Consider the following 71,719-nt stretch of genomic DNA (forward strand, 5'->3'; position numbering starts at 1 on the left):
CCCTTTAAGCTGTCACTCTGCACCTCCTGTCCACCATGTGGATATCCACCCCTCTCCATCCAATTACTCCTGGACTTGATGTCTTTTGAGGTCATGCCAAGTGTTTGATTACTAAGAAAAGTGCCATATGAATTGAATGTATTTTTATTATTATTATTATTATCATTATTTATTAACACTATTCTTTTGGTGAATGAGGTGTCAGGTGACCTGTAAAGAGGGTTTATTATCAGGATCATTTTAGCATGTTCCAACAGGTTATTCGCATCGTTGAGGAAGCTTTTAAAAGAATGTGTGAATTTGGGTTAAAAAAGCAGACTCATCTTACAGCAGCATCATCACACTAGTCATCTTCTGTGTTTACCATATTGACTGTAAGTCTAATGCCAACATGCATTCCCTCTTTATCTCTGTCTCTAGCTCCTGCTCCTTCTGTGTGTCTAACTCTATCACTCTTTCCAGCTCCAGTCCCCCCACTTGCTTTCTGGCTATCTGTATGCCTCACTCTCCATGTATTTTCCATCCTTCTTTTTCTCGCTTTCTTGCTTTTTCCCTTTCTCTCTATCTGTGTCTCTCTGCCTCCTTTCTAACACTCTCTCTTTCCCCCACCCTTGTTGTCTCTCTCCCTCATTTCTCTCTCTCTCCTCCTCTCTCTAACGGTCGCTCACTCCATTTCGCTTTCTCTCTCTCCCTCTCTCTCCCTCCTTTCTCTCTCTCTCCCTCTCTCTATCTGTCTCTCTCTCTCTCTTCTCTTTCTGTCTTTCTTTATACACGCGCACAAACACAGACAAACACACACTGCCACACACACACATGCATACACACGCACACACACACACACACACACACACACACACACACACACACACACACACACACACACAGATCAGATGTTCTGTCTCATGGTGTCTGGGTCCCCTGTGTTCTCTGAGGTCCTCTCTCTCAAGGGAACGCTTCATCATCCTGTGGTGTTCCAATGATTAGTAGATCTGGGACCTTCGGTCTGATGATGTCACACTCACGTGTGACACGCACACACAAACACACACTCACACTCACTCACACACAAACACACGAACACATGTACACACATGCACACGCAGACAAACACAGACACAGACGCACACAAGCACACAGACACTCACACACACACAAACACACACACATTGGATGACACATGAGCACACACAGACACATATATGAACACCCAAGCACACATTATCTCACACACACACAGACACACAGACACACTCACATACCATACAAACACACATTGTAGATATGACACATGAACACACACACACACACACACACACACACACACACACACACACACACACACACACACACACATGAACACACTCAAATACACAAAAAGACCCTAACACCCTCACACACCCATGCATCCACACTCACGCACCCACACACACCCACACACCCACGCATACACACACACACACACACACACACACACACACACATACACACACACACACGCACACACACACAAACACACACACAGAATACCAGCAGTCTGGCAGGGGGCAATTATGGCTTCAGCGTTGGTAATCCTGGGTACACTAGAACAGACCGTCCCCAGAGGTTGAGAGGCTGAGAGGACGCAGGTGCCTGTGCACCCTTCTCGTGGTTTTTTTGAACCAGGTAACCTTTAAGAGGTTGCATAATTACCTACACTTTGTGGCCTCTCAGATGTATACTATGCAAATGCTAGGCGGGAAAGAGACTGGAGTTGTGCGGTAAAATCATCCTCGCTGGCCCCTGTATGTTCCTTGCTGTCTGACTTTGAGGGATTTAACTTATCCGCAATAAAGTCAGAGCCTCTGCAGAGAGAAACAATTGAGTATTTATAACAGTATTCCCAGCTGTGGGGATTTGTCAAGAGCAAAAAAGGTTAGCTCTTCTTAGCCAAAAAGCTAATATTAGCGCCAGCGAACAACGTGTTAGCGTTTTGCTATTTTGAGGGGCTGAGCCACGTGTGAAAACATCTCATGGTGTCTATTGGATTCACTTTGCGATACTACTCTCGTGGCAAAGCCGAACGGCTAGGGAATCAACCGCCATCACTTATCACCATGTGGCCTCCTTTGAGCGTGTATGAATGTCGTGAGTGTCCCCTTGTGATGGCAGGGGTGTGGGTGTGACTGGGTCCGCATCCCGGAGGGGGGATAGGGGGAAAACAGTGGTGCTTTTTAAAATGAATAAGAAAAACTACCTCAGCACTTCTGCTGAGTACCCTTCCGAAGAGATTCGGATCAACCCGCGAGTTACAGTCTGTTAAGGTTTGTGCTGATAACCGAAACATCCCATAATGTGATTTCTGAAAGACGTGTGTGAGTAAGTGCCAGGGTCATTACATCCCCTTTAAGTAAGGCGGTGAATAATCAAGAAGCCCTAAGAAACGTGATTAGACACAGGAGATAAAGGGATAAAGAAGCAGTTTGTCGTGGTGTGTACAGAGCAGACAGTACATTGTGTTTTGGCTCACACCGCTAATGCTACTCTACGTCCTCACACTCTGTCTCTGTAAACTCCCTCTCCTCACCAGTAAGGACCGGACAGCGATATTCTTAGTATATAGGTCAGCCCGGGCACCCCGTGGCCACGCATAGGCCATGGTTTCCATTGCTGTTTGAAAGCCACTTACTGTGCACTACCAATGAACTAAACTCTGCCATTTGAGTTGTCTCTGCCTGAATGACGTCACTATCACCATCACAGGAGGCCAGGAAGTCTGTTGAGTGTCAGTGAACTGGTTCACCAGCAGGAAACAGTGTTGCCAGACAGGAACTGATGCATTATGCAATGCGTTTTGTACTTTATTATTGTCTGATAATATAATTGAGTCTAATGGAGTAGCACAATAATGATGAGGTAGTGTTGATGTTAGTGTGGAGAAAGGTCCCTCATGGCCATGCTTTGTTTGGCCCCCTTGTGTAATGTAATCTGATTAGTCAATATGGGATCAGCAACTGCCACCAAGGCAAAAAAAGAAAAGAAAGATTGTTGCCTTGATCAGATTAAGTCATGACAGTAATTCAGTGCGGTAATTAATTTGTCTTCCTTCCGACTCACACTGGGCTGCTGGCTCTCTCTCTCTCTCTCTGTCCGTCTCTCTCGCTCTCTCTGTCTCTGTCTCTCTCTCTCTCTCTCTCTCTCTCTCTCTCTCTCTCTCTCTCTCTCTCTCTCTCTCTCTCTCTCTCTCTCTCTCTCTCTCTCTCTCTCTCTCTCCCTCTCGTTATCTCAGGACTGTGTAATCAGAATGTAAACCAATCACCAGCCGCTCCTCTTCCCATGGCCCCTGTCCCCGGAACATTTCCAGTGGCTCAGCCCAGACCCCGGTCCCTGATGCGTCGCTATGCTACCACTGGATTAGCTCTCCAATACAGCGCCCCTCATGAATTTCAATTAGAGTAAAAAATGCATTTCAGGGAGTTTGCAAGTTTTGCATTTTTTGACTTCTCTGCATAGTACAGTACTTACACTTATAGGCCTATCTCTCGCTCTCTGTCTAACTATCCCTATCTCTCTTTGTATATTTTCTCTCTGCCCCTCTCTCTGTGTTAATGCCATTAAGGGGCTGGTCTCTTATCATAGGATGGGAGTGCTAAACCAAAGACTTCGATATTATATCTCCATCCCCATCCCTACTTCCTAATCCCCTGTTTCTGTGTTCGCTGCAAGTATATTTCTATAAAAGCGTCAAAATGACTCAGCGGGTAACAGACTCACACGTACTTATGTGATTTTTTTTACTTTGTGCGAACCTGCCTACCTACTACAGCCTTGCAGTGTAGTACAAACTCGAGCAGCTCATCCTCCATTGTCCAACGAGTGGGCAACGCGAGCCACAGTGTGTTTTTTCAAAAAAACCATGACTCATCCATCATGTGTTTTAACACCAACGGTGTCAAAAACACACGGACCATCATCGGCGAGGGCTAGCAAGGGAACACGCTCCGAGATGGGGCATACCGACCTCCCCATACGACTTCACGGAAACCATACCGTGATATGACATCTTAAATTTGAAAGGGTCAACGTTGTTCTGCTTTCGCTTGTCATTCATAAATGTGTGTAGCTCCATCAATGAATCGTTTGTAGCACTTTCCTAAACCCTGTTTTCTGATCCGTTGACTTTAGATTTACATCTTGCTCTAATCTTGTGGTTAATTCCTCCGACAGCATTTTATCACAAACACACCTGCTAAAAATAGACGTTTACATCGTTTGATTGTCTCGCTTGATACAGGGCCTGTGTTAAGGCCCCAAAGAAAATCACGCCTCTAAACCTGTGATTATTAATTTTCACTTCCAGTAGCTCATTGACACTCTGCTTGCTTCGCTATGTCGGTGGAAACATGGCTGATTGGACGAGCCAGAGCAGAGGACCTACGCACGACCCACCCTTGTGCGACTCTGTGCGTGCCTGTATGTGTGTGTGTGTTTGTTTGTGTGTGTGTGTATGTTTGTGTTTGTGTGTGCATCTGTGTCTGTCAGGTAAATAGAGAGATGTAGTAAGAGTGAGTGTGTGAGTGTGCCTGTGCCCGAGTGTGTGCGTGTTTCTGTGTTTGTGTGTGTAAGTGTGTTTGTGTGTGTGTCTGTGTGTGTAAGGTAAATAGCGATATGTATAAAGAGTGAGTGTGTGTGTGTGGCTGTGTTTGTGTGTGTGTGTGTCCGTGTGTGTCCGTGTGTGTGTGGATGTGAGTGTGTATTGGGTAAATAGAGAGACATACATACAGCCTGATGTAGAGCATGCATCTGTTCGTTTGTGTTAATGCGTGTATGCCTGTGTGTCTTACCCATGTGTGTGGCATATGTTTTCCCCATGTGTGAGGACACAGCACGTTCACAAGAGAGAAATGCATTTAGCAGACATGTGTCCCCAGCTCCAAGTCCCTTTCCCTAAAGCCACATATACATTCATGCAAGTAACATTGACTATATTCATTTCATCCAAAGCAACGCCAGTGTGTTCTCGATCAATTAACATGGTGCAGGTGTGTTCCGTCCTCTCGCCCAGGGTCAGGGACGCTCGGGAATCGAACAAAGCACCTGTCGACTTGGGAGTCTAGCCTACCCTAACGAGACGATCCGTTCTCTGGACGGGTACGATATGGTATTTCAGGTGAGCGCGATGGAGCACCACGGAGCCGACCAGGGTGACCTCGGGCCGAGGGAGACTCCCGCTCCAGTTTCAGCGGTGACTGACCGGCCCGGGTCACTCGAGACCGGGTACCCTCTGCCACCTCCGGCCGGGCTGATCCCTCCGTCACTTTCACTGGAAAGCCCCGTCACAGTGCCTCTCCTCCTTCAAGATACCTGACTACATGATATTATTATCGTTACTGGTACAAAAGACCCGTGAAGTGGTGAAATAGCTGGAGGTGCCGCTATTGTTGCCGTTTTGACACCATTTTGTACAAATAATGATTATTAAAAAACGTCTTCCTCTCCTCTGTCCTGTGTATCATAAGCGGAATCTCAACGCCTGTATGGCATCACATTAAGCTGTTCCCCCTCCTGTATGGCATCGCATTAAGCTGTTCCCCCTCCTGTATGGCATCGCATTAAGCTGTTCCCCCTCCTGTATGGCATTTTATTAAGCTGTTCTCCGGCATTGTTCGTTCCTTCCGGCCCACATAGAGGAACCGTCGTGTTGTGACGGCCAGAGCCTGCCGTAGCGTTGCACGACCAGCGGCTTCGTCTCTGGCAGCGCTCGCCGTTTTCCGTTTCTCGCCTGATGAAAGCGCCGTCGGGCCAAGGGCTCCTCCTCACTTTCATCAGGAAGCAGCGACCAGGCCGTCTCTGGCCTCCCGCTTGCGCTCTCTCTCCTCCTCCACCTCCTCCACCTCCTCCTACCCCTCCTCACGTACAACCCTCGCAGCGAGGAAGATGTAAACCAAGCCCGCACAACACCAGCAAATCCCTCCTTCATTATTCATCCCTCCCGCTTAATGACTTTTCCATCCAACCTCCATCCCTGTATCTACCGCAATTAAGCCATGGGGGGGGGGGGGTAAAGTGTAGCGTAGTTATCTCTGCGTGCTCGCGTGTGTGTATGTGTGTGCATGTGTGTGTTGAGTGGGCCGCATGCTTCTGCACGCAGCACGTGCCGGCTGCCCCTGATGTGCGGCAGAACCGACACAATGAGGGATGAAAGGTAAGTAAGGGAATAAGGAGAGGCGAGGAGGGGCGGCTGCCACCACAACCACCGGGCCACGTCTCCCAGCGCCTGCCGGGTGTTCTCGAAACACCATCGGCGGCGGGGGCGGGGTAAACACAGTGCAGCGCAGCCACGCCGGGGGCTTTATTCTGCTCTTTTCTCGCTCGTCCGTCTTTTTTGGGGAGTTACGTCACACGTGTCGGTTTATTTAGCCGCCAGACCTGGGCTGTGCTTACTGAAAAATAAAACAACAACACAAATGGGCCTCAAAAAAGTGTATGCTTTTCTCCTCTATTGTAGTATATTCGAATATACATCATAGGTCATAGGGAGGGGGGGTTGGTCATCTGGCTCAACCATGCCTACAGGTAGACCGCGGGCGGACATTGGGGATCGAACCCGGGACCTTTTGGCTAGCCGGACTCTTCGGAAATAAACCAGGCAGGGGCTGGTGGCTGATTAACTATGGAAATTAATTTGATAATGAATCGGCAGATCTTGGAGGCCCTTCACACCACACCTGATGTCTAGGCTTTCACTGTTGCCAGGCGGAGCTCCGTGGATCGCGTTTCAATCTCACAGATAATATGCTTGTTTACATACCTTGGGCATGACAAGGGGCCGGCTAAATATTTGATGAAGGCTTCTTCTTCGAGTTACCGCGGGCCGCAGCTCTCCCTGTGACCCTGGACCTGGGGGTTGGGTACAGCGCGTGTTAAAATACATATTTTTATTCTATTGTACTTTTATTTTTTTTAAGCACAGAAAACACAGAGTATGTCACACAAACATATCACTGCACATCCTGTATGAGTATTTGACAAATAAAAACCTTTGAATCTTTGAATCTTGAAAGCGTTCTTCTTCTTCCCTGGGATACGTAGCAGCTAGCCTGTTAGCAGACGATGATTATTCAAAATCATTACTGTTCATGTGTTATGGCTGCAGCATGTTGTCTGTTAAACACAGAAGGTTGCATACATACACACACACGCACACACACACACACACACACACACACACACACACACACACACACACACACACACACACATAGTTTCAACATACACATCATATTAAACCAATAACAAACAAATGGAAATGTCAGGAGGACAAGAGAGCGGGAGAGAGAGAGAGAGAGAGAGGGAGAGGGAGAGGGCAAGAGAGAGAAGAGAGAGAGAGAGAGAGAGAGAGAGAGAGAGAGAGAGAGAGAGAGAGAGGGAGAGGGAGAGGGCGAGAGAGAGAAAGAGAGAGAGAGAGAGAGAGAGAGAGAGAGAGAGAGAGAGAGAGGGAAAGCTGAACATAAGAAAATTGTCTCCTGCAGTGAGATATTGTAATTAAAATCTTAGTCACGGGAGAGCAGTGCGAGCTTTATCTGAATTTTAATTTCATATTGTGTCACTCCATGCTTAATACCACACGAAGGAAGGGGGTTCTCTCTCTGTTAACCCCTTCTTATTAGCTAGCTCTTAAGAGAGACAATACCGGATAACACTGTTATCATCTTTTATAAAAGACAACAGCTGTAACACGTTGTACATTTAGGTAGCCATTGGTCAAGTTCTGGTTATCGGTTAAGTGTTATGGCTATAGTGTAGGACATAATGCCATAATGTCGTATATATGTTGTGGTTGAGTAAAAGCAGATATGATGCATTGTGTGTATTCTGAAATTATAATGTAGTTTAAACAGGGTAGTGTCAGTGTTTGACTCCCAGCCATAAAGACACTGGCTTGGACCCCCCCCCCTCCTCAGTCTACCTGTAGCACCCAACAACCAGCTCTGTAATGATCTACTGATACATCAGAATACAACCTAAGACGTTTTGAATACAAACATCTGCTCAATGTCTACATAGTAAATAGTGAACCACAAAAGCATGGACAGGCTTCTTCACCTCCAGTCGGGCCAAATAAGAAACAGCAACATGTCTTATCTCGTGTGTTCGGATTGCAGTGAAAGGGAAAACAAACCATTGGGATCTTTATTTAATGGCGGTTCAGGTTTATGCTGGTCGGTGACGTTCGCCCAATCGGCACGCGAGCCGACCAGCGCCAGGTAAGACGAGATGATGGATCTCCTTATTTACTAGCATCTAATTACCTTATCACAAATAAATAAAGAAAGACGGAAATCTCAACGCTGCCTCCGTCTTCCACCCCCTTCACCTCCATCCCCCTGTTCCATGTCCCCTGGGTTTCTTCCCCCGTGCTTTAACCCCGGGGTCTCTCTGAGAGTCCCCTGAATAATGGACACAGAGGGCTTTCCAGTGGAGGGTTTAAAGTATGGACATGATGGATCGCTTCTCATGTTCTTTCTGGGTGCCGAGCAGCGTATATATCATTGTCATTGGGACACTCATGTCAGGTGAACGCTGCTATATCTATATTTACACCACACATGCCTCGGCCATGGATCCCTATATGCCGTAATCCAGTTCATGCCATGAAGGCGACGTCACTTTGGGGGGAAAATGGGTCATCGGGGCCTGCTGCTCAGGCAGCAGCAGCAGGGGACTGTTATATTTTGTGGTCACATTCGTCATAGGAGCAAAGTCACACGCACGTGTGTAAAGCAGATGCGGCTTTGACCCAAACAGACCAGGTAACTTTTAAAGCTAGCGTTGGCAACTTAGGAACAAACTGTCAGTTAGATGGATTTTGATCCACCCGGAGAAATTCCCTCCCCCCCGAAACACATGCTAGCTTGCTATCTGAGTGCACGGGCACAGTGGGTGCTGTCAGCTGGGTAGGTAGGTAGGCTGACAGGGAGGCCATCCTTATGGGCTTTTAACAGGCCTGCGACAGTAACATAACCAGATTTTTGTCTATGTTTTGCAGCATTCGATTGACTAGTGTTAGGATTTAAACAGATTTCAACAAATAATGCAAGAACACTTTTCAAATAAATTGCCTACCCAACCTTTAGTTGCAAAGCTGAGAGCTGTCTGCTTGTAAAAGTTACACAAAATAATAACATACGTTGTTACTGTGCAATAGAACAGGTAATCTCAAGTACAAATGTATTCAAAAGTCTGATCATTGAGACTATGTAGTAGATTGCAGATAAGTATAAATATCATTTAACAGAGTAATATATGTAAAAGCATAGGCAGAAGAATAGGCTGCAAAAATGTATTGTGCAGACTATTTATTTGTTTGATATATCAATTAGGAACTTCAATCCCTGGTTAGACAATTCATTATAATGTAAAGATGTTATTGAATGACTCTTGAATGACTGCTTTCAATGTATACATTGGATACAAAAATAGGTATAATAAAAGCACCTGGAACCATTGTTTAGAACTAAACTGTATTAGGTCTATTTAATTGTGCAAAATGCATGTTGAATGCACTGAGTATCCATCAAATGTCATATTGAAGACCATTAACACTGAGATAATGAAGTCTCCGGAGAGAAATAGAAATTGAGAAGGTCAGGGATGACGTTTTTTAAAAATACTATATGTGTTGTCTGCTGCAACACATTGTTGTAGACCATTAAATGTTATGATGCTGAATTCTAGGCTCCTTAACTTAACTATGCCTCACTGTGGGATCTGATTAATAACATTTTAAGCAAGATATCTTTCATGCAATTTCACAGCAGTATGCCGTGATGACATGTACAGTACAGGTAGAGGCCTTCCTTTTTTTCTACTGGTAATTTGGTATACTCTGACCTCTGGTGGCCATATTGAGCTTAAGCAGCTTTACATTATTGTATGGGAAACATGGACAGTTATATTAGCCGTATAAATACAGGTGTGTGGTTTGAAAGGAAGAAAATGCATCAACTGCATCACTCCGATCTTACGTGCTATTTTATGTACGCTCTACTATTAGTCTAATAGGGTAGTGTTCTCTCGAAAGGACACGTGGAGAAGTTTTGCCGTGCATGGTGTTGCTAAGCAATAAGGAGGCTGTTGCCCAAGAGAACAGCAGTAGTTCAGGGATGGACTCACCGCGGGGCTGGTGAGCGCGCTCCGGTCTAGGATGCGCTATAGACATGAACGCCCGAAGCTCGACAGCAAGTAACTGGATGAGAAGCAGCCTACAGCTGATGGGATATGATAGATACATAGCACACCTAAGTGTATCATTAGAAGAATACAATAAATATAACATAAATAGTAAAAGCAATGTCAGGAAATGTAAGGCGACAGTAGAGGGAATGTTACCTGTCTAAATGAAGAATATCCGTCGTAGCACATAACCAAAGACGGAAATTCTTATTTTCCGATGAAACCCTGACCCCAAATGAACATTTCATTTCCAATTGCACAATGCATTACCATTTGAAAAAGGAGGCCAAAAAAAGTACCCTAGCATTACCTCTTAACGTTCCCAAAATATACGAATTTAGTGTGGATAATCCACTTGCTCGCTTTAATGCACATGCACATTTTATTCAGGTTGCTGATGATATGCAATCGGAATATTGAATCGTCTTTAGTGAGTTTTTAAAATATTTCTAAAAGTTCATTACAAACTGTCCTGTGCTGCAACTCCCGGGCTCTTATGAGAGGCTCAAAACGTATCCCACTCTGACTCTGATTGGCTTGGCCTAACGAGCTTGGTAGGTGAACACACAACACACCTACTCGCTAGCGTTTAGGAGGGTCACGCCTACCGCACCCCGAAGCCAAAAGATGTTCAAAAGGACAGAGTAAAAATATAAAAAAAAGCAAGTGATCACTGAGCAGAGAATAGGTATGAGGTTGATAATCCTTGGCCTATGGGTTTTAGTGACTCATAAAGACCAACGTTAACAGGAGGCCTGTTATGTCATCTGCTTGTCAGAGATTCAGAACTTTCGTTTTGCACCAGCAGCAGTCAGGATTTTATAATAAGCACGGTTTTCGACTGCTACTTTGTTATCTTGATTTAAATATTTTACATTTTGTATGTATGTGGTGGCTTCCAGTTTCCCTTCTGTGGATTAATAGTCTTTTTTTGAATAGAATAGTTTAAACTGCTTAAAGAAAAGCAACAGCGACCCCCACATTAATACCCTTGATAAACGATTGTTTATGAACATTTGTGGGTTAGTTGCAGTAAGAACTAACCCAAGTTGCATTGTTTGATATTTCAGAAAAAGTCTTACTCTAGAATTGCATACAAAAAAACGAAGAGCAGAAGTTGAATGAATGAAGACCACTTTATTGACCTGTTTCCATGGTTGTGATGGTCCTACCCGAACATCAAGAAGCTCTCACTGTGTGTCACAGGGAAGGATATTGCGCATTTGGTTGTTCTTAGCACCAAAAAACAGGAGACATTCATTGTATGTCAAATAAAAATTAAAGGTTAAAACACATAGGCAGCAGTGACCAATAGGCATCAGCAGTGGTTGATGCAAGCAGGCCCTGGTTCGGCCGCACGGGAACCTTCAAACAACGATGGAAACAAATCACATGGAACTACACACACACACCAACGGGCATTTGTTACCTAAATGGTATGGTGTGAGTAACCCTAACCCTGCTTTGATGTACATTACAGTGTGACATGTGCGATACCTAGATCGCAATAGGAAAACCAAGAGGATTGAATGGAAAACAGATTATTACGTGATGAGGAGCATTGTTGCAACAGTTGTAACATAGAACACAGCTTTTACTCTTTACAGAACCAAGTGAAACAAAATAAATACCAGGGTCTAGCACATTCTATCAGTTTAGCAGCTGAACAATTACAGTATGTGACCCTGAAAATATGCCCCTAAAAAATATGTTTTGAAAGATTTACATTAAAATCAAAAAACACTAAAAAAGGTGCCGACATGCATTATAGGTCCATTCGTAAAGATTCATATTTCAAAGCAAAACCAATAATAAAAGAAGATAAAAAGTTGAGTGCACACACAAATTAAACTGTGATACTGGAATAAGTAATTTGAGTTGATAACCTTGCAACAAACATATTAGGCTAGTCCCAGAAGGTAGGTTAATCATCTTAAAAGGAGACACATACGTACATACATACATATGGTTATGTCCATAATTCTGTCCAAACCTCTGTTTACTATTTACTCATGTAGAATATGTGATGCTAGAGTGTGAGTGTGTGCTGGGATATTAAATATTTATTTTGTTTTGTATGGAATTTATCAAATGGCTTTATCTTGGCAAAACGTGCATGCCCTCAACAAATGCATTAAAATAAGTAAAATACATTCTGACAATTTGATCCTTGCATTGAAACACTTTTGACCATGCCGGTTCAAGTATTGTATTGCCATCACATCAATCTGTCCTTCATTGTTTTTGCTTCACCTTGTGGTGGAGGATTGACATGTGGTGGAGAACTGGTGCTAGCGCCTCACGGCCTCTTGCTGTCTGGGATAGGGTTAGGGATAGCTACTAGTACTGGTGCTAGCGCCTCACGGCCTCTTGCTGTCTGGGATAGGGTTAGGGTTAGCTACTAGTACTGGTGCTAGCGCCTCACTGCCTCTTGCTGTCTGGGATAGGGTAAGGGTTAGCTACTAGTACTGGTGCTAGCGCCTCACGGCCTCTTGCTGTCTGGGATAGGGTAAGGGTTAGCTACTAGTACTGGTGCTAGCGCCTCACGGCCTCTTGCTGTCTGGGATAGGGTAAGGGTTAGCTACTAGTAATAGTGCTAGCGCCTCACGGCCTCTTGCTATCTGGGATAGGGTAAGGGTTAGCTACTAGTACTAGTGCTACCTCCTCACTGCCTCTTGCTGTCCAGGATTGCTTTCCAGTCGTCCGCCCAGGAGAGAAGGCGGCGCTGGTTGGGGCTCAGGGCCTGGTGCTTGTTGTGGCAGGCGGTGAACAGGACGTGTTCCCACACCGGCCCCGCCTCCACACCTGTTGGGAGCAGGAAGGCATTGAGGAGTGTATTAATAGCCAGACTGTAAATATGGCTCACCTTCATCCTGCAATTAATCACCCTCCCTGCCAAACATCTGTCTTTATCCGCCCATGAATCATGAGGAGATGATCCATTTGTGCATTCAGCTTCATCCTGTTCTCATCCTCCTCCCTGCCAGACCTCTGTTTCCAACCCCAAATGGTCCTTCTTTTGTCTCGCAGCCCAACGACAGATCCCCCACAGACCGACAGACCCTCCACAGACCCCCCCCCCCCAGCAAACCAGCTCAAAAACAAAAACAAAACTTTACATTGTACAATTAAAGCAGCAATGTAATCAAGTGTGTAAGAGCATTTGAAATTGACATTAAAACGACCAATGTGGCACAAATACAAAGAAATTACATCTCATTATTGGCACAGCCATCTTGTTTGTCGAGTTGTACAGTCAACCTCAATGAATTCACTAGCCTCACAGAAACCCGAGTGGGACAGGTTAAAAGGGGGCGTGCCAGGGTAAAATGTTGGAACACACAAAATCTCAAACACACCCTAACCCTAACCTTTAGTACCTTACTAACCTTTAGTACCTTACTAACAATAACCGTTAGGGCCTTACCAACCCTTACCTTTAGTACCTTACCAACACTAACCTTTAGTACATTATTAACCCTGCATGAGATAAGTGAGAGAGTGGTAGAAATGTAAATGCAAATATGTACATGCGTATTGACAATATACACACTCACCAACGATGTCTGGCCTGTCGTCTATCAGCAGATCTGCGGCCACAACAGTTTTGTCTGTGGTAAGGATGACGTGCTCCAGAAAGTCTGGGCCTAAATTCTTCTCCACCCACGCGTACTGGATGGGACGGACGGGGACACACACCACATTTATATGTTTATGGATGAATGTTTTTTTCTAAATAATTTGTTACAGCAGTAACCTACCTAGCTACTCAACAACCTATAAATTAGATATATTTTAAGGGTTGTAGGTATTGAAACTTTAGTGACATTATTCTTAGAGCTTACCTTCTCGTATGGGCAGTGATGGTAATGTTTAATGGGACTGGTGCATAGAAAGACATCTGTGCTGGGGAGAAAAATGGGAGCAAACAAGATTCATTATTAAAATTAAATATATTATTAAAAGTATTATCATTATTGTTGTCGACAACAATGTCAGCAGTGTAATTTCTTTCATAGACAATCCTAAAAGATTCCTGCCGGAATTGACAAAAAAATGTGTCTAAGGTGTATACCAATAGTGATAGGATAAGGATATATATATTTTTTAATAAATATCAAAGCCTATATAGATAGAAAGCTATAACAACCTTATTTGAGGTCATCATGAGGACCTGAAATGAACTCAAACCTGGCACGGAAAGGTGCTTGAAGAATATACCAACACAAAAATAAATGGAGGCAAAACAATTCTGGCTTGTTTTGAGTAAAACGTCACAGGATCAGAAAGCAACAATCTATGTGTCAGTAGGGAGGGGTCATAGACTGTATAGGCGGTTTACAGGGTGGAATGCATAGCAGTGTCAAAGGCCACATGGGACTCCAGCAGTCCTGCCCTACAGGGGCTGTTTTCCCCCCCCCCTTGTCCCTTTCTTAAGAATGACCATACCCCCCCAAGCCTGACCGGATACCATCCCCACACAAAGAAAACTAAAACTATATGTAAACTGCTTTTACTCACTTTGTAATATCAACATTTATGTTCACATTTTGAATAACTTTGTTAGACATATTCGTAGTTGAAGCCAATCTTTTACGACATGTTGACTTGGAATGTTACCTTCTAGGGTGTTGAATCCAAGCCGAAAGGTTCTTGGTTCAAACCCCAATGTCCACAGTCTACTCAACTGTATTGGCAACTATTTAGGCAAGCAGCCCAGCTCCTATACTGCCTATTTATAGCATGCATCTACAACACTATCCCTACCATTGTGTGCATGCTACTTTGGAGGAAAGTCTTAACATAATAATGAATATAATACTGTACATATATAGCTGCGCATGTGACCTACTTCTCCATCTTGGCCATCTCCTTGACAGCCTCCAGCCCACCAGGCAGCGGGTCCAGCTCTATGAAGAAGTCCTTGGACTCCCAGATACTAATGGCCTTCTCCTATAAAACACATTCTTATTAACCACAAGTGTACTATGGACCTTCAGTGGAAGTAACCGAATGTGCTCGAATACATACATGAGTATATGAATATTGTAAGTAGGCCTATAAATAGTGCATTTGATCGCATGGACTAACATTTGACACAATACTTCTTGACATTAGAAAAGCCAATTTACAACATCTCCAATTGTATTTAGGTTTAACCAGTAAGGGGCTGTCATGGTGACTTACACATAGGTCGCTCCTCAGTTGTCCGTATTGCGACGAAACCCAAAAGCCCCGTCGGTCCTCTAACGTGATGTAGGGCTCGTCGGGGTACTTGGTGCGGTACTTCTTCAGGAAGCCCCCCTCGAAGTCCGCCAACACCCCATCCATGTCAACAAGAACGCGCAATCTCTTACCACCAGATGAGCTCGACGACATGTTTGCGGAAATCCACTTGAACGGATTATTGCTAAGGAGTGACAGCGTCCGCCTGCCAAGCGCTATCCGCTGTACAGTGAGGAGAAGAGCTGGCATTGTTGTGCACAGTTTTCTCCTTCGGTATCCAGCAATTTACCAAACCAGTAAACCCTCTGACTGGGATGCAAGGCTGGATGCAAAACAGTATTGCACCACAATTGTGGTGCAAGATGAACAAAATGTCTGGATTGCGTTATTATTTGTGGTGGCATTCCACACAGCCTAGTACCAATACTACTTTCTGGACGTAGGGCTGTTGTGGTCCCCCCGCTCGCTGGGAGGCTAGCAGGTTATTGAGCTGCAGGTCAAGAAGGCTTTGCCACATTTCACATTGGGCATAGACTTCGCTTCTAAGAAAAAAAAGTAAAACAAAATTGTATAACTCTAGTGCAATTCCATTGCTCAGATTTAACTAACCATGTACACGTGTGCTACAATGCGACTGGATAGTATATTACGTAGTACAACCAGAGCCGGATAAAGGGAACTCCACATAAGAACAAATTGAACAATCCGGTTGAAGTGAAGACGTTGTAGCTAAACAAGATAATTTACCCTTTCGAGACCTCAACCATCGCCGGGTCTGAAAATACATCCGGGGCAGGCTGATCATCTCGGTCGTACACTATCTTTGGAATCCCACCACTCCTTCGTCACTTCTGGTGTTTTTTATTTGTATTTACGTCTGGGGAAATATCCCATTTGCACGCTGTATGTCAAACATATAATTTGTATTCTTTACAATAGATTTTATTAGAAATTTGTTCGGATTGATTATGATAATGTAGAGAACCGCACAAAATAAAATATTCTCTTTAAGAATCCTACTGTTGATTGGTAACTCTCGTTGTATCTTGTTCTCTTTCGACAATCTCGCGATATATCATTCATCAGTGGCGGCTGTGTGCCACCCTGCCTCAGTCCGGACGGAGTTATTTCTGACGTTTGAATGAAAAGCAGTGCGTATTACCTCCATTTTGGACTGATGAAATAATGGCTTCAGCTTTGGAGCAGTTTGTGAACAATGTGCGGCAGCTGTCTGCTCAAGGTACAGTGAACTAAACTGATACGAGTTTTCCATGTCAGCCTCAACTCTCAGCTAGCTAGCGCGCATATGCTAACCAATGCCTTTTCGATAGCTGGACAGATCCTTCTTTTGCTTTATCATGTAAACACATATCGTAAATAACCTTTGCATGCAACAAGACTTCACCAAAGTAGCTCGAGTTGATACGTTTTTGTACCTGCGCGCACGAGATACGTTAAAACCCCACAGCTAAGTTGATAATAGCTTAAAATCGCACTTTTTGTTATTGATTGTAAATAATATTTCCAGGGACTGTGTACTGGTAGTCCCGCCATGGTCGGACGTGATTGGCTGAAAGGACAGATCAAGTGATATAATTGGACTGAAGTCTCTTCCGTCAACCTGTATGTTTCGCTAATGTGTTCAAGGCCTTGACAGTAGCCCTGACCGTGCGATTTTATGACGGTAGTCTGCTATAAGGCAGTGCCAAAATTATTCAGTCAGGATTTATTCATCGATAAGTTTTTAAACATTTTTTGTTAAACGAAAAATGCTCTCTATAATAAAGTAATTGCTGGACGTTAAATGCAAAGGGCTCGAACGGTCTACAATGACATTCTGTTATTGGGATTCTACAAATGTAATCATACTAGTGAAGAGTATGTATTTTAATAAAAGCACCACGTCGTAGTAACTTTGTACTTTGACAATGACTTGTTTTGATTCAAAACTGTCTTTCTTATTTTGCCCTCTAGGCCAGATGACTCAACTATGCGAGTTGATCAACAAGAGCGGGGAGCTACTGGCCAAGAACCTGTCCCACCTGGACACGGTGCTGGGGGCCTTGGACATCCAGGACCACTCCCTGGGAGTGCTGGCTGTGCTGTGAGTTAAGAGATACTTTTATCAATATCTGACTTGCTCGCATTCGTTTTGCATTTGGAATTATTTGATGTATTGGATACATAGGGGATGGATCGGGAATCATTGTCTCGAGGCAGTGCAAAATAAATGTATCTTTGACGTAGGTCCCATTCAAATAAATAAAAGCTACACACATTACTACATGGTCGCATCAAAACGTAAATACGCCCTATCAACTTAAAGCAGACTTAAAAGTTGAGCACCGTACAATGTGTTTTAAATTATGTTGTCATGCTACAGATAGACTGGGGGATCCATTAAACTATCCTTTCGTGTCATGTGAATACAGCTGTTGTGTCTAGCCAAATTTTGTTTGATTTGATGTCAATGTATATCATATGACATAGATGTCTATTTGCAGATAACTTGTACCCTTTTTGCCTTTTAACCATTCTTTCTTCTTTTTGGATGCTGGCCAGTGACATTTCATCCTTTATAATGTTTGTGTTTTCTTGACTTGCTTCTCTAGATTTGTGAAGTTCTCCATGCCAAACATCCCTGATTTTGAGACGCTCTTCTCCCAAGTTCAGCTCTTCATCAGCACCTGCAACGGAGAGCACGTCAGATATGCAACAGACACTTGTAGGTCACTTACCCATAAGAGATAAGATCGTACTTTTTCACAGTCATATGGGAAAATTGGCATTCAATGTCCAAACCTGTTCCCAGAACTGTGAATATGTCACCGTCAGAGGTAAAAGCTCAATTGTCCAGCTAGATGCTATACAAGCGCTGATGTAGAATGAAAGTTAGGAGACCACGACAGCCTTTCCTGTCAATTTAGAGGAGTACAATTTACATAATGTCACTATTAGGTATTTTTGCACGCAGCAGACTGATTTAGGAACTTCAAAACACTTGTGTGAGTGTTTTTGAAGCATACTGGATTCGGGACATAATGGGATCATACCGAGGGACTTTTTGGCTGGGAATCAAAACCCCATGCCACAACAGTTTCACAACCCTAAATTGAATGTTTCTCTTGTAAAAGGAACTACCTTCACCACAGCCCTATGTTGTGGCGAAGCAGTACTGTAATTATTGATTCATAAACATAATCCTGTTAACATGTATCCACAGAGTCACTCACTGTATTAATACTGGTAAATACCTGCCCTTCATTAAAATGTAAGGTTAGTCAGTTTGAGACAGGGCACTCACCTAACCTGACCTCAGAGGTAACCAAGGTCAAATAGTGTTTCTGAAATACCTTTGCTTATGTTGAAGTTGTGTTGTTACCCCTGTAACTACGGTTATTATAATTATAGTAGAATCTCTCTGGGAAGTTGTTGCTCATTGTAAAAAAAAGCCCATCATTCATTTGCTGGTGTTGCCAGTTATGTTGAATTACTTAGATTTATTCTCCCTTTGATTCTTCTCTTCCAGTTGCTGGTCTTTGCCACCAGTTAACAAATGCCCTAGTAGAACGGAAACAGGTAAGCCTGCATGGACTAATGGAGAGCCTATGTGTGGTTACAGAACCAATATATCTTTACATAATAGACAGCTTTTCTATACATACTGCATACATGAATATTGCATACCTTTTGCCATCTATTGTATTTGTTAATCTACATAATTCAACCTAACAAATTAGTTTGACATAGTAGCATTTGTTTTAAGTTAAGTTATCCTTTATTTATTTTAAAGTTGTTGTTGGTAAAGAAGAACATTTGTGCTTCTTTTAAAATAGTCAGGCTCCAGACTGACTCAAGTGATGGCTGTATGACGTTTTACAGACTATGAAATCTGGAGATTGTCGCACGTTTCTGTTAAAATCCTCCGGCTTTACTCTAGGGAGGGTTATTTCAGCCAGACATTTTGCCTTCTCTTCCTTCTACCTTAAAACGTCACACATTTCTAAGTGGACTACAGCCCAGCTCTTGGTAGTCTCTGCATGTTGTAGTCATCATCAATCACTTGAAGCCTCTCTAAGAACAAGTTGTGTCCTCCTCTTCCTCACAGCCGCTGAGGGGCGTGGTAGTCCTAAAACAGGCAATAGACAAAATGCAGATGAACACAAACCAACTTACCTCCGTCCACGCTGACCTGTGCCAGGTAGGTTGACAACACTGTGTTTAATGCCTCTATGATATTTTTTATTATGCATTGGTCCTCTTTTTATTCTGCTCCTATTATGTTTATATTTTTTAAGTTCATCTTAATGGTCTACTTGGAAGAACTGAAATTGTTTTTTATGCCTATTTTTGTGTCCTTTCACAAACTAAATGGCACAAATGTTTCTATGATCAAATGTTTCTAAGGACCTCTGAGATGCGTTTGTGTTTATATACATGCATACAGTCGTGTGCGAGAAAATAAATAAATGTTGATGATTTCAGCCTGTGTTCACCTAGATCTCAGCTCGTCGGCCATGGAGACTTATGCTATGAATCTCAAGTGTGATATGTTGGACTATTAAAATGCTAACATATTCCCTATCTATGTGTCTCTCTGAAGCTGTGCTTGTTGGCAAAGTGTTTCAAGCCTGTGCTCCCCTTCCTGGAGCTGGACATGATGGACATCTGCAAGGAGAACGGGGCCTACGACGCAAAGCACTTTCTATGTTACTACTACTACGGTGGCATGATCTACACAGGGCTGAAAAACTTTGAAAGAGCACTGTATTTTTATGAACAGGTACCCATCTCTTTTGGACGTTCACTCTATATATCTGCCTGTAACCTTTTATCCCAAAACCTTATTTCTGTAGACTGCGGCGGAACAAACGCACGCTGCAACAGAGTCAACTTTGCTAACATAGCCGTGGCTACTTTTCCTCATTCAGAAGAATATAAACAAGCAGCAGAGTTTCAACTCTGCTCTTAAAAGAAAGTCATGCAAAACAATGGCATGTTAATTATGTACAGAATGTTTAGGTCCAGCCACCACAAGGCTTTTTTAAGTTGCAGACACAAAATCATTTGCTGTAACTCCCACGACCCTAATTGTTGTTTTTAGCACACACATTATGTCCTTGTAGTGTTTCATTGTCTCATCCGTGTTGCGACTCTCGCCCACCCCCCATCCAGGCGATTACCACTCCCGCCATGGCTGTCAGCCACATCATGCTGGAGGCTTACAAGAAGTACATCCTGGTCTCCCTCATCCTGCATGGGAAAGTACAGCAGCTCCCCAAATACACCTCTCAGATCGTCGGCCGGTTCATCAAGGTGTGCACGGGTGGATGGACGAAGAATAGACGGATTCATCATTTTGATTTATTTATTTAGTTGTTTTTTCAGTTATTGCATGATTTAGATGTTTTTTTATATGTTTATAAAACTACATGTTGTGTCATTGGGACTATGTGAACATATAAGGGCTTTAGTCAACCAAAGCTGATCTTTGTTGACTGAAATTCCACTCTGTTTTGGAGGTACTGTGTGGAGGAAGTAAGGGGGTTTCAGATCCACACAGCCCTTAAAATATAAAGTGGGTTGCAGAGCAGAAACATTGTGTTGTAGAAAGACGACGCAGGTCGGAAGGTTTGATTCTAGGTCTCGTTGTGTTTAATATAATAAGTCCCAACGGAGGCCGCTGGGAGCCGAGGCGCCCCTGGGACGTTCACAATCGGTGTGTTCTCAATTTCTTTGTAGCCAGCCAGTTGAAAAATGTTGCCAGATAAAGGATCTGTCTTTCTCATCCTTATCCCTTCTGTTGTTGGGTTGGATGTCCACTATAGACAGGAATACATGTTCATAAATCACAACTAACTCAAGAACAAAATTGGACATGAACAAAAATGGGTTTTGAAATTATACTGGAAAAAAAGAAATTCAAATAACCTGACCAATCAAAGGTGGACAACATGTGCTTTATTTCCTGTGGATCGCCTAAAGCCTCCCTGCCCTCTGTGTCCTAGCCTCTGAGCAACGCGTACCACGAGCTGGCCCAGGTCTACGCCTCCAACAACCCCGCAGAGCTGCGGAACCTGGTCAGCAAGCACGGCGAGACGTTCACCAGAGACAACAACACGGGTCTGGTCAAACAGTGCCTCTCCTCCGTCTACAAGAAGAACATCCAGAGGCTTACAAAGGTGTTTGTATTGTTATTGAACTCCTGGGATTTTGTTTTTGTGCCCACATATGTCTTAGCCTGGAGACCATCCTGACCACGTGAGGTTGACTTCAGTTTCGCTATGCAAATCGGTCTGGACCTCTTGCCGTCTACATCGATATCCAGAAATAATGATGAAATCGGGGGCCAATCAGGCAGGGACTCTGGCAGGCCACCGCTGGCAAAACAGTAATGGCGTCTCTCCCAGCCATTAGTGCAGTTATTGCAGAAATGGACTCGATTCATTGAACTATTGAACAAGAACAAAAGTATGTACTAGAAGAGTTTCTCGGTAATATGTTTTCACCTTTCGTTACAGCACACCTTGATGGTGTCACATGTTTTGTTATTCTGTGGGCGCCTAGAGTTCAAGACTGACATGAGTAATCTGAGAATTTGAGGTCATGTGTGCAGGATGGTCTCCTGGCTACATTCTTCTTAATGTACTTGTGAATTTGAAACCAAAAAAATAAGCAGCATTCTTTGGGGTTCTTCTATCTGGTAACCGCAGACCTTCCTGACGCTGTCCTTGCAAGACATGGCGAGTCGAGTGCAGCTGTCAGGTCCCCAGGAGGCAGAGAAATACGTCCTGCACATGGTGAGTAGAGCACTAATGTAACACACATTTACTACACATCTCGTACGAATTGACATAATTTTATTGCAATAGCACCTGAAGGGTATAAACACTCTTCATACACTAAACAAGCAATGCTTTTTACAGTATATAAATCAGGTTAGGTACTGTCTACTACTAGTAGTCCTTAGAGGAGTACTACTAGTAATAATAATTGATCTTCCTATAGTTTACTATTGTAGATCAGTAAATGTTATATCATATAGGAGAATATCACAAAATACTGCCTGTCACTAATAATTGTGTTTGTCAGGAGCTTGAGAGAGCTACTCTTTGTTGTATCTAATCAATGTGTCTTCCTTGGGTTCCCTTGCATGAAGATTGAAGACGGGGAGATCTATGCCAGCATTAACCAGAAGGATGGCATGGTTTGCTTCCACGACAACCCTGAAAAATATAACAACCCGGCAATGCTTCACAAAATCGACCAAGAGGTAAAGAGACTCAGTTTCCTCATCCCTTTTAAATCAATGTAATCTAATGTAAATGACTTCGCTGCTGGGAACGAGACATGATGGCTATTTCCTCCCCAGATGCTGAAGTGCATAGAGCTGGATGAGAAGCTAAAGTCGATGGATCAAGAAATCACAGTAAATCCACAGTTTGTCCAAAAAGTGGGTAAAAAGTTGGTAAACTGCATTGTCATTGTTATTGTCCGATTTTAGTTCTAAATTCACCCCTCTCATACTTAATATTCATGCATCCACCCACCCATCCACCCTAACCATTTTAGGGTTTTAGAGCGAACGCATCCTATGAGGACAACAACAAATTCTAACAAAACTTAACAAATAAAAAACCTTCAAACAAGAATACATGGTGGAGAGAGCATTAATATCTAACATACACCAGTATAGCATAAACCAACTACCAGTTTAGAAAAAAAATGGAAAAAGACTAAGATACAAATTCCAACACCCTAGAGTTTCCTCTATCTTCTGTCTTGTCACCCATACACACATCTTTCCTATCAAACTGCCAACCTGTTGAAATGCACCCACCCAAGGAGTCAAAGACGGCACATGGAGCTGAACCCTAACCTCTGACCCTAACCCCCCAAACTGACCCTAACCCCAGAACTCTGCTTGTCCCCTTTCCAGAGTATGGGTTCGCAGGAGGATGACGTGGGAAGCAAAACGTCTAGTTACTCCTGAGGGGGTCCGCTGCGGGTCCTAGAACAGTCTCCGGGATGAGTCATCTTTTTTAATAAAAGAGGATAATTCTATCGCGTATGGACATGGGTCGAGGAATATCGAAATGTGTGGACTGGTGATGATGATGGGGATGATTTGTTTAGTGTTTCTTCAAAATGTCTCCAGGATAATACGAGGTCCTTACCCGAAGAAAAATAGATTACACTTTTTTGTCAGTGTTTTTATTTATCAATGTTTCAGGCCACTGCTGCATTAACATATACCACAAACAATAAAAACTGGACTTATTTGTTCAAAAAGTTTAACGTGTGAATAATCACTGTTTGGGGATTTGTTTTCTGCATGAGGGCGATACCAGAGGGTATTACATAATTTGTTTTGCCGACAACTCCATGGCTTTCATAGATACAATCGTTATATCCAACTGTTCCCCATGTTATCCCTTGTCGTGGTCAGATTTGAGATATCAGCACTGTATAAATGTATGATATCAGCGTTCACACGGGCGTGGAATGGAATGGAATTCAGCGAAGTGGTCAGTGGTCACCCTGCCGCAACAGTAAGCATGCTTAAGTTTGTTTCCACTAGAGGTCGCCAGCCCGCTGTACAGTTTATGCTTTTGCGCGGATGTTACTTCCTAAAGTGTAGTTGAACCGATGAAATTACCCAACTGTCATGTTATTTGAGAGCTTGAGCTTTGCGATTGTGAATCTCTTATAATAAATTGTTGAACTAATTGCCTCCGAGTTGTATGCTTTTGTAAAACTGCTATCAACGGTCAATTGGCATATTTGATTTAAATATCGGTGCTAATTTTACGTTGGCATTCATGGCAATCCTAATTATTCTCCAGCCAATGAGCGTTGTCCGGCAGGCGGATGTTGCTTGCAGAGGAAATCAGCCAATCCCTGTGCAGTATCCAAAAGAACGGTCAGGTCTTCGCCACTAATTGGCACACGTGACATGTCAATCATGTTCCACAACATCACCCGATTGGCTCACCCCGCGAGTAAGGCCGGTCCTCACTTCCAAAATGTAGTCTTGAAATTCCAACGCTAAACATTTAGCCTCTTTTGCTAACCTTTAATAAAACGAGGGGGGGGGGAACAAACTGCGTAGCTGAACCGAGCTCGAATCACACACGTAGTTAAACATTTATATATTTCCTAACGGGACTTTTAACGAGAGAACCGTATCGATGTTGCGCCACCGTGCTCCGCGCTTCCGATACTGTAAACAGGACATGTCGAGGTAGCCACACATCGGGAGCTGACTGAGTGGAGAGACCTGGAGCCACCGCAGCCGAGCCGCTTGGACCGGGCGGGTGTGTTGTGTTGTAGCAGAGGTGGTGGGGGTGAGCTGAGCTGACAGCACGGGGTCGGCGACCACCATGGGTCCTACAGGTTGCCCCCATGTGCACACCTACAAGGTGGACAACTGGAAGCAGAACCTGAGGGTCATTTATCAGTGTTTTGTGTGGAGCGGCTCAGCCGAAACGAGAAAACGAAAGGTAAAGAGCAATGCTGATCAAAAGTGCATAACAAAGATGTAAGCGATTTCATTAAGACAAATGCCACACCTCATGCGGTGTGTGTCCTAAACCGCACACATTGCAGAGGTGTTGTGATGAATTGCCATGATAGAGAGGGACTCACCTAGGACACATTACTAAGACATTATTGGCTCACCAACATTATAATTGCCGATCCCTTACGAGGGGATGGTAGAATACTATAATTGACACAGATGCAACAGCCTCAATTCAATTTCTTTCTATGTGTTATTGTCAAAGGTTTATATTTATTTATTATAGGCGTCGTTGTTTTTCTCGAGATCCGTATCGGAGTTGTTGTGAACCCTGTCTGACTACAGTGTGTGTGCGTGTGCGTGTGTGTACAGCGCCCAGTGCCCACCCAATCGAGAGATACAGTATATAGTACATACAATGGTATACTGTGTATATCACAGAAGTATACTGTGTATACCACCATTCGGTCAAAGGGCTCTTTTATCATTACATGTCTTGCTGTAAAATGGTATTGTATGATTGGTGCATGCACACTTGTATTATAACTACAACTCTGAGCCAAGCGTCAAGAAACACAATGTATTTGCACCAAATTACCATTAGTCCAGTCAAAACACATATGCATTTTGAGTATCGGAGTAATGCGCGCATGTGTCATTCAAGGACAAACTGCTTGCCGTAGAAGTCAGGCTTTACCTCATTGTGCGAAATTACTATTTGCAGATTTTGTTTGCCTCCATAATTGCCTGTTGGACGGGGGGCGGGCGAATGAGTGGTTTGCGGCGATAGTAGGATGGGGGCACCCGGGCACTCTCTGCGAGGCTGGTTACTCCCTGCGCTGCGGGAGAGAGAGGGGGGGGGGGGGGGGGATGGCGGCGCTTCAAGTGTAGCGTTCATGTTCACTTCCTCTTCTGCCCAATGTGTGCACTTCAAATAAAACAAATGATATACATGTTGCTTTTAGTTATAACGTTGTATTTTGGCTCATCAATATAAAAACAATTTCTCAAAGAGCAAAACGACTTGATACATAATTTTAAGTGGAGGTTTTATTTGGGTATGTTTCACTATGTGGATATAATGCAACAAACATGCAGGACTACAAACATTTTTCTCTTCAAATAAAAACAAAGAAAATAACACGGGTTTAGGGAGTTACCTTTTTACATATGCTTTGGCTCGTGGAAATGCCCATTATACAAAAATGTAATTTTCCTGACACATATCTCCTTTGTTTCCGTCATAGTAAGCAATGAGCTTCTATCTAGAATCTAGAAGAAGCAAACCACCGCAAAATGCATGATCTCCTTAAGTAGCCCAACTGTACTTCCGCTACTTTTGCCATCTCCTTCTCTGCTCACTGAATTCACATCAGATTTATTGTCGAGGGCAGGCCTACAGTTGAGAGAGCATTTGAGGATGACTTGAGAAACAAAATGTTCAAGGTTTTAAGGGTCTTTCTTTTCTTTTTTGGGGGGTATCTTACTCTGCCAGCCTCACGTTACTAAAGATGAAAATAACCCCACTGTGACACATTGAAGAGAGAGAGAGAGAGAGAGAGAGAGAGAGAGAGAGAGAGAGAGAGAGAGAGAGAGAGAGAGAGAGAGAGAGAGAGAGAGAGAGAGGGAATAACTAATGTGTAAGTGTAACCAATAACCATAAGCCCCATATTCCCCAGTCCTATGGTCTACTTTCACCAGCGTTACTAGAAGTGCATGCAATGCTGGCATTGGTGGCCCCAGTGGAATTTCAAACCCTAACCCTGGCAGTGGTAATGCCTTGCGCTACCCACGTTGAGCAAGTTGGTAAAGCTTCTTCCCCCATATTTATTGGACTATATGACTACTTTCATCTATTTTTTGTTTTTATTATCAATGCTGGCGTCTTGTTGCTTCATTGTTGAGTGTCAACAGGGATTTAGCCGTTCAGTAAATCCTATAAAGCCTTGTATTTCCAAGCCCGCCATTAAACAAGAATTGCTCTACAGAACTCATTGATGGATAAAAATTCTAAAAGTTGCACACACATGCATATATACATTATGCATGTACTTATATAAATGTAAGGCAAACGTGACATCCTTAAATTGGACCTTCACAGACCACTGTACAATAAATGCCTTGCTCAGAAGCCTGCATAAAAAGAGTGTGGGTGGGGGGGTGTGTGTGTGTGTGTGGGTGGGTGGGTGTGTGTGTGTGAACACACTGGCACGTACATTCTCAAAGGCGTTGTTTTAGTGTCCGTGTCCAACATGTTGGTACAAAGTTCCTTGCACATAATAACAAACTAGATTATGGCCACATGACCGAAAGTAACCAATCATACGCAGGGGAATAAGACCGCAACGTTGCATCAGCGGCAGATTTAACTGCCTCGCTTGCCCCCTCTCCTTTTCTCTCTACCGCAGAGGGACCGAGATTTTCTGTTGTATCCAGGATGCTGTTGCCGTAGCAACCCGGGACAAGTCTTTTAGGAAGTATTGACTGTTCCCTGCATTCAAGGGGAGGGCTAGCAAGAAGTCAAGCCTCTTTGTTGAGGCGTACACCTTCTTTATTAAAAAAAAAATTAAGGTTTTATCCTTCTTATTGTAGAGTGAGATAGAAAGGAAGGTATGGGAGATAGAGGAGAAGACATGCAGCAAAGGACCGCGGGCAGGAACCGAACCCCAGTCACTGCGGTAAGGACTGGGCCTCAATGGTACGCGCTCTACCCGGTGAAATATCTTAAGGGGATGTGTACAACTTGCGGTGTCATTTTGCACATAGCTGCACAACGCGTGGCTGTTGAACACCAACAAGAACACGTGCAGAACACCGAACCATACAACCACGATTTGTTTGGGAAGTGCGCCAGAACAAGAGGGTTTTTAAATATTGAAGCCTGTTCATAATTCATAGAGTGTTTGCTTATCGGATGAAAGGGTCGGGAGTGTCTGTGTGGCTGGAATAACAATTTGCGCATTTCAATTGCATGTGTGTATTTCATGCGAGAATACAAACCATTTTGTGTGGCACTGTGCAGTGTCTCTTGTGTTTTTGGGCGAAAGGTTAAAGGGTACTAGCATTTTGGTTTAGTTTTTGTGTAAACAACAGTGGGACTTCTAGCCCCATTGTTCTTTGTTCAATGTGTATGTTCATGTCTAGTCCACACCAAACTGGTCATTATGTATCTCTATTTCTCTTGACGTATCTTTTTCTTTTTCATTTTGGATGAACATGGAAATCAGGAGGTTTTTCTATTCTAAGCCAAGAGATAGCCAACCTTTTGTGGAAGAGCAGGTTTTTGTCTTGCACTAGACTGATGTTCCCCTCATTCATTGGATCCCAATCCCCACTCTATCTCCTGAGATTTCCTCCCCCCCAAAGAATTGACTGTTCAGTGAAAGTCCAAGTCTTCCCTCTCCTGCCCTCCAGACAACTATACCTGATTTAAATATCTCTGTCTCCGTCTCTCCCTCCCTCCCACTCAATAGGCTTTATTGTCATGGGAAATGTACATTACCAAAGCTGATGTAAATATCTCCACACTAAATGGTAATAAATATTGATCTCCCCGTGTCCTTCTCCCTCCCTCTGTCTCCGCAGGCCAAGTCGTGTGCGTGTCACATGTGTGGCTCTCACCTCAGCCGCCTCCATTCCTGCCTCCACTGTGTTTATTTCGCCTGCTTCAGCAAGAAACACATCCACGACCACGCCAAGAGCAAGAGACACAGCCTCGGTACTTCCTTAGGGCACACGCACTCACTCACTCACTCACTCACTCACTGAAATACACACATTAACGATGAACTAACTAACCAAACTAACAAGGATGACAGGCAGGTGATTAAACACCTGAGCGTAAAACAAGGATCCAACATTGCCTAATGCCAACTACGCCAAAAGTAAAAAAAAAAAAAAAAAAATGGCTCAAAAACATTTAGTCCCAGTGAAAAAAGTGGTTGAAATAGTGTTTCTGGAATCTAAATCAGAGTCTCCCGAAATGGGACTGAACTACGTTAGAATCCTGTTTAGATTCTGAATGGGTTATTCTTGCGGATCAAAAACACTATAATGTTAATTGCTCTGCAGGCTTTCATACAAAGACCGCTACCTCTCTCTTTCCCTGCTTTGGTTTGCCTCAGGTGGCTATCGACGACATTTCCTTTAATGTTAAGGCAAAGTCAAAGCATTGATCGTACGGCTGGAAATCTAGCCTGTGAACGCCATTAAGAACAGCTAAAGGGTTTAACTATGTCCTCAGGGAATGGATTCGCGGCAGTATTAAACAGAAATATATGGGGAGAAGGAAAGGTCGAGGGAGATACAGAGTGAGTGAGCGAGAGACTGGGAGTGTGGGAGAGATTATGCAATCCAGTGCAATCTGGTCGTGCCACAGTCCCTGTGTCTGGTCCTCCACCAGGGACTGTGGTGAGCATCACATGGTGCACCGGGACCCACTAGGGGCCGGCCTCATCCTGGTACAAAAGTCCACAGTACCTGGAGGGCCGGCGCTCTCTGCCTTTCCAAATAATAGTCTGGTTTGTATAACGTTATGCTTGTCCTACAGTGTAGTATGTACAGCTTCTGTTTGGAAACGAGTTGTCTGTCTCTCTGTCTCTTTCTCTCTCTTTCTATGTGTGTGTTTGGTTTTCAAACCTGCAGGGATGCTCTCTGCATTGTCCCTGACAAATAATACAAATAACCTCCCGGGTTTGGATCAGACGTTCTGTGCTGTGCTGTACTTTGCTGTATGACAACAGTGATATTGATCCTGTCTGTCATTTAGACTCTTTTAGACTCAGTTCTATATATACAGCCTTTATCATGGTCCCTATGTCTGGGTTATTGATAACGCCTGCCAGCCAGCCCACTAAACCCCTTGGGGAGGTCTATCTCTGGCAGGGGGGGAAAATTCATGTACATTCTGTCTTACACATGCAGACGCACACACACATTATTGCTTAAGCTGTTGGTGTTTGTGTGTGTGTTAATACTTGTGTGTCACAAGAAAGCATCGCACATGTACTTCTGGTGTCTCTCCTGCTGACACCTCCATGACAGTCAAATACTTTGACCATATATACATATTGTGAGAGAACACGCATCACATATTTGGGGGTTATTATGGTTAGGGCTATGCATTAGAATCATGTCAAGCCCTAACTTAAAGGGTTAAGGGAAGAAGTAACACGTCTAACCCATCATTGCTCTACCAGTAATCTCATTCAGCTAGTTCTACCAGTAAATGGATTCAGTTTGTTCTACCGCTAATCGTATTCGGTTTGTTCTACCGGTAATCACATTCAGTTGCTTTGTAAACTGGCACCGCTCCAGGGGAAACGGTAAGCACTGGTGGCTAAGCAAAAAAAAAAACATCTGGAGCTGAGATTACTAAGGCTTCCATTTGGCAGATGTTGAGGACAGAAAACTTTCTGGGAGAGCGGCCACAGAAAACACTATCGCAAAGCTCAGCAGGGAACCCCCTGAAACAGTGTGTGTGGCTCGGCTTTGGATTTAATTAGGTTAACCGCTAATTTAAGTGTGACGAGTCGTGGCGCTCCCCAAGAGGAGGACGTGAAACCAAACTGTTAGAAAAAGGGAACAGGGGTAATTAAGAAGTCTGTTTTTCTTGTTTTTCTTGTGTGTGTGTGTGTGTGTGTGTGTGTGTGTGTGCTTTCTAGGGAACACCAATAGGGTTAAGATAAAGTCAAAAGGATAGTAAAAAAATAAAGTGTAAAAAAAAGTCTAATTTGTTGTTAAAGCCATTGTATCCTATAATTTCATTTGTTTGTGCCCTTCTTTCTATTTATTTTTCCTTCTTTCTCGATGACAGCCACAGTGTTGTCAGAGAAACAGTGGAGCGGCGGCGTAACAAGTTATGATGGAGGGAACATAACAGAGTGAAGCAGAAAACAATTGAAAAAGGAGATTATGGACTGATTATGACAGTCCAGCGTTCTCAGTCCCCCCCTCGCCCTCTGGGTTGGACAAGAGATTTCTGTGTACCTCAATGCAGCGACAATAATAATTGACTCTAACTTATTGCAATACTGCAATATCAAAACGAACGTGTGTGTTTGTGTGCATGCTCCTCCACAGCAATAGACCTGCTGTACGGGGGGATTTACTGTTTCGGATGCCAGGACTACATCTATGACAAGGACATCGAACAGATAGCCAAAGAGGAGCAGAGGAAGGCCTGGAAGATGCAAGGTACGCACGCACGGACGCACTCGCACACACACACACACACACTAGGGCTGTACGGTATGGACTAAAATGTGTATCACGGTATGGTTTGTTACCGTTTTTTCAGTAGCTGCGCGCAACTTAACTTTTTACGTGAAAAAGGTATTTACGTTACTGTGTTAGCGTGTTACTTACTTCGTAACGCGTTACACACAACACTGTCTACCGGTCACACCGGTCTCACGGTAACTCAAAATCCATACCGTAGCCCAAATTCACAACGGTGCACTTTCTATACCGTTTATACCGCACACACACACACACACACACACACACACACACACACACACACACACACACACACACACACACACACACACACACACACACACACACACAGTTGCATGGTTGATGTTGCTTTTGTGTGTGGCTGAATATATGTGCGTGCATGTAGGAGCGGGAGAGAGGTTCCTGACGTGGGAGCCCAACAAGAGAGAGCTGGAACTCCTCCGCCACAACCCCAAGAGGCGGAGAATCACCTCCAACTGCACTATCGGTCGGTGTCTCTCTATCATTCTCTCACCTTAATCCCTCCCTCTCTCCCATTATTTTTCGTGTGTGTGTATGTGTGTGTGTCTCTTTCCATCGCTCTGTCTCCATCTCCCTCTGTGTGTCTGCCTCCATCTCTCTCCTTGTCTCTTTATCTGTACTATCGATTTCCCTCGTTCATTTTCTCACACTCCTAACACTCTGGCCATGGTAACTTGCTCTTCGGCGAGCGGGAGAGAGACTCTGGGAGTGAAAGGTAAAGAAAGAGGGCATGGCTGCTTTAAATCCAGTCTGGGTTGTCTGGAGGGCAGGCGAGAGAGGACTCAGACTGAACAGTCAGTTCTCTGGGGGGGAGGAAATCTCAGTAGTTGTAGTGGGTATAGGCAATAGGCTCCCAACAACACGCCTTATTTCCCCAGTTTCCCGGTACTACACTGACACAGCATCAACATAACACAGTACCACCTCAACCACCGCCATTTTGCCGGGCTTACACTTTGACACATCCCCACATCCATATCTGAGCCTGCTGTTAAAGGGAAATCATCCCTTATGATGAGCAGCATACCGTGTGCCACCGATCATATTACAGGAATAAAGAAGGGAACACATAGGAGCTCGAAGTGCATCACGCAAGGATCGATTCTGACGGAAGAAAAATAACACTGGGGGAGAGACAGAGAGGAAGAGAAACACAGACAAAAGAAGCAAGAGGGGGAGAGAGGGAGCGAGCAGGAGAGAGGGAGGGAGAGAAACTGCACTAGGGTGAGAATGGGTTGATGAGATAGTAGATGATGCAAGAAATAGTAAAAAAGAAAACGACTGCATAATACGCATATAAAGGGGGAGACTTTGAGTTAAATGACGTACAGAGGCTTGAGGGTGTGGGACTTTGGGAGCTGATGGGATAAAGAGAGGGAGAGTATGGTGCAAGCGGCCACTTATATTGCAGAGCAGTGGTTCCCAACCTGGGGGTCTGACCCACTTGGGGCCCCCTGATATGCATATGGGGGCGCAGGAGATTGCTGACAGAAGCTAGAGATATTTGCTACATTGAGGCAAATAAATATTTTAAAAGACCTCCGAGACGTCCTGTTTATATGGACCGTCTGCCTCAAGACTCATGGCCACTACCAGAAACTATTAGTGTGTAGTAGAGTGACGTTCACAGGGACATTGATATCACAGGGACATTATTCTTGGTTACTATATTTGTAGCAATGTCCATGTTACACGCCTCCTAGGTAACTGCCATGTTAGCATGCAGGAGATCTCCCTGTGTGCGGAGGTGGCTGGTTTCACCTGTGCATATTACTTTCTCAAAGCACAACAGGTGTGCAGCTTCACCCAATCAGTCTGACTCGGGCCAGGTGAGGCTGCTCAAACCAGCCATCATCCACACACACCCCACATGTTCTATGTTATTTTTATCACCGGCAGATTTTAATTGGGTTAAAACTATTTGCATGGAAGCAGATGCACAAAAGTGAAAGTCACAAACATTTTCCGAGCTAGATATGGGGTCACAAGCTAAAATAAGGTTTGGAAACCGCAGGTGTAGCGAGAAAGGGAGTGAGGAGGGGATGAATGAACGAGATCAGAGGAACAGGAGGAGCGCTGAGATGTAGGGCGCCGGTCAGACATGGAAGGATGAGATGTTAACGGCGGAGGAGTGGAGCGCAGGGAACGAGAGCGAAGTACGAGGCGTCGGAGGAAGAGGGTGATGAAGAAGCCGGAGCTGAAAGCTGCGCAAAGCAGGGAGAATTCTCTTCCTCCTCTGGATCCTCTCTTTCCTCTCGCTCTCTCGTCTTATCCCTTCTATCTTTACCTCTACAGAAGCCCCCATTTCCCTCCGCTCTAGATTTCACTTCAAGCATCATTAGTTTCTCTTTTACAGCTTGTGTTGCCATCCATTTCTCAGCTTTTCTTGGTCCTCCCCCGTCTGCTGTTCCCCTTCCTTCCTCCTCTCATCCTCCTCTTCATATCCCCCCCCTACTTCTCTCCTCTTATCTCCTTCTCCCACACTTTTCTCTGACCCTCATCTAATCCTCCATTTCCCCCCTCTTACCTCGTCTCTCCTCCCTCCTCTTCAACCCCTCCCGTCCTCTACACCGATCCTCCTCTCTCTACTACCTCTTCCTATATCCTCCTCTCCTCCTCTCTCCTGGTACCTCCTAGTGTTGTGTTGACCCCTCTCTTGCCTGAAGCTGCTCCTGCACAAAACACAATGGAGGAGGCCAGATCAGAAGGGCATTTCTTTCTCACTTAATGATTCTCTTGTTGTCCGTCTTTTATTTGTGTTGTCTGCGTCATTTTAATGAGTCATCTCTATTTGCATTTCTTTTTTAAACCATTATTTGATTTTCTCTCTCTCTCTTGGTCTCTCTATCTTTCTCTACCTTAGGTTTGAGGGGTCTCATCAACCTGGGCAACACGTGCTTCATGAACTGCATCGTCCAGGCGCTCACGCACACGCCGCTGCTGCGCGACTTCTTCTTGTCCGACCGCCACAAGTGCGAGATGCAGAGCAACTCGTGCCTGGTGTGCGAGATGTCCCAGCTCTTCCAGGAGGTGAGGGGGTCATAGGGGTACGCTGGAAGCGGGTCCGTTCTCTTCGTAGCATGCAGAATCCTGGGAAATGATGCTTTGTATGGCTGGATGGGTGGGGGGGAGAGACTTGAAGAGAACCGTGTGCATGACATGTTTTTGATATTGATCAATTCAATGCATAGCCCTATTGGGTGGGGGGGGGGGGGGTGCTGTGTTTGGCAATCAGGCATTGCCATTGATTATCCTGTCACTAAAGTGCCACCGGTAGCCTCCATTCAACCCAATTGTTTTTCTTATTTTACTGCATTCATCAGAATGAATCCAGACTACCAGTTATCGATTTTTCCTTGAAGGCTGCTTCACATCTTTAACATATTTACATATGAGCTGAGTCAGCTCGGTGTTGTTGGGCTCCGGTCACAGTTGAGGCCGTCCCCGATTCAGGCCGGTTTACTCCGGCAGGCACACAGGAGCTGGATGAGTATAGGTTTTCCAACCATTAAATGAACAATGAACGAAAAGAAGAAACAAATGGACAACTCGGGTGAGAGAGGGTCATGAATTGTAGCGTTATCCCAATCTATCACCACGCAATTTCAGATCTCTAAAGTCCTATTAGTTGTGTATGTCAGTTTACAGGTCTCTTACTTCCTATGAGCTTTTTACTCCAGTTAACTGTCCCCGGTCCCTTACTTCCTATGTTGTGTCCACCAGTTAACCCTCCGGTCCCTTACTACCTATGTTGTGTACGTCAGTTAACACACCCCGGTCCCTTACTTCCTATGTTGTGTACGCCAGTAAAAAGTCCCCCACCTGAGTTAGAAGAAAGAACTTGACAAGGAGGACAGCAATAAAGATGAGGACAGCTTACGTGACGAAGGAATTTCCAAAACATGTAAAAATTCCTGTACAAAGGAAACAGGTGTCCCTCTATTGGGAGTCCCGCCCCCTCTCCCTCACCACTGCACCCATGTGACTGTAGGCATGTCGCTCAATACTTAAGCTTTGCTACATAGTCCCGCCCCTCTCTCACATTTGCACTGGAAGCGTCGGTGTCGGGCCGGGAAACGAGAACGCCCCGGAGGAGGAAGGAGGGGTAGTAATGACCTCTCCTCCCGCTCTCCTCAGTTCTACTCGGGCCACCGCTCGCCCCACATCCCGTTCCGCCTGCTGCACCTGGTGTGGACGCACGCCCGCCACCTGGCCGGCTACGAGCAGCAGGACGCCCATGAGTTCCTCATCGCCGCGCTGGACGTGCTGCACAAGCACTGCAAAGGTCCCGCCCCCCCTGCCACGCCCACACTCACACAGAACACACGGGCACGCCCCGGAGGAGCTGCCGGGGGCAAAGGCCTTTTAGGAGGGAACCTGAGTGCATGTCATGATGGGACTGAGAAGGGTTACTGGCTCGACTTGATGCACAAAGCACTTTCCATAAAAAACGAATGATTATTAGAAATGGTCTACTCGGGCCATGTTCGGTAAAGTGGGTTGCATTTTAATGCATGCAATTTAAGTTGAGTAGTTGTAATCAAGATGTACGAATCAGCTCTTTCTCATCATCATTTGTCTTGCCTCTTTCTCATGGTCTCTCTCTCACATTCACTCTCGCTTTCAATCTCACTCCCTCACTCTGCTTCTCTTTCTGTCTCTAACCTTCTGATTCTGCACTGTTGTTACCATCACATAGAGATTAACGTGTGTGTTTGTGCGTGTGCGTGTGTGTGTGCGTTGTATCTCCCAACAGATGACAATGGGAAGAAGGCCAACAATCCAAACCACTGCAACTGTATTATCGACCAAATCTTCACGGGGGGCCTGCAGTCAGACGTCACCTGTCAAGTCTGTCTGTGAGTGTGTGTGTTGCCACTGGATGCAATCTATATTGTTATGATTATCAATTCAACACTAACCCTTTCATACAATAGAAATTGTTATTTATACAGTTCTAAGTTTGGTATCTGTTACAGAAACACAATGTCTGCTATGTAGTGTGAGGGAAGGTCTAGCGTTTCGCTCCAGGCGATGGTACACATAGCCCAGAGCACTCACAGCTCACACACTGCAGCAAGGAGGCTCAGAGTCTCCGCGGTGCTTTGACTCTGCCGCCTCCCGGTGGCCTGGTTTAGTGGCGTCATAATTACTTGCAGTAAGTTATTTGCATAAATCATGTAAATAATTGATGCCTCCCTACAAACAGTGAATTGATGCCTTGATAAGCTGCAGTCTTTGGTCCTGACTCATGATGAAATAAAGTAATTATTGTGTTTCAAATGGAGCCCATAAATGACATAAATGTCAACTTCTTATAGGATTGGAAAAGGAATCTGAACAATGTCTTGGCTTTGTAATTGTGTTGCGTGTCATTTCAGCAGCCCTGAGACATTTCAACCCTTTGCCTGTAGAATAATTCATGAAATCTCACTCTCCACCCCCTCCGTCCAGACATCCAGGCCTGTCAAAACCTGCACCTATTACAAACTCATTGCATCATGCATTGTTCATGACTGACCTCCCATTTGGTGATGAACCATTAAGACGACGGGCCTGAATAGGAATGCAGAGGTTTGGCTTCAACCCCTGTCGTAAGTGACACCACCGCCCTTCTGCTCCACCCCTCGCCCCTAGCGGAGTGTCCACCACCATCGACCCCTTCTGGGACATCAGCCTGGACCTGCCCGGCTCCTCCACCCCCTTCTGGCCCCTTAGCCCCGGGGGCGACGGATCGGCCCTCAACGGGGAGACACACACTTCCTCCTCCGGCGCCACCACGCTCACAGACTGCCTGCGCAGGTAAAGCACTCAGGCCCCGCCCACGCGGAGCCGAAACGGGTGAAAACGATCCGGCTGCGTTTTATGCGGTTCAGGAATGTCTCCGTAAAGACGGAGTCGTTGCGAAACCGCGTCGAGCTGTAGGAACGCTGTAGTAAATATCCATGGCGCTCGTTCTCCACGGAAAAAAGTGGAGCGCAATCAAGCCTTCGCGCATACAGCCTGCGCGTTATACAAACGTTCAGTCACGAGGAGATTCAACCTTTTAAATTGAGCAGAAATACTTTTTAATGTACAGTCAGTAATTAAATTTATCAAGGGGCTTTATTTAAAGCTACAATAAAAATTCAAATAAAATAAAAAATTCAACGCAACTCTGACGTCCCCCAGCTGGGGGGCTAATGACGTCATCGTTTGCGTTTCTGGCGTCCACACGAATCCTAACACGAAACCGCATAAATCCGGATAGATTTGAAACCACCTCCGAGGGTGGTTCCAGAAATGTGCGGTTTCGGGCACCGGAGTTGCCGGCTCCGTCTGGACGGTCGGCCGAAACGCACAAGACTTATGCAGTTTCACCAAAAAATCGGCTTCGTGTGGACGGGGCCTCAGTCGTGACATCACACAGGTAGACACGGCTGTGACGTCACACAGGTAGACACGGCTGTGACGTCACACAGGTAGACACGGCTGTGACGTCACACAGGTAGACACCCGGGTGTGACGTCACACAGGTAGACACGGCTGTGACGTCACACAGGTAGACACGGCTGTGACGTCACACAGGTAGACACCCGGGTGTGACATCACACAGGTAGGCATACACATGTATGTCTCCATGCTTCTGTATTTTGCAACATATTTACCTCACTCACTGTCTGTCTGTCTGTCTGTCTGTCTGTCTGTCTGTCTGTCTGTCTGTCTGTCTGTCTGTCTGTCTAGATTCACCCGACCAGAGCACCTCGGCAGCGGGGCCAAGATCAAGTGCAGTGGTTGCCATAGTTACCAGGAGTCGACCAAGCAGCTGACCATGAAGAAGCTCCCCATCGTAGCCTGCTTCCATCTCAAAGTTAGTGTCGTAATAATGCTTTTCATTGACTCCTGCCCCGGCAAGTTGTGCTAAGTAATGAAATCATTCAAAATAATTGCGAAGATGACGCAACTACAATGACAACAACTTAATGAATGAATAAATTAAATAATTAACTCTCTCAACATGTTGGTGCATCTGCTTCCACACACATGTTGTTTTAACCCAATCAACATCATCTGTCCTTCATTTGAGCGTCCCAGTGAGCATATGTGTTTGGCACCCCACTATTAGGCCTTTCACACATGCACCGAAAGTTTGCACTTCTCTGTATAATCCCTGGTATTTGTGGACAAAAATGTCTGAATCTTCTCAGTCTTAGTAAATGCAGTATTGACATCACCACAAGAAGAGTCAGCATTACGGAGTTTGAAGCCTCACCCGCCATCTCCGATGTGTTGTAAACAAAACACTGGCACTCCTCCTGCATGCCTTTTGCCTTACATCCTGCCTCCTACACGCTCTACCCAGGCGCCATCACTCGCCTAAAGTATACGGAGTATCTCCCAATACCCAAGACACAGCACACGCACTCCTGAGGTGTGCTGCATGTGTAAAAGGGAAACTCCTGATCATCTTCGGATCAGATGCTCCGGAGTTGATCCTGTGTTCATGTGTGAAAGGCCTGGAAGTGGTTTAGAACCGGATGGTACCTAGTTACTCCAAGGTTGGGAAACACTGATCGGGATTACTTCTCCAAAAATGGTTGAGAAATGATTGTCATCTAAATGTATAGCGAATGTACTTTAATCAATCCCACCCTTTCTCCCTCCCTCCCTCCCTCCCTCCCTCCCTCTCTCCTTCCCTCCCCATCTCCTTCCAGCGGTTTGAGCACTCGGCCAAGCTGAGGCGGAAAATCACCACGTACGTGTCCTTCCCCCTGGAACTGGACATGACCCCCTTTATGGCCTCCAGGTGAGCTTAAATGATGTTAGAATTCTGAGGTCTTGAGTACTCAACATTTGAGAGAGTATATTAATATGAATTACTGTAACTTTTGGTGAATTTCATCTCCCAACTGATCACGGTTGCTTAGTTGCTTAGTTGCTTGGTTGCTGTTGCAAAGGCTTTTGTGTCTCCTTGTTTTCGAGCACCTCTTCCCTCTCTTGTGTGTTTCAGTAAGGAGAGTCGTATTAACGGCCAGTACCAACAGACTACAGACCCCTTCAACAACGAGAACAAGTACAAAACACAAAAACCTATTCAGTCCCATAATGCATAATCTGTGTATGACATTAAAGATGTACACCAAGTATATTAAACAGCAACCACATCCTTTGCTGCCCTAACCACCGTCTCCTGCCTTCAGGTAGACACGTCAGTCCTAAAGTGGTGCTCAATAGATAAAACATCTATCTGGCCCCTCAGTCGATAAACGCCTTAAACGAAAAGCTGTAGGCAGAGATGGATGGATTGAACGATTGATGGATGGGTGGTGAGATGAATGGATGGATTGATGGATACTTTATTCATCCCTGGGGTACCTTGGTGGTGAAAGCCACAGTCAACAATATAAAAATATCAATATCAAAGTATGAAAGTTACAATAGAAAATAAAGTACAATCAATTGAAAGTTATTATAAAACTAATATTAGTTATATGTGCAGTAATAATATATGTTTATATCTAAAGTCTGACGATAGATTCTTATCTAAAGTCTGACTATAGATTCATATCTCAAGTCTGACTATAGATTCATATATAAAGTCTGACTATAGATTCATATTTAAAGTCTGACTCATATCTTCTTTCGCTTCATCTTTGTTTTGACTGTTTGAAGTTCTGCTATTGCATAGTAGGGCTGCTGAATCCCAGATTAGCATTCAAATAAACTGTTGTAAATAACCTGCTGTTAGTTTCTTTTTGAGTGTTTTGTTGTTTAGTAGTTGTATAACCACTCTCATCCCAAACCCATTCCCCATCGACACTGAACGGTTCCTCCTCTCCGTTTGACGTAGGTACAGTCTGTTTGCGGTGGTGAACCACCAGGGGACGCTAGAGAGCGGCCACTACACCACCTTCATCCGGCAGCACAAGGACCAGTGGTTCAAATGTGACGACGCCATCATTACCAAGGCAACCATCAAGGACGTCCTGGACAGCGAAGGGTGAGACCTATTCTTGAACCGTTTTTAGTTTCGAATTTAATTTTATCGTGTTCTGAAATTGTTGTGTTTTGAAATGTAAGAAAGTTTGATCTCCGTTAACTGGGTTACCAGTTGACCAGTCATTCATAGGAACTAAGAGAACTGAAATTGCGTTGCGGTCCACTGGAGAAATGATACATAAATTCACGACTCATTTGACTCTACTACTCTACAAATCTGCATAAGTTGGTTTCGGGAAACAAAAAATGAAGGCTTGTCATTGAGGTGTGAAGCTAAAGTTGTGTCCCCCCCCCCCCCCAGGTACCTTCTGTTCTACCACAAACAGTTTCTGGAGTATGAGTAGACCCCCGCGTCATTACCATCATCCTCCAGCTGGGATCAGAGAGCACATCTTAATCCTCCTCTTCATCCTTTGAGACGACCGGATGAACAGAACCCGCTGGAGAGGTCGTTTTCTGATTCTCACACGGACACGAGCTGATGAGCTGACGTTTGGCGAGCAGACATGTGTTTCCACTGCACAATAAACTGACGTCCACCCATCCTGTTGGGGGGGGGGGGGGGGGTGCTCTCTCCAGCACATGGTTACATCGCGCCATGCATAGAGCCAGTTGCATGTTTTTTTCAGCGGCCTCGTCTTTGCACCAACACAATTCTGTCAGCGTATTTAATCCCCCCGCAGACTCGCCTCTCTCCTAGGCCGCTCAAATTGATCCGCTGAGGAAAAAACCCCATCTAAAACAACCAGGCGGAGGCGGGATCAATAGACCCGAAGGAAAGGCTTTGGCCCTCGGCCGCGGCGTTGGGGACGCTCGTCGATGAACACGCGAGCGGGTCGAAGACGTACGCACCTCTGTGCTCAAGCGTTGGCGGGAACCGGCCTTACAGCTCGCTGATACACCCGGTCGTCGTGCACACTGTTCATGTTCACTTGTTCACATGTTCACTTATCAGCGGATCACCTGTGGAGCACCGATCCCGTCTCCCCAGCTACACCTGACCAATCCTTTAACCTATTTATGCATTTTCAACCAACTGTGGCTCATGGGAGGGTGGGGTGGACCAATGGTGTTTGATAAGGATGAGATTTAATTAAAGTGGCGGATACTGGGGCGAAACTTTACGTTGCCATTTTTGTTCGAAAAAAGTTTGCACACAAGTGGAAGCAAAAGGTTAGCTGTGTTTTTAATCATTGTCTTACGTAACCGTGTCGTTTGTTTGTTATTGTTTATTTCTGTTTGTCACGCAAACCTGGTGTGTGTTTTGGTGTTTGTGATGGCAACGTTGTGGTGTGGTCTAAGCAGTGTGTGTGTGTGTGTGTGTATGTGTGTGTGCGTGTGTGTGTGTGTGTTCCAACAGGTGTTGATACTGCAGTGTATATGCAGTTGCATGTTGATTTAATGCCATGTGGATGATCATGTGTGTGACTTTTATTTGTGTGTGTGCGTGCCTCTGTTTAACTTGTGCATGTGTGATATGGCCTCAAATATGTGTGTTGGTGTTATGTGTGCGTGTCTGTGTGTGCACTGAACCGACTAAAAAAGGAGATCTAACTTAACAGAAAGTTTCCAATTCAGTATCACTAAACAGCTATCATTCTTTGAATAGTTTTATTATTATTAATGTTCATGAAACAGTAGGTGAACATGCATTGGAACCAAGTTAATTTCCCCCAACCAGCTGAAAAAAATATTCCATTATTCGACATTGAATACTTTAAATAGAAAAAAATATTTTGCAACTTGTGTTGCGTGTGTGTGTGTGTGTGTGTGTGTGTGTGTGTGTGTGTGTGTGTGTGTGTGTGCACATGCATGGTCCACGTGCGTGTGTATTGTGTTGTGTACTGAATCAGTACTTGCATTAAGCATGACTTTTGCCGCTGGATAATGACCGTTTCCTAGGAAAAGTTCTTTTTTTCTCTGTTATGTATGTATGTATGCATTGGGTATGTACTTTTTAATTTTTAAAGAGACATGTTGGAACTACTGGAGTGAGTTATTGATGGGGGGTCAAAGGCTGGAGGGGACTGACGGAGAAGACCCACTCTCCACCTGCCACACAGGGCCATGTGTGAACCGGACACGTTGATGTAGACTCACAGTTAAAGGGGACATATTATACCACCAGGTGTGAGTGTGATTAGCCTTACAAGCTGTTTCGAAAATCTGCCCCATATGACAGCACTAGATGGAGTGTCCACCTAGATCTGTGCTGGATAGATGAGCAACGTTTTCTTCAGTCCACTGGGTAGGCTGGTAGACTGATCTGTCCAGCACATATCTAGGTGGACACGCCCACTAGTGATGTCATATGGGGCAGATTTTCTAAACGGCTTGTAAGGCTAATCACACTCACACCTGGTGGTATATGTCCCCTTAAAAATAAAAACATATACCTCTAATATTTACCGTGTGCTGTAGAGTTATTCACACATTGACACATTATGTCACTCCGATTTATTCCATACAGACACATAAGAATACTCTTATTTGTACAAAGTTTGACACAAATTAATCGACTTTAATCAATCTCTTGATTTTTTACAGCCAAAACTCTTCGAGGGCTGACATCGTTATTGGGTTCATCCCCACTATAGTTGATAGAAAAACATGTGTTTGAACTTGAGATGTTGAGGTTTAGATAGAATCATGTGTATCTAAAGAAAACAAATCAAAGCATGAAGAAAAGTGAGTTTTTCCACAACGAAAAGTTCTATCTACAGCCTTAGATTGTACCCTTCACCAGAGAATAGTACTCAGGACTAAAAGGGTAACACCGGTGAATAACCATAACTCACTTAGCCCAAGATGACAAACGATACAAAGGCTCCTCTCAATCCTTTTGGCTCTATCATCTGTTGCTTGGCAGCTTGCTATGCCAGGGGATATAGGGATGGGTAGGTTGCCCTCTCGCCTCCAACCACTATAAAGTGATCAACGAGTACCTCTTATAACACACATGGTGCTCAAAACACCAAAAACAGACCACAATGTTGGTAGCCTGGGGCAAGAGTATAGTGTACAGACGGTAAAAGCCTACTTGTCGAAAGTGTTCTGGAACCAAACCATAGATACTACTAAGGTGTCATATGTACCATATGTTTTTTTTATAACAAACAAACCAAAATATAGATTATGTTGTTGTCTAACCCACAGTTTCTGGAATCACAGGTGTAGAGTCTGAGGTGGAGGACTCCATGAAGATACCGGATTCGATCCTCAATCTCTGCTACACCTCACTAATATATCAGTCGCTTTGTATAATAAGCGTGGCTAATATCTCCCAAAGACATGGATTACGCAGTAGATGGTAAATGAAGCGCCAGTGGGTTTCCAAGTCATTTCACAGGCTTGGATCTCCCCCAATCCACCTCGGACTGCCCCAATGGCCCTGCTCCTCTTGACCCCAGCCGGTGCCGCTGTGCTGGGGGGAGGAGAAGGAGGAGGAGGTCTGCTGGTGGAGGGAGTAGATGAGCTTGGCCTCGCCCACTGCCCCCCGACACGGGACCCTGAGGTCCGGGAAGCAGTGGGTGCACTCGCAGCTCTCCGTGGGGTTGGATGTGCAGGCGGACAGCGGCTCTGTGGAGGTCGACGACAGGTTTTTTATTATTAGCCGTTCCGTAGTGTTACACTAGGGGGCAGTATAGACTAATACACGCTTGATGTTAGAAAATAACGGAAGAGCGGGAAGAACTTGCGGCAGGAGGGAAAGCCTCTTCTAGTGGTTAGTGGAGTGTTTACCTGACATATGCTTCACTCCAAGGGCGTAGGAACCGGGGGGGACGGAGGGGACGTGTCCCCTCCAATATTGGAGACAGGCGCATTTGTCCCACCTAAAAATTATACCGGATCTGTCAGGTTTCCGATATGTGTCCCCCCCAATGTTAAACTCATTCCTACGCCCCTGCTTCACTCCCTTCCAATTTAAAAGAGATTAAAAGTATAACCGCACCTCTTTGATAAGTCTTTGCCACTTCAAAGAAATGTTTGCTGCTGACCCTTACAAACTGCAGTAGGATGTCAGGGTTACAGTTAAGAGCATAGAGGCCACAGAGCACTACATAACGGGACCCTTTTCCGTTGGAATGGCACCCAGAAGGGCCGATTTATGCCATTGTAAAAGCCCTTTATATGCACTTTTCCTCATAATATAGTTGCACCCTAGATAGCACTCAATAATTTTCTTCCAATTTGATTGGAAGCCAATAGGGCACTTGTTCTCATTTCCGCTACTCTAGAGGGCACTTTAGCAATGCAGAGTCTGCCAGCTTTGGATGCACGCCCAGGCAGGCGTTTATTTACACATCTCGTAGGCAACACGGTTCTATTTAGTGGTTCCGTCTGTTCTTGGTTTTTATACAGGCTTCGATTGAGCTTTCCCCCTCACTGCCAAAAAATGAAGTTCTCCCTTCTGTCCCATCTTCCTAGCTGTGCCTCCTGCTTTTGGCTGTTTGTCAGAGCCAAAAGGTGCTGGGTTTGATGGCTGAGCATTTTGTCTAACCCCTAAACTAGCTTCTTAATGACAATCTTAAATTCCCTGTAAGAAACTTTGAATGGCCGTGTCACTATAAAGACATCTTTTTATTTCTAATAACATTGCTGTACTACCTTTTCTCTGTGTTCATGATTTAATGAAAATACAACTTTTAATTTGTATTCAATTACATATAGTGGCAAAGGTTGGTAAACTCCCAGCTAAAAAGCTCAGGGGTCGATCCCTAGTGTCCTCAGTCAACCTGTAGGCATCCTTGAGCAAGATTCCCTTACAGCCCCTCAATGTATCTAACAATGTCCACTAAAAGACTGAAGAATAGCCATATGGTGAGAAAAAACGAGGATTTATATGGTAGGTTCAGCGATGAATGCTCATATATTCAGACAAGCCGGAGGAAATTATCTGAAGTGATGGTCTCTGCATCAACAGACCAAAGGCTACAATATTGTCTGGGAATCTTGTCTGTATAGAATATATCCTGGGTTCACTTGAAGAAATACTGAACAGTATTCAGTTTGCAGATGGTTATTTGATCCAAAACGACTTGCACTGTTCTCAGATACAGGTCAGGTAGGCGTCAAACAGTACAGATACAGGTCAATAAGGAGCAGGTAGGAGGTTGTTACAAATCTTGCTCAGTGATGCGTTTTGTAGGCTGTTGGCATTTGGGTGTTTGACCTTATAGCTAGGAGTCAAACGCCCTATTCACACTATTGACTGCCTCTACGATGAAACAGACTGAGAAAGTAATGGTTGAGTTTTTGACTCTAGATCAAAATTTAAAAACACCTAGAGAAACCCCCATTTCCTTGTATAATTTGCATGCTTCTTTCAGTTGAATTATAGACTTTAGAGATCTGCTTTAATAATTCACAACCACCAAACCGAAGAAAGATCGCTCGGACAAACTCACGCTTATAAATCCTCCCGTGCCCGTCGCCTTCGCCATCATCCCGGCCCCCCTGCTGAATGTTTCCCACCAGCTGGGGGATCACCATGGGCCCAGGCTTCACCGGCCTTGGGCTTCTTTTCCTGGCTGTTCTCAGGAACACCAGCAGGGAGAGGCCCAGGATACACAGCAGCACCAGGACACAAAGGCCCATCAGGGAGTACAGCAGGGTGATGGAGACAGGCAGCAGGCCAGCTGAGTAAATCTGTGAGTGTCCCGGTCCACACGTGGAGGTGGTGGTGGTGGTGGTGGGGGTGGGGGTGGGGATGGTGGTGGGGATGGCTGGTAGTGGTGTGGCTGTAGAAGGAGAATTAGGTAGGGGAGAAAGCCCTGATTTGAGTTGTTCATCAGAATGCATCATCGAATTTTGTGTCGCCCGATAATCCGATATATTGTGAGGACTATAGAGAGTCAAATCCTGAATGAATGTATATGTATGTATGTAAATACATACATACAGTCAGTGAGGCTGATCAAAATGCTGTTTTGCTATGTCTCGCATGAGAAACGCTCTGGCAGTTTGAAACACGACAAGGTGGCCCCATCAAGACACATCATTTCACGGATCATCACTCAACAATCGACCAAACACTATTACTACCAATAACATTCCTATGCTCCTATGCTTCCGAAATGGAGGTGGTCATTGCAATTGTGAAGTCACGATGTGCAAGCCCTGTTTTATCAGGCAAACCTCATTTCAAAGGGGACCAATATTTTGTAGAGCTACGAAGTGTCTCTCTCTCTCTCTCTCTCTCTCTCTCTCTCTCTCTCTCTCTCTCTCTCTCTTCTCTTTCACTATGACTGTTTGGTTTATTACACGCACCTCTCTCTCTAAATCTCGCTGCATGAAAAAGTGCATCCACCTACCCTCCCTCCCCTTAACTCTTTGCGTGATTGGTTCCTGCCCAAAACTAAATAAGTCTCTCGCCCTCTCCTCCTCTCTCCCCCCCTTCCTTCAATCTCTCTTTTCCCTCTCTCCCCCCTCCCCTCCCCCGTCTCTCCTCCTGATCCTTTCCCCCTCCCCTCTCTGATGGCCCACACCATCGTATGTGTGTACCCAGGTGGAGGCTGCTCTCCCTGGGATCCACAGGGAGAGCAGCGAGGGCCAACTGTGTGTGTGTGTGTGTGTGTGTGTGTGTGTGTGTGTGTGTGTGTGTGTGTGTGTGTGTGTGTGTGTTTGGGGGTGGGGGTGTGGGTGTACTCACTGAGGCAATACTGGCTGCACTCCTGCGGGTGCCCTCCGCACAGGTCGGCACAGGGGATGCACTGATGCCGCCCGAGGTCGTAGTAGTGGCCTCCCATGGCGTTGCACTTAGCCGCTGCAGAGCACCACACAGGATTTCTTTGTTTTAAATCTTTTGGCATGTTTTTCGATGTCATTTTTTTCTGAAGCATATAGTCGTTTTGATTGTGTGTGTATCTGCCCCCCCGGTACACATGCAAGTGTGTTGTTTCTTTGTCTATTTGTGTGTATACACACCGCAGATATCCTATGCTGGAAATGTGTGTGCGCATTTGTGCACGTTTGTGTGTGTGTTTGTGTGTGTGTGTGTGTGTGTGTGTGTGTGTGCATGGATGCGTGCACGTGCATGCGTGTCCGTGTGCACGTGCATGTCTGTCTGAATCTGTGTGTGTTAAGTGTGTGCTTGCAGGTGTTGTCTGTGTGTCAATGCGTGTATGCGTAGAGGTTTGCATCTGATTTGATTTGTGTGTGTGTGTGTGTGTGTGTGTGTGTGTGTGTGTGTGTGTGTGTGTGTGTGTGTGTGTGTGTGTGTGTATGTGTGTGTGTGTGTCTGTGTGTGTTCAATCTTACCACAGTGCTCGGTACACATTGGCTGATGGCATATCGTTTCACAGTCCACGCATTCATCAATCAGAGAGTACAGCCAAGTACCGTTTGGGCACGGTCTACCCATCTGGAACAGCGGACAGACAGACAGACGGACAGACAGACAGACAGACAGACGGACAGAGGGTCAGACAGTCAAGGTGCTCCCTTGACTGATTGTGAATGTTGGGCCAGAAATGGCCACCGCCTTTTACAACTTCATTACCAACCGACCGTTCTTCTGACAACAGCCAACAACCCAACCCCCAATGCACTCGGCCCGCTGGCCAGATGTTGGGGTGTTTGTCGGGTTGGTAGGGCAGGTAGACCATGGAAGAGATGGACGGAAAGATAAACGTACACACAGATGTCCAGTCAGACAGGTTAAGGTAGGACAGACGGATAGAGAGGCAGGCAGACAGAAAAAAGGATGGATAGGAAGACACACAGGCGGACACACAGATGGCCACTCAGGATGGACAGACAGACAGGCTGATCAATGAACGATTGGGGAGACAGGGAAAGATGACGGTTAGACAGACAGTTGCAGTCAGACAGACTTGCTGATGGCCCTGGGAAAGCGAGGCAGAAAGGCAGAAAATAAGTTTTGCAGATGGTAATGCTTGCATTGTGGATAATATTAGCATTGAAGCGTAAACAAAATGATAGCTAAAAAAAATATTTTATTACAAGGAATCCCAGTAATTAATGACATCCAGTCAAAAGAGTTCCCATCACCCAATAAAATAATTTTGACCTCCATTTGACCTTAGTTTGATATTTGTTTGTTAATTTGTTTTATCTGTTGTTAAGAAACACATGCTTACTGCATGACTGCCATGTAATATGAGGTGCCGTTTGTAATCCTTTGTATAGTCTATGTGTTATGATATAAGATTTTGCATTTAGATTTAGATATAACATTTAGATTTAGATATAAAATATAGATTTAGCAGTTTGATTTAACATTAAGATATAGAATTATATATATAGATTCAGATTTATAAATACGATATAGCTTCAAATCAAGCCTTTAGATTTAGGATTTTGATTGAAATACAAGATTTTGATTAAGATATACAATCTCGATTTCGATTCAGGATGTAGATTTAGATTCAATATTTAGATTTAACATATAATTCTAATTTTTATATATGTGAAAAAGTGATACATTTTGTAGGGGTATTATGCTACACCATAATGTAAACCTGTCCAATTAAAATGTCCAAGTAATGGCAAAACATAATCATTCAAAACCCTTCTCCTTACCTTTAATCCAAGAAGCAAGAATTGGATCAAAAAGATTGAGACGTCCAGCCCATTACGATTTACGTTCCACCGTTCCTTGACAACCCTGGCCAACGCTCCTCCACTTTCGAAAAACGCCCTGGGTCGTTCTGTTCCCCTTCAGTGCCTCCAGAGTCAGCGGGCCCTGACGTTCCTCCACCCCTCAACAGTTTTCACGCCTTGCTCTCAGCCCCGCAGCAGTCACGCTCCCCGGCGATTGACTTTGGAAAGTTATTTTTAGTAAGTTTGTGTTACAATTTGTTCTCCCCTTCCTTCATCATCATTTTTTGTTTTTACATGAAGTTAGTATGACGCATATGGAGATGACATTATTAAAAAAAGGGATTTCTTTTGAGATTAGTTCAGGGGCTAAAGTAGAACTATTGACGTCTGTGACTTTTTTAAAACGTCATCTAGGTCTGTTTTTCCCTTCAGATGTTTAATATTTATTTATATTACATTTTTTATGTTTATCAACTGTGCATAGAGTTTAACCATTGGTTTTCCATGGTTTTCCCTTTCTGATTATTCTTTAAGGAATCTACAATTATTTATATTTAGGCCTATTCTATGCGATATTTTGAGGGGTTTATTTGTTGTTATTTAGCCATGTATTTAATGTGTATTTTAAAATACAAATTTGAGGACAAAGACTATGTTCATATGTAGCTAGCTAGCCTGCTAGCTACCTCAGCCTCAAGTCTGACTGGACTCAAAACTTGATCAATTGACTCCTGCTCTGCTGAAATGAGCAGGGCCATTTCTATCTTTTGGGGGGGCCTTTGTAATATCTGTAGTATCTCTATTTTGCAAAACTATGGTGGGGGGATTCCGAACCAACAAGCAGGTCCATGCAGTCATTTACTTTAAACGAGTCTGTGCAACCCTATAATGCTTAAGCTGGTGAGCTAGTCACAAGTTTTGAGGGCAGTGGCTTCGAAGGGGGACTTGAAGGGAGGTTTTCTTCATTTTTCGGTTTAAAACTTTCAATATGTTGCTTACTCTGGCTGGTTTCTCCAAGTCTCCCATTTTTTCGGGGGGTTTTAGTGTAACTGGTGCTTTCACACATACTTTTTTAACTCCCCTCCAAAGTATCAGCATCCGGAGTAACATTTTCATTGCCATGCCAGAGTCTAGTTTAGTCTATTTGTTGACCTTGTTCATAGTTCCCCCTTCTTTCATTCTTTCTTCTCTGTTACCTGATCTGTGCAAAGATAGCTGTGTGCATGTTTCACCGTAACATCATTAAGGCACACACACACACACACACACACACACACACACACACACACACACACACACACACACACACACACACACACACACACACACACACACACACTATACAACTTGGTAAAATATTTTTTCTCTTTGAAACATCAGTACATCCCCTCTGCCACCTCCCATGCACTTTCTAAATTATTCGTCATATTTTGAAACACATTGTCTGAAAGTCAAACAGGGATTCCCTGCAGTCATGCCAGCACTGTGGTACTGGGGCATCTGCTTTCTCAGTCTTAGCTTAGACTCTAGCAGAATAATTCTGGATGATTTGGAGCTGTCAAGCTTTTTTAGAGAGTAAAAAGGAGTAACAACAAAGCACACGTTAGGCCAGGGAGGAATGATTTAATTAGGATCAGGGTGATTAACTAGTATTTAGCTGGCAAATTGCCGTATTTCCCGGAATATTGATCCCTATCCAAATCACACATGACCTGTTCGAGGAAATCTCCTGGAACATTGCAGGGAAAGATGTTTGAAAGGGGCTTATAGTCTGAACATGATTTAAACTAACAGACCAGAGATTTCCACTTAACTGACGTTTGATAAATAATTAAGAATTACTGAAATGTCATGAATTTGGTCACAGTTTCATCAGCAGTTAATAATCATGTTTAAAAAATGTGTCTGCCTTTTTATTTTATTTATAGACCTTTTTCTAACAGAGATATCGTAAAAGGAGAAACAAAGGTGTCGCTCTTAACAGTTATTGTAAGTCTGCTACTTTCATGTCAGGGCACGGGTAATAGACTAAACTAGATTCAATAAACTAGTGAATTTGAACCAGGGCATGGGTATAATGAGGATTTCACACATTGACCATGGACCCTCTTCATAGAACTCTCATAGCAGGGTAAACACAGGTAGGCAGGTATCTCATGGCTGTATGTGTGTTAAGCAAAAGTGCTTAGCTTTACCCTCTGCCACCTCAGGAGCGTTCATCTCACATTGAAACCTCTCCTAACATAAATCTAGATCATGTCATATCCCATCGGATTACCTCTCCTAGCATAACATTACCCTAGATGTTTCCCTAGATTATCTTATAAATGTCTGTCTGTCTGTCTGTCTGTCTGTCTGTCTGTCTGTCTGTCTGTCTGTCTGTCTGTCTGTCTGTCTGTCTGTCTGTCTGTCTGTCTGTCTGTCTGTCCGTCTGTCCGTCCGTCTATCTATCTATCTATAGAGATAGATAACATATATCAATATATAAAAGAAGAATCTATCAATAAATAATCCATCGATATATAAATATATATATATCTACATTTGAGGCATTACGCTCAAATTTACTAGACATTTGTTCCAGTTCTGTCCCGTTGTAACAGTTCTACCCAGTTGTAACCGTTCTGTCCAGTAGTAACAGTTCTGTCCAGTAGTAACAGTTCTGTCCAGTAGTAAGAGTTCTGTCCCGTTGTAACAGTTCTACCCAGTTGTAACAGTTCTGTCCAGTAGTAACAGTTCTGTCCAGTAGTAACAGTTCTGTACAGTAGTAAGAGTTCTGTCCCGTTGTAACAGTTCTACCCAGTTGTAACAGTTCTGTCCAGTAGTAACAGTTCTGTCCAGTAGTAACAGTTCTGTCCAGTAGTAACAGTTCTGTCCAGTAGTAACAGTTCTGTCCAGTAGTAAGAGTTCTGTCCCGTTGTAACAGTTCTACCCAGTTGTAACAGTTCTACCCAGTTGTAACCGTTCTGTCCAGTAGTAACAGTTCTGTCCAGTAGTAACAGTTCTGTACAGTAGTAAGAGTTCTGTCCAGTAGGAAGAGTTCTGTCCAGTAGTAACAGTTCTGTCCAGTAGTAAGAGTTCTGTCCAGTAGTAACAGTTCTGTCAAGTCGTAACCGTTATGTCCAGTCGTAACTGTTAAGTCCAGTAAATACTCTGGTTTTAAACACTGAGGATCCAGTGCAAGTGTCTTTCAACCTGTAGAGATATGAATCTGAGTTTTTTTTATCTATACAAGCCTATATTACGTATTTTAACTATTAGTTGCTTAAGAAGGCTTGGTGTATATATATATAAATATATATATATCTACATTTGAGGCATTACGCTCAAATTTACTAGACATTTGTTCCAGTTCTGTCCCGTTGTAACAGTTCTACCCAGTTGTAACCGTTCTGTCCAGTAGTAACAGTTCTGTCCAGTAGTAACAGTTCTGTCCAGTAGTAAGAGTTCTGTCCAGTAGTAACAGTTCTGTCCAGTAGTAACAGTTCTGTCCAGTAGTAACAGTTCTGTCCAGTAGTAAGAGTTCTGTCCCGTTGTAACAGTTCTACCCAGTTGTAACAGTTCTACCCAGTTGTAACCGTTCTGTCCAGTAGTAACAGTTCTGTCCAGTAGTAACAGTTCTGTACAGTAGTAAGAGTTCTGTCCAGTAGGAAGAGTTCTGTCCAGTAGTAACAGTTCTGTCCAGTAGTAAGAGTTCTGTCCAGTAGTAACAGTTCTGTCAAGTCGTAACCGTTATGTCCAGTCGTAACTGTTAAGTCCAGTAAATACTCTGGTTTTAAACACTGAGGATCCAGTGCAAGTGTCTTTCAACCTGTAGAGATATGAATCTGAGTTTTTTTTATCTATACAAGCCTATATTACGTATTTTAACTATTAGTTGCTTAAGAAGGCTTGGTGTGAACTATGTATTGGAGTCACAGTGAAATCAAAACTAGATTCGTCTGCACCTATTCTCACTTCCTCACCTCGTCCGCAGTTTCACATAACCTCACCTAGTGTGCTTTAAACAGAGAGCTCATGTATAGGGATGTGTACCAATACACAGAACGCACGCAGATGGTTAGTCAAATTCACCAGAAGGCCGAGAGGGAAGAGGGTTCACCGTCTATAGACCAAAGAGAAATAGGCTGAGTCATGACAAAACAGATAACATGCCTTTTGACAGCTTGCCCGGAACTGGGGAGTAACTGAAGCAAGAAACAAGAAAGAACAGAAAGATGAGGTTGAGTTGGGGTAAAGTAAAGTAGGAGAAAACGAAACTGCATAAATAATTGAAAGGAAACACACATTTCAAGCCAAATAAAAATCAGGTAAATGCACAGAATGTATGAGTAGTAAGCTGATATAGGCAGTAGGCTACAATTCAGCAGGCCTCAAATACATTATTTCACAATTAATAAAAATCACTAGATGGCGTCAGACAGCACTTATTGAAGAGCACTGAGGACCCTTTAATATAAATATATATTTAATATCAAAACTGCTCGATACATTTACTTTATCAAAGATGTTCAGTTAGTCCACCAACATGACCTTTAATATTACATTTTTTGTTATTAGACACAACAGCTTTCTAACTTCATCTCATTCAACATCACTCAAACCGCCACCACTAAAGACCACCGTAATTTATGAACCAATATGAACCAATATTTCCTGATGAGCACCAGCGGGCCACAGATTGCTGCCTGCTCGTTGGCACGGTGCTGTGCGTGTGAGAGGTGTGGTGTGGAGGCGACCGGGTGTCGGGTGAGCAAGACGATGCGTTCGATGCGTCGCGCTCATGTGTCGGCGTATGTGACCGAGGATTTGTGCGTGCATAAAGACCATCGGCAGATTGCGATGGCACATTTGTAGCTTTCACTCGGTCAGTCACACATACACGCACGCATGCAGGCGCACACTCAAAAACACACACTTTCTGAACCGTTTACAGGCATGCAGGGATGCTAGCATGCACATCACCACCACACGCACACACACACACACACACACACACACACACACACACACACACACACACACACACACACACACACACACACACACACACTACTAACTCGGGGTTCGGCAGAATGTATCATGAAATGCCGCTTTTCGCTCAGAAAAATATAGCAAACCAGTATCTACAGGCATTTCAGCGGCATCGAGAGGCTCATAACGCGAGTAACGTGTTTGGTGTGGCCGTACCTTAAGAGTCATGTTTGAGGACTCAATTAATTATAATCTTACACAGTGTCTGCTGTCCATTTGGCCACCCAGAACGATCGATGATTACAATTTAATGTAAAATCCATTAAGTCGGACAATAAAACTGTCTGTTCACACAGTTCAGTAGTGAAGACACGGCATCAAGCGATCTATTGGTAATGGGACATACCAACTGTTCCGAACAACATCTTTTAATTTCTTCGACGTGGACCTTAGATGACCCGGATGTGTTGGGGATGGTGGGCAAGGGGTGAGTGACCAGCTCAATCATAACATAACATCTTTTAATAACAAATATCAAATTTCTCATATTCTAGTTGCAAGGCTCAGTAGTTCAAGAGAATATCTGTAGATATATATATATATATATAGGGATAGATATAGATATATCCCTATATCTATAGATAACGGTATATCCTCACTATCTTCGTTTTTTAATTTGTGCCCCGTCACCATGGAATAGCCACTTGGTGAAAGAAAACTGAAAACTGAACCGAAATTCAAAGCCGTACCAAGCAGATGCTCAGATCTCTCTCCCCCTCTTGGGCAAGGTGTTTTCTCGTTTTCCCCAGCTGTTGGACTTGCACACCTGCCATCCATCTCCAGTCATCATCTCTGCTACTTAAACCCCGGTTCTTCAGCAGTTCATCGCCACATCGTTGTTGCAACTACAGTGGTAGATACCAGTCTGGGCTCTAGTTTATTTTTGGATTACCAATTGACATCCACCACGTGTGCTCATCTGCCTGCCTGCCTGCCTGCCTGGAATCCATCCTTGCCTGTCCATCTCCCGTTGTTTCCTACTGCTCTTGTCCTCATTACAATAAATCTCTGGTTTGATTAAACATCCCTTGTCTTTAATGACCTGTCTCTGTACTGTCTAACCTATATTTTCTCCTTAATGACCTGTCTATGCACTTTCCAAACGGTACTCCTACAACAAATGTATCTGGATTCAATGTTGCTTTGGAGTCAAATTATCTCTCAAAGTAATTAAGTTCATAGGTCAACTTAAAGCAGCGTTTGGTTTGGGGGAAGGAATCCTCATTAGCTGAAGAGTGCTAATTAGAATGGTTGGCTGAGTGTGAGTATGGTGGGGTTGTGTGACGAGGATTTCCTTCAGGCCTCAAACAATAACACCTAATTATAGCCATGCACACACAAACAATTCACAGGGACAATTTACGCACGCACACACAAGTCACAGGGAAATTCACATTCACACACACAGGGACAATTTACAGTTTTTCTCGATTGTATACACACACAAAATGGAACAATGCACACAATTCTGAAAACTTGAAGCTCATGTTTCAACTACAAGATTCCAGACTGCTGAACTCTAAGCACAAATCCACTGTTTGCACATTTTTGCTAAACTCTAAGCACAAATCTCATAATTTAGCACACTTGGTTCACCTGGATCACACTGGGCTTCAAAACGCAACAACTAATTACCTATAAGTCTAACTCACTTCTCACCTGTTCAAACCCAACTGGCAAAATACTTCAATCAGAGCATAAAAGAGGACTCAGTGAGCTCTTCTGTGTTGTAGATATGGTCCTTTGGCCTGATCAGGATAGGAGATGGGATACATACTGATTTACGATCTGTTTCACTTCAATTATATTATTTTTTATTGTTGGCCTACAAAAAGCTTTTTATGCTGTCAGTTCAGCTGAACATTTTACTGTATTACAGCAAAAACTTTTTTTGCTTTGTTACCTTTTTGTACTGATTTCATCATTACATCATCCGAAAGACAGACATTTTCTTACTGTAGTGTTTTTCATTTTACTTATCAGTGCAATTACTGTACTGTTATTTACCAAAATAGGTAACATTGGTGTATTGTTGGAACAATGTTGCACCATTAACTATAGGTGTACAGTATGACTGGGAAGCTGGGATTGTGAGTTTAGCCCATTTGAGCTCATTGTACAGACAAATATGCATTGTATCCTATTCTGATATGATTGTGTCAATGCAATATTTATGATATATTCACAGTATTGTATTACAATATGGTAACAGTATTTATACTATATGTACCACCTAATTGCAACTTTAAAAAGGAAGCTATTTCTAAACAATTTTATACATTGGAATATGTAACATGGCCTCATGATGCCAAAACATACGTAAATAGTATTTTGATGGAAGTGTTTTGAATTGATCACACCAGTGTTTAATTGATGCTCTCTAAGAGATATTCATTTGATAGCTGTGTTTACTGTTTGGTGGAAAAAATCAGTTTTGAGAAGAATTTGTGGAGTTTTGACAAAATGATTAAATCTTCTCAAGTTTTGATTAATTGAGCTATAGTTTCAGAAAATGTGTTTAAACAATTGAGAAAAACTGTAAACACACTCAGGGACAATTCACATTGACACCCAAACAATTCACAGTGACAATTTGCACAAGCGCACGCATACACGCACGTGCGCGCACACACAAACAATAGACAGGGACAGTTCAGATTCACACACACACATAGACAATTTAAACACTCAGGGACAATTCACATTCACACATACACACACAGAATTCACAGGGACTATTTACACCCGCACACGCACACACACACACACACACACACACACACACACAATTCACAGGGACAATTCAGATTCACACACACACAGGGACAATTTAAACACACTCAGGAACAATTCACATTCACACACACACACACACACACACACACACACACACACACACACACACATACACACACACACACAGACACCTACACTGGAACTATTCAGCCTGAAACCATCATATATTGGTTGTGTGTTCTGATTGGCAAACACCCCCTTTATGGTGCGTTTTAGTATTCTCTGCGAACAGAATCGGACCTCGGATGTGACGTCACGCCCACACTTCAAGCGTTTTATTATGTATCGCGTGTCGGTCGTTGGAGAAAAACATGGACGCCACCCGGAAAACTGTTGTCGCGGTAGCATTGGCAGAGTACCAGGCGCTCCAAAATAAGTATAGGCCATAGGCAGAGATACGGACGCAGTAGGTATTGCAGTAATACGAGTGATTGAAATTGCCATTCAAACCACCAAAGCGGTCCAAACACAATGAAAACAGTTCACACAAGTCACACTGGGCGCAGCCATCTTGCCATCCCTTTTCCTCGGACGGCGAACTTGCTTGCTCAGATGAACTCAGAGGAGGCTGAGCAAAATTCCGAGACAGAATTCAAGATGGCTGCGCCCAGTGTGACTTGAAGTTTGAACTGTTTTCATTGTGCTTGGACTGCTTTGGTGGTTTAAATGGCAATTTCAATCACTCGTATTACTCCAATACCTTACTGCGTCCGTATCTCTGCCTATGGCCTATTTTGGAGCGCCTGGCACTCTGCCAATGCTACCGCGACAACAGCTTTCCGGGTGGCGTCCATGTTTTCCTCCAATGACCGAGCGAAACATAATAAAACTGTTGAAGGGTGGGCGTGACGTCACATCCGAGGTCTGAGTCGGTTCGCAGAGAATACTAAAACGCACCATTAGCACACAAGGAACAGAAAGCTGCTCCACTTTCTAGCTGAGAGGAGAGATGTTTCTAGTTTCACTGACCTTGGACTTTGCAACCTAACATGCATGGTCTCACACACACACACACACACACACACACACACACACACACACACACACACACATTCAAAATAATGCACATGCACGACAGTGTCACTATGACTGCTGGGACGCTGATCAGGTGATCATTTGTTTGAGATCAACAGCATCACATTGAACTTTTTTTTTTATGTCTGATATGTATTGACTGAGTCAACGAAGAGTATTCTGTACAACTGTAACGGCCCACAACAATCACTTTATAATAACAAGTTTTACATACATTGAAGGAAGAATCACTAACAAGACTCAAGACTTGGGCTAGATATCTTATAAAAATGTATTGCACACATTTACCGAACAAAGTTCCTTTACTTTAGATGTAATTATCATAAAAGTATTTTATGTTTTGTGTAAAGCTCATTTTCTTCCAAATATCTGTTTTCAATGTACAAGTTGTCTTTTCATGCTGAAAAAATCAATATGGGATGGGGGGCTGGATATGTCCACATGTCTCTCTGCCTGTCAACTGAATCAATTATTCAGGATCCAGGATGTCCGTTTTAAAGAGTTGGTGGATCAATAGCGATCCTCCCCTTGAAAGGACACAAGAACCTTTCATCTATCAATAAATAAGCTGTCATCTCATGGGGGCTTTTTCCTTAGCCTGGCTTCAAAGGGTATCGATTATCAACGTTTGAATCACTGAAGCCACTTCCAAATTTTTCATCTTCAAAGCAGTGCAAATGTCCTTCATACTCGGACATACCATGTTACCATGTTTCCCCGGTGTCCTGGCCCAACCAGGCTCATTCAATCTGGCCGCCTAATCATCCTCCTGTATAATTGGCTGACTCATTAATTCCCTCACTCTCCACCTCAAGCTGGTGTGTGGTCAGCGTTCTGGCGCAGATTGACTGCCGTGCATCACCCCAGTGGGTGCTACACACTGGTGGTGGTAAGTGAGGTCCCCCCTTCACTGTAAAGCGTCTTTGAGTGTCTAGAAAAGCGCTAGATAAATTCAAAATTCAATCCATTACTGTACGACATTTATGCTTATTGAAGTGTCTAGCTGGCAGCCAGTGTGTCTGGCCAGCTGCCCTGTAGAGAAACCATCTTCTCAGTATGAAGCATAAAAACACAACAGTTGTCTTCACAGTTTCACATGTAGAAATGTGAATAATACCTCCTTTCCTTTAAGGATGAAATCATGCTGCCAAGAACAATGGTTATTTGGGTTCCTGTCCATGCATACCCTCTGAGTCCACACACTGGGATTCAAACAATTATTTTTTGGTTGCTGTCTATCGGTTACCGACAGACAGCTATCGGTTACCGATCCGCCACTAGAGCAGACCATGACATCAGTTTGGTCCGACATTGTTTTTCAGTCAAACTGAAGTTTTTTTGGACTGTTGTTGATTTTTCAGTTTAGCCGATGATGATTTGCAGCTCCAATCCAAGCCCAGGTCAACTCACTGCGACCGCACCCTAACCCTAACCCCTCCCGGCCGCGACTCCTTACAGGTAGACAACAGTGGAGGACTGCAGTGTTCTGCAACCTCCTAGCCCTTGAAAAAAGGTATTATTCATGTGAATAATACACAGAATATTTTGCTTATCTTTTATTTCAACATTATTCGAAAAAACAAATACATATTCCACTTGTATTCCACATCTGACGGAGGGGGCAAATGTTCCTTCAGCGACAACCACTAGTGACCACCAAACGCTCGTCCCCGTCCCCCGTTCCCCCTCCGTCTCCTCCCCCCTCAGATGGCGGTCTGCAGCTCCCCGTTGAGCAGTGCTGCATTGTGGGTGTCCAGGTTTGCGTTGTTGACGAGGATGTCGTGCACCATCCTGCTGCGGTCTGCGCGGCTGTCGCTGCGATCCATCTCGTCCAAGCCGCTCACCTTCTTCAGACACAGGACGTTCTGGAAGCTCTTCTTGAAGTTGTCCGACAGGAAGGCGTAGAGTATGGGGTTGGCACAGCTGTTGGCGTAGCCCAGCACCACCACAAAGTCGAAGGTGCTCTTCAGCGCCGAGGTGGGCTTGATCACGCTGGTGGCGGAGGTCACGTTGAAGACGTAGAAGGGCAGCCAGCAGAGGACGAAGACGGCCACCACGATGGACACCATGCGCGTCACCTTTCTCTCCGAGCGCCGGCGCTTGCTGGAGCTGACCCGCATGCCCGATGACTTCACCTGACGGAGAAGACACAAGGATCAGCGACAGAGCTCGGAGAATGACCCACCAACGCCATCGAGGCTGATGCCGGCCTGATCCCTGCAGGCTGGGATTTCATTACGATTCAAGGTCTGAAATGCTTTTATGCAGAAACAGAGGAATAAACCGTGACACTGTGTCCCGAAGCGGTTCTCACCTTGATGATGATGAGCACGTAACACATGCAAATGACGATCAGGGGCAGGAAGAAACCGATGAAGAAAGTGTAGAACATGAAGGCCTTGTAATACACTTCCTGGGGCTCGGGCCACACGATCCCACACACGGGGACCTTGTCCAGGCCACTGAAGATCATGGTGGGCAGGTTGACAAGCAGTGACACCCCCCACACGGTGAGGTTGATGAGCTTGGCGATGCGGGGTTTCCGCCATTTGGTGGACTTGATGGGGTGCACCACAGCGAGGTACCGGTCGATGCTCATTACCGTGAGGCAGAAGATGCTGGTGAACTGATTTAGGGCATCTGTGTGTGTGTGTGTGTGAGAGAGAGAGAGAGAGAGAGAGAGAGAGAGAGAGAGAGAGAGAGAGAATGTGTGAGTGTGGGGGGTTGGACGGGAGTCAACAATCAAAACCAAAAATAGAGAAGGCACCAATGATGCAGTAATGTATCTGTTATGATTCTGAATTAATAAATGTAGACATACACACACACACTAAAAACATTTGATTGCCTGACTGTCCGACTTTTAACACAGAACACATGTCAGTGCTTTCCAAAAAGTCACAAAATGTCCAAGGTTATTATTATTTTTTTTTTCGCTAGTACACACTCAGAGATACTCAACAACGAACAACCAGCAACGCTTGACCATGAATCACACGGGAGACGTGACACAAGACAAAGACCTAGCAGATCCATTGTTTCCTTCTGCTGACTCACCGACGGTCATGATGGCCCTGCACAGCGCCTCTCCGAAGGGCCAGTGCACCAGGGCCAGCTGCAGGGAGATGAACGGCAGGCTCATCATGCACAGCACATCGGCCACTGCCAGGTTCAGGATGTAGATGTTGGTCACCGTCTTCATCTTGGCGTAGCGCAGGATCACGTAGATGACCAGCGCGTTGCCGCACAGGCCCACCGCGCACACCACAAAGTAGATGAAGGTGATAACCACTGAGCTGGTCTTGTCCTGGTGGCTGTCCCGGCGGTCCGAGATGTTCAGGAGGTCCAGGTCCGAGTCGTTCCACAGGAGGGGCTCTGGGAGGGAGAAGTTCAGGGGGTTGGGGGGCAGCGGCCACTGATCCATGGCGACGGTGGGTTCAGCTGAGGGTTGGTTGCGATTGAGAAAGTAGTACCGACTGAACAGTGTATGGAAGGGGCTGGAGAAGGAGTATGTTTTCGCTAGGCAAAGTGCTTTGTGAGTGTTTTAAAGCTTGGGAGTGATCATTTCATGTTGCGTCATGCACTAATCATGATGCTCTTCAAATAGTTTCAGACACATGGGTTGAGTTCCAAGAATCGTCTTCGATGTGATGATTGGGGAGGGGTCGACGCTGGGGAGGGGTCCAGTCTAGCGTTCTCCAGGTGCCTGGGTATGGGGGGGACCTGGGGGGCCCCAGGAGGACCAGGCAGAGCAGGGTCTTCTTGAAGGGTGAGAGCGAGTCAGTGCCCAATGTGTCACATCCTACCTCGGGTTATAGAAACATAGACAGAGAAGGACAAAGCTGGAGAGACAGAAAATAGAAGATAGAAGGAAAAACAGGAGAAATACCATGTGAATTAAAATCAAAACATATATACAATCTATTTATTTACCCCCCCCCCCCCCACACACACACACAGTAAACGTGACCACTCTGACACAAATATGTTTATTATTTGTATTGAAAATGGATATTCGGCACTTCATTCAAAAACCATAGCAACAAGTGGGAGACTGCACATACTGTATTGTACATGACTGCAATGTACGTCACCTATAATTGGCTCCTGATTTTCCTCCTATTCTGTTTCTATAGTCCTGTGTTACTCCTTTTCCCTCCTTTTCTTATCCCTCTATTCTGCCTCTATTCTACTCGCTCTTCTCACCTCCTCGTTCTTTCAGCAACTTGTATTGTGACTGTCCGGTGGGCTTGGGATCCACAGTAGTGTGTGTGTTTGTGTGTGTATGCATATGTGTGTGGGTGTGAATGACTATGTGATGAGTGTGTGTGTGTGTGTGTGTGTGTGTGTGTGTGTTTTTTGTGTGTGTGTTTTTTGTGTGTGTGTGTGTGTGTGTGTGTGTGTGTGGTGTGTGTGTGTTTGTGTGTGCGTGTGTGTGTGTGTGTGTGTGTGTTTGTGTGGCTATTAATGACAATGCAACCCGTGTGTGCGCACGTGCATATGTGTGCGACTACGTGTACGGTTGTGTGTGCGCAGGTGCGCCTGGGTTTCAACCTGAATATGTGTGTGTGTGTGTGGACAAGGGCTCGCTGGTGGACAGGGGTTCTCTGCAGTGGCAGACACATGTTTATTCAATTGATCCATGGAGCAAACAGCGATGAACCTGTGAATGACGCAGTGACCTCCCCTCCGTGACAGCTGGTCGGACAGGCCCGCACGCGCTATCGGGCGGCGCTTATTATTTAAGTGGCACCGTCGCGGGGGTCACGACTCAAATGAACAGCGCAGAGCCTGGAGATGTGTGTGAGTTTGTGTGCGTGTTAAAAGAGAGAAGACGGGAGGAAGACAGAGAGAGAGAGAGAGAGAGAGAGAGAGAGAGAGAGAGAGAGAGAGAGAGAGAGAGAGAGAGAGAAAGAGAGAGAGAAAGAAGGGGGGGGGGAGACAGACAAATAGAAAGAGAGACGTATTCCTTGGAAGTCAGCGTGCATGTGGTCGTTGTTTCTGGGAGGCAATCATTCCAAGCTCCCTGGTTCCATTTGCGTATGTGCCCTGTGTTTTTTAATTGGAAACTTGCAAAAACATATGATTCCATAAAAGACCGTCAGGGGAGGACTAATTAAACAGTTTCAAATTAATTCTTCTCTAATGAGCTGTGTTTCAGCTGAACTCATCAATTAAAGAATTCGTGACTGGAATTCTAGAACGTGTTTTTTCGTGCGCCTTTCCCATTAGACGCGCGCGCTCTGAAAGGCGTTCTACGTTTGCACCTGCGGGGATTACTATCCAACCTAGGCGTCCCGCTTGGGTTTAACACACATAAAATGACAACATTTGCTCATGAGTATAGGTGTAACATCAAGGGCAATGAGATGGCACGTTGCTCTTGTGACAAATGGAAATATGAGGCTATATGTGACCATGGAATGAACGCTGCGACATGGAGGGCGCAATAGGCTGTAATGAGGTTTGCTCGAGCCCCTCCGAGTCCCTATACCGCTCACATTTAACACTCCCCTATACCGCTCACACTTTTTTTATTTTCTTATTACAAATATGATTTATTATCAATAAATATGATGAGTAAACGAAGGGGAACCACTTGCGTAATTGCGAATAAGCATCTACCCAAACGGTTTAACTAATCAAATGTATCTAATCAAATCAATTAAAAAGAAAAAGAAAGTCCATCCGACCACTTTCCTACCTTTTAATCCAAAGCACCGTCGTCATTTGAAGTGCATCCTTCCTTTTTCGTGGTTATTTAACGGGCTAGCAATCTCCACGCAGCCTCGTGTCCGCATTCACGAATCGAATGCGCTCCGCGCTTCCTCCGTGTCCGCGTGCACCTGCCTTTTCCCGCTTACCCGCGGCGCTCGAGATGGGATGTAAAATCTCCGCCGCCGAAATCCAATTACGAGAGTGTCAATTTAACGCAATCACCGCCGACATGTACTGGGGAACTTTCTTATGAAATAAAACAACCATAAAACCACTCTTGCGCCGACGACCACTTTAAGTGCAAACCCCCCAAAAATATAACGGTGTAGGCGTCAGAGCGCGCGTTGGTATTTTCCGACCGCGCGGAGGGCAGTGATCGGCCGTGGATTATAGGGAGCGGGAGAGAAACACAGATAGACAGAGAGGGAGAGAAGGAGAGTTACGTGGACATAGATAGAGACATGAAAGAGAGAAAGAGAGATCGATGGAGAGAGAAGAGAAAGATACTATATCAGTGAGAGTGAGAGAGAGGGAGAGTTACATGGAGGGGGGGGGGGGAGATAAAGAGAGAGTGGGATAGTGAGGGAGAGAGAGGAAAGTAAATCAAAGAGAGAGAGAGTTACATGGAGTTTGAGATTGAAAGTACTGCAGAGGTGGTTGTATCTTGTACCCTAACCCTTTTCCCTAACTCGGTGTCCTATACCCTAACTCTGTTCTAACCTAACCCTGTCCTTTACCCTAACCTGTAAGCTAACTCTGTATTCTTTATCCTAACTCTGTAGGCTATCCTGTACCCTAACGCTGTATCCTAACTTTGTATCCTGTCCCCTAACGCTGTATCCTGTAGCCTAACTCTGTATCCTAACTCTGTATCCTGTATCCTAACCCTGTATCCTAACTGTGTAGTCTGTACCCTAACCCTCTGAAAGGGAAAACAAGCTAAACACACCTGGAACTTCTCGTTAAAACTCGTCTTTGTATTCATATTTATTTTGTTATCTCATCTATATTAATTCCCTCGCTTCTTAATAAAACCATTGATCATTTTTAAATCAGTCTCGGTTGAACCTTAAGTCTCGCCGTTCAGATCAACGTGCGAATAACTCAAGAAGAGTGGGGGCGGACAAACAAGACCCTGTGCGACCCTCTCACAAGTCATCATCAGTCTGTTTGGTTTAAGGGAGAGGACTCATTAGCCACCATGTTTATTTAAATCTGTAATCGCCCAGCTAAACACATTTGTCGTGATGCATTTTTTCATTATGATGGTTGATTACAAACTGAATAAATCTCGCTAATTACGCAACCAACCATCCCTGGAAAATCAAGACAGTCTAGTGACAGTGTCATTTGTAATTACCCCAAGTAAAAAATAAACAACACATGCTTTGTTCTATCTTGTTGAGTCATGATAAAGGGTAAGGGTATAACAGTATGATATTTAAAAGATATTAAACAGTAGTTTATCTAAATCTATGTCACACACACACGCACGCACGCGCGCGCACACACACACACACACACACACACACACACACACATGCCTTCATATATACAGTCCTGCCAACGCCGTCTAGTGCTGGCCTTGGGCCTGAAGGCAGAGTCAGTCAACATCACCCCAATCAGCCTTCAACTGCCCTGCGGAAAGTTTGAGATCAGAGATCAACTTAAAGCATAGAGATCATTAACACTGACCACACACACGCTCACGGAAAAACACACACACACACACACACACACATACACACACACACACACACACACACACACACACACACACACACACACACACTCACACACACACACACACACACACACACACTCACACACACACACACACACACACACACACACACACACACACACACACACTCACACACACACACACACACACACACACACACACACAAATGAAAAGACAGGCCCGAGCACACACACATGCATAAGCACACGCAGGCAGACTAATATTCACACACACACATTTGCTAAGCAAACACACATGTGCACGCACACACACGCACACACGTATGCATTCACGCAGCCATGCAAACACACCCCTTTCAATACTAAGGTATTGATCACTTCTAGACATGTTGTTAACTTGGCCATGAATTTCACTACAGTCGATGACACAGTAATGGTGGATGGACGAAAACCCTCATAATAACCTTAACTCTTTGCAGTCTCCATGCTTGCAATAGAGGTTGTTTTAACATTCTTCCTAGAGAAGGGATGCCCTTAAGGGACAATTCCTGGTTGATTTGTCATCTCTGATGACCGTGAGAGAATGTGCAAAAGAGAATCTGCTTGGACGAAGCAAGACCAACTCTCTCTCTCTCTCTCTCTCTCTCTCTCTCTCTCTCTCTCTCTCTCTCTCTCTCTCTCTCTCTCTCTCTCTCGCTCCTTCTCCCTTGCTTAGACACAGTTTTTTTTATTTTTAAGGTTATGTTCTGCTCCCAGGGGTGCATGTATTTGGCTGCCTGTGGTCCTTCCTCTTCTTTAGAACACATAATAAAATACAATTCTAACATGTGATTAATACAATGGCCGCATGCGTCTACTCTATACACAGATAGATTTACTTTGATTTTGTTAATCTTCCCTTTAATGAGTGATGCCAATAGTTTCGGGGTCCCTTTTGCCAAACGTTGGTATGCTGTTGGTATTCTGTATCTGACATCTGTACTTCATGCGTTAAATCCTACAGAAGGCAGCACCTGAAATGAGTGGAACCATACCGCCAAATTCAATTATACAAGTGTTAAATGCAATAAGTGTTTAAATCTATGAGTGATTCCTGACCAAATACTATATAGAGCAAGGGGCGCCAACTGGCGGCCCGCGTATGCCCCGCCAGACATAATATCTGGCGCGGCAGATTATTCAGAAGTTATATTAACTTTTTTTTTAATTATTTTTTTATATCGAATATCTATATCTGTTAACTAAAATGTAAAGTTGTGAAAGATTTTTTTTTTTCTTAGGATTTGTGACAATTAAATTAATTAACTATTTATACTATTACTACTATTAATAAGATCAACTACTCCCGGAAGGTTAGAGACACACTCGTCACGGTCACGCGTAAGGTGCGAGAGGCTGAGCGGGAGTTATTGGAATCTGTGCAATATTAAATGAAACGGAACCCCCCTCTATAGGCCTATATACAACAACCATGGCGACCCGACATTATTTTTGTGTGGTACTGCATGTAGAGAGAGGCAGGAGCTGTTGACAAAAGTCCACAAAAGATTTAAGACGCCAAGCTCTGAGACATGCTGTTTAACGCAAGTAGAGTGTCTGATGAGGCTACTCCGCCTACAGCTCTTCTAACGGTGAGTAGGCTAGGAACAGAGGTTTGTGTGTGTGCGCAGTCAGTCAGCACCCGCCATGGTGTGTGTATATGTGAGTGTGCTTGTGTGTGCGCGCAATCAGCACCCTTCGTGGTGTGTGTGTGTGTGTGTGTGTGTGTGTGTGTGTGTTTGTGTGTGTGTGTGCGTGTGTGTGTGTGTGTGTGTGTGCAGTCAGTCAGCACCCGCCGTGGTGTGTGTGTGTTGTGTTGTGTTGTGTTGTGTTGTTTGAAGTGTTTTAAGAGTGGTTGGCTGCTCTTTTAGGTGCGCCCTACTGCCCTCTCTCCAGCATAAGGCCTTTCTACACCGGTTCGGCCCGAGGCTTGGCACGCCCGGCGATTTCAGCGTCTGTCTCAAGTTTCCTGTGTAAAACCGAGGGGTAAACCCCCCCGTTCGTCACGGCGCGGGCTTTCTTGGTTCACTGGAGAAGGCGGGCCTGCGCACGGAGTCTAGACCTCTTTAGAATAATTTGCATATTCCCAAATGTTTTTTTTTTTTTGAATGAAGACACCCGCATGCAAGAATGAGTTCACGTCTGAGTGTAGGCTACGAACGCGATTAACTATTTACAAGTACAAAAACGCCAACATATTCTTTATTTTGCTGACCACTTTTGGGTTAGGGACGGGTTAGGGTTTTTTGTCCCGACAAAAGCCTCGTAAGGACAGTTCCTCTGCGTCTCTCTCGTAGATCGCACCATCTTTCTTTGTTTAATATGACTGCATCACCTTCTCTCACATGATCAACAGCTCGCGGATTTCACTTTCTCTCCAGTTCGAACTGCTCAGGATGATATCGCTGCGTTGTCTCTGTGGAGACTGCAGCAACACCTCTACCCAACGTGATCAGGCATGGCATTTACGTGATTAGGGCATACACTTGTTTATATGTTCGTCTTTTAAGAGTCATCTAGTGCTTGGTAGGCATATGACTAAGCCAGCTGGTCACAGTTCCAGATGCACTTTCGTTAATCAATTCCTTGAACTAGCCTTTGATAATGTTCTGGCCCGCCACCTACTGGCTGGAAATAAAAATGGCCCGTGGCCAAACTTAGTTACCGACCCCTGATATAGAGGCAGACATAGTGGCCACATGGATAGCATAGCAAGGAAAAATACGTATTCTCAGGTCTTAGTTTAATCAATTCTGACCCCGAGCATATCTAAGGAACTCTGCGTGGATCCTCCCGCCCCAATGAAGCAATCATCCCATTGTATGAGGTGAGATAAAGTATTGTCTGGAGCTACGGGGTTGATTTCAAAACATGTCAGTGGACACAGAGGGAGTTCGGAGGAATGGAGCGATCTAATGTTCTCCCATCTCATTTCTCCCTTACAGACTACCACCACCTCAAGCTCCTGCATGCCGACGCAGAGTTAATATTTAAGGTGAGGTGCGGCCTATCTACCGCTGGCACTGGCACCAACCATTTGCATCGCTGTCTGTGTTCACCAGGAGGGAGCCCTGTCATGTTCAGGGGGAAAGTAAAACAAGAAAGTGAGGGAGATATTGGTCCAAAGAGGCTAAGATGAGGTAGGAAGGTAAGAATACCTGGGTTATCCTCTGTGATATCACACATTGCTGATCACCATCGCTGGATCCCAGTGGTCACAGCTATACTCCCAGTAAAATCCATCCCTCTCTTTTGGGAGAGAACTTGTAAACGTATCCACACGTTGAGAGGTAATTATACGCCATTCAGCTCCCTCAGATCTAACCACAATCTCCTCTCAGTCCCCCGCACCAGACTTTCTGACCTGGGTGGCAGGTCCTCAATCCCTCTGTGACTGTTCCGCCTTCCCATCCTTTAAAACTCATCGCAAGACCTTTCTGTTTCAAGAAGTCTTCTCCTCTTCCACCACTGCATAGACCCTCTGTATAGATTATTTATTTTTAGTTTTATTTGTGTTGTTGAACTTCTTGTTGAGCTGTCTTGCTCCGTGTCTGGTCATGAATCTGTAAAGCGACCTTGAGTGTGAGAAAGGCGCTAAATAAAATAAAATATTGTATATTATTATTAATTATACAAAGAACCCAGAGAGTCAGGTGTTATGGGGCATGTCCGCGGTCTACCTGTGAGGCAACCCTGTGCAAGATGCCCTCACAACCCCTACATGCTCCTGCATGACATGTCTCTAAACTTCAGTCTTAAGTCGCTGTCGATACAAGGGTTTGCTAAACGACTGAACAGAAAGGACTACTTAATTAAAAAAAGGAAAACGCGATTTCTCTTGTCACAGTTCACCAGACCAGGAGGTTAGGGAGGGAGGCCTGGTTGGTGAAAACCTAACTGATACATCCCGTCTCTAAAACAACCTGTTTGCTCTTGATAGAGGCAAACTTCCAAGAGGGGAGGACGTGTTGGGAATGAGTAATCAGGGCTTGGAGGGACTGACGACTGAGGCGGGACTGAAGCACTCGTCTGCAGTCTAGAGGTAACAACATGTCCAGAAGACATTATAAGCTATCTCCAGGGAAAGCCATGGATTATCCCGGCTCACCTCCTGAGCCCTCTACAATTCATTCAGTGTTGGGGGTTTGGGGGGGGAGTGCACTGGGTCTGCCTAAGGCTAGCGAGGGAGAGGACAAGGACTTTATTTTTTTATTCCATGACAAATGCTTTGAGAGATGGGCTTTATTAAGAAGAAGGTGAGTGTGTGTGTGTGTGTCGTGTCTCTTGACTGTCCTTCAAGGGCCAGGGAGTGAGTTAATTATTTTTTAGGGTTTTAGCCTTGCCGAGTGTGTGTATCCTAGGAGCGCTGTGACTAACAGCGAATTAAGATACATTAAAGAGTTTGTCGGAGGTAAGTGGCATCGAAGATAGGGTTAGCCATACATACCCACCCTAACAACTACAACACCCATCTCTTTATTCCTTGCATTTAAAGCATCTGGTAGGGTTTTCTATGCAACATTGCACTCATATCGTCACAATGGGATTCCTAATGATACCCTGATGGTTCATGCAGGCAACGTGAATCCCAACAGTCTGTCCAGACCATCTTGCCGATGATGGCTTCCAAATGTACACATGTTGTGGCGCTCCAAACACAGGGTTTAGACGCTGGGTCGTTATATTCCATCCCGTATTATCCACCACCAGCATATTTTCCAATCCCTTCTGTAGACATGTATGATTCTTTCCCCCCGGTCAGTCGGCAATGGCGTTATTTTCAGTAGCACCAACTAAATCTTTGCCGCACTTGTTGTCGTCTGCCCCTTGGGTGTGTGGATCAACACAGTCCTTATCTGTATAACATACCAAATGTCATTTTTTTGGGATAAAAATAAATTCATATATGTAGCACATTTTGGGGCCTGATTATTTATCATGTTAGAAAATAACTGAGCGTGACGGTTCCCCCTAAATAATATTTCCATATGCCACTACTATTCAGATTAAGCACATTGTCCGCTCACATGAAAATAGAAATTGAGGTAGGAATTCAATCCAACCGACAGAACAGCCATCAATTGAACAAAATGCAATGTAGATCACAACGGCTCCTACTTTTCTGTAATTTAAAAAAAATATATGGCAAAACTTGCTCAACAAAGAGGAGATGAAACAATATCAAGAAATGGCAAACATATCTGATAAAAATTCACACCAGGCATTTCTGAGAGATGCTCTGTTGTTATGCAGTTTTTTTTCGCAACACATTTCACACGTCAATATCAGAGCTCAGCCATGGTTATTGATGGACTGAACCCTGCAGGAGTGCATTGTGATGGATCAGAGGGAGGAGAAGGATGAGTATTTCAAAGGTCTCCCTCCTGCTGTTCAGTGAGTCTTGGGGCAATCTGTCCCTCTGTCATACCCACATGTTACAGCATACATACATACTTTATATCTTCACCTGATTTACAACCATGCAACCTCATGTAATAGAGTAGAGTTCTAGCAGTAGAAAAGTTTAGAATAAGTAGAATAAAGCAGAATAATAAAGTAGGGTATAATTATGTAGAATACAACAGAGAAGACAATAATATTATAGAATTAGTCTAATCTAGAGTAGATTATAATAGTGTGGAGTAGAGTAGAACAGAAGAGTAAAATAAAGTAAAGTAGACCTTTATGATACCAAATAAGGGGAAGATGTCATACGAATAGATGTTTTATATTTCTTTGGTAGGCCAGTACTAAACCGATATTTATGAATGCTTTATAGCACAGCTTATTTTATGATTGCACTTTAAACTAAATCTAATAGAAAGGCTGTTGCACACCCCCCCTGAGTATACAGCTACACAGATACTGAGGGTCTATATAATAGGGTGTAATGGTCATCTTATGATGCCGTGGAAAATTTCACTGGTGTTCATGTGCTTACTGTTATATGTTATAAACGTAATGATAGATTATTCGATATATAAAATCCTTACGGGACCTAAAAGGGCTTGTATATAACTTTCCATCTATGACCTCATCTAATATGCCAGGATCTATGAATATGCTCATATGGCATGCACCTAGTAGCTGCTAAATCATTACACAAAGCCCAAGACATAAGCAGAGGCATCGATTTGATCTATGAAAAACAGCAGTGATGGGAGCCTTTACTAAAACATTGACAAATGCAGATATTTTGTGGATTCATAAGTGTATTTCTCCTTGAATAAACAAGTGACCCGCCGCCAGAAATAAGGACATCCATCTGAAACATCAGCATATCTTACAAAGCACATTGTGACCCGAGGAGTGGAGGGGAATTTGCATATGTCTGTGTTGCAGTAAAATCATGGTACTGTGAAGGAGCATATTTGCTAGATAGTTATAGTTATAGTTGCTAGTTGTGCAAATTATGTTGTCACGTCATGGGCAGGCTCCCAAAAAGACATCACATGAAAAACACGATTTTAGGCGGCTTTTATTTTATCCTTCTTTTGTGCTTGCCTTTGGCAGCATTTCATCACTCGGACCCAATCATTTTGCTGGCTAACTTTCCAAGTCAACAAACATGAAGCCAATCATTTGTATTGTTTGATGCAAATGGTGATGCCTTATTAAAATTGAACGTGT

At 44.3% G+C, this 71,719-nt stretch overlaps 5 protein-coding genes across 5 annotated transcripts; 2 read left to right on the plus strand and 3 right to left on the minus strand.

Moving 5' to 3' along the window:
* Positions 1 to 11,329: 11,329 nt before the first annotated feature.
* On the minus strand, positions 11,330 to 16,170 carry nt5m (5',3'-nucleotidase, mitochondrial). Its single transcript, XM_079756562.1, has 5 exons — positions 15,400 to 16,170; positions 15,065 to 15,165; positions 14,058 to 14,118; positions 13,770 to 13,884; positions 11,330 to 13,017 (listed from the first exon to the last, which is right to left on the minus strand). Exons 1-5 carry the CDS (start codon positions 15,685 to 15,687, stop codon positions 12,878 to 12,880), a joined length of 705 nt encoding a protein of 234 aa, XP_079612688.1. The 5' UTR covers positions 15,688 to 16,170; the 3' UTR covers positions 11,330 to 12,877.
* A 267-nt stretch (positions 16,171 to 16,437) lies between these two features.
* cops3 (COP9 signalosome subunit 3) lies at positions 16,438 to 24,112 on the plus strand. The gene is made up of 12 exons (XM_079757403.1): positions 16,438 to 16,678; positions 17,413 to 17,542; positions 18,051 to 18,163; positions 18,968 to 19,017; positions 19,547 to 19,639; positions 20,042 to 20,221; positions 20,614 to 20,754; positions 21,447 to 21,620; positions 22,152 to 22,238; positions 22,598 to 22,711; positions 22,811 to 22,891; positions 23,378 to 24,112. The coding sequence occupies exons 1-12, from the start codon at positions 16,624 to 16,626 to the stop codon at positions 23,429 to 23,431; spliced, it is 1,272 nt and encodes a 423-aa protein (XP_079613529.1). The 5' UTR covers positions 16,438 to 16,623; the 3' UTR covers positions 23,432 to 24,112.
* A 367-nt stretch (positions 24,113 to 24,479) lies between these two features.
* usp22 (ubiquitin specific peptidase 22) lies at positions 24,480 to 40,734 on the plus strand. The gene is made up of 13 exons (XM_079757050.1): positions 24,480 to 24,941; positions 28,544 to 28,676; positions 31,040 to 31,153; positions 31,584 to 31,685; positions 34,083 to 34,249; positions 35,357 to 35,504; positions 35,976 to 36,078; positions 36,857 to 37,021; positions 37,943 to 38,069; positions 38,914 to 39,005; positions 39,210 to 39,272; positions 40,050 to 40,199; positions 40,500 to 40,734. The coding sequence occupies exons 1-13, from the start codon at positions 24,822 to 24,824 to the stop codon at positions 40,540 to 40,542; spliced, it is 1,527 nt and encodes a 508-aa protein (XP_079613176.1). The 5' UTR covers positions 24,480 to 24,821; the 3' UTR covers positions 40,543 to 40,734.
* Positions 40,735 to 43,541: 2,807 nt separating this feature from the next.
* On the minus strand, positions 43,542 to 48,822 carry tnfrsf13b (TNF receptor superfamily member 13B; the record flags this gene model as incomplete). Its single annotated transcript, XM_079757318.1, has 5 exons — positions 48,743 to 48,822; positions 47,459 to 47,561; positions 46,851 to 46,964; positions 45,607 to 45,939; positions 43,542 to 43,777 (listed from the first exon to the last, which is right to left on the minus strand). The coding sequence occupies exons 2-5, from the start codon at positions 47,559 to 47,561 to the stop codon at positions 43,542 to 43,544; spliced, it is 786 nt and encodes a 261-aa protein (XP_079613444.1). The 5' UTR covers positions 48,743 to 48,822.
* A 10,509-nt stretch (positions 48,823 to 59,331) lies between these two features.
* On the minus strand, positions 59,332 to 61,052 carry LOC307090758 (somatostatin receptor type 2-like; the record flags this gene model as incomplete). The annotated part of the gene is made up of 3 exons (XM_079757525.1): positions 59,332 to 59,763; positions 59,943 to 60,268; positions 60,686 to 61,052. 3 exons carry the CDS (start codon positions 61,050 to 61,052, stop codon positions 59,332 to 59,334), a joined length of 1,125 nt encoding a protein of 374 aa, XP_079613651.1.
* Between the last annotated feature and the right edge of the window lie 10,667 nt (positions 61,053 to 71,719).

Source organism: Pollachius pollachius (assembly GCF_949987615.1).
Source record: "Pollachius pollachius genome assembly, chromosome: 19".
Lineage (NCBI taxonomy): Eukaryota > Metazoa > Chordata > Actinopteri > Gadiformes > Gadidae > Pollachius > Pollachius pollachius.

Bases quoted from the DNA above. Each gene is read 5' to 3' on its own strand.
- nt5m (XM_079756562.1), bottom strand. From the start codon at position 15,687: ATGCCAGCTCTTCTCCTCACTGTACAGCGGATAGCGCTTGGCAGGCGG. The intron at 15,166-15,399 runs GTAAGTCACCAT...TGTGTTTTATAG, and splicing joins AACTGAGGAGCGACCTATGT to GAGAAGGCCATTAGTATCTG. The intron at 13,885-14,057 runs GTAAGCTCTAAG...CGTCCCATCCAG, and splicing joins ATCACTGCCCATACGAGAAG to TACGCGTGGGTGGAGAAGAA.
- cops3 (XM_079757403.1), top strand. From the start codon at position 16,624: ATGGCTTCAGCTTTGGAGCAGTTTGTGAACAATGTGCGGCAGCTGTCT. The intron at 21,621-22,151 runs GTGTTTGTATTG...TGGTAACCGCAG, and splicing joins ACATCCAGAGGCTTACAAAG to ACCTTCCTGACGCTGTCCTT. The intron at 22,712-22,810 runs GTAAAGAGACTC...TTTCCTCCCCAG, and splicing joins TTCACAAAATCGACCAAGAG to ATGCTGAAGTGCATAGAGCT.
- usp22 (XM_079757050.1), top strand. From the start codon at position 24,822: ATGGGTCCTACAGGTTGCCCCCATGTGCACACCTACAAGGTGGACAAC. The intron at 38,070-38,913 runs GTTAGTGTCGTA...ATCTCCTTCCAG, and splicing joins TAGCCTGCTTCCATCTCAAA to CGGTTTGAGCACTCGGCCAA. The intron at 39,273-40,049 runs GTACAAAACACA...CGTTTGACGTAG, and splicing joins CCCTTCAACAACGAGAACAA to GTACAGTCTGTTTGCGGTGG.